This window comes from Bos javanicus, chromosome X, assembly GCF_032452875.1.
Source record: "Bos javanicus breed banteng chromosome X, ARS-OSU_banteng_1.0, whole genome shotgun sequence".
NCBI lineage: Eukaryota > Metazoa > Chordata > Mammalia > Artiodactyla > Bovidae > Bos > Bos javanicus.
The window spans coordinates 6,824,856-6,896,944 of NC_083897.1; positions in this window are offsets into that span (position 1 = coordinate 6,824,856).

The window sequence follows — 72,089 nt, forward strand, 5'->3', positions numbered from 1 at the left end:
CCCACAAAGGCCAATACAAAGCCAGTCACTGAACAGGTGCTCCGAGATAGTTGACTTCATTTAATTTGCATACATCCTACCTCAGGCCACCCGCAATGGCCACCTGGGCAAGGAGAATGTGGAGGAAGAGGGTGTTTATCTAGCCTGACAGCGCAGGGCTGTAGTTTGAAAATTATTCCCACTGTCAGCTAAGTTCCTTGAGCTGCTAAGCAGATGCCTGGAGAGAAGGTGGGCCTAAACCATTTGCAGAGGCGGCTTGGTTGTCATGACTGCGAATGCTGCAGCAACGCTGCCTTTCCTAAACTCCCTCACTTATTTCCTTCTCTGGAACTGTGCTATGGCCAAGACACATCTGTGGTCCTGAAAGAAAAATGAGTCGAGTAGAGATGAAGGAACTAGCTATTTCTTCACTGGAAATTTAAATAATAGGCAAAGCAGCTCTTCAATGCTGTAGCCAATTACAGCGCAGCCCAATCAGCTGCCATTTGTTGGAGTAAATGGACTATTTAGGGTGTATTTTAAAATAGGGCTTGCATCTCCTAAGATGATTTTTACCGTACAATAGTGCCATATTGTTGCTGTATTTAAAGCACTCATTTTGAGTGTGCAGGGCCTGTAACAGCAACTTGGGAAAAACTTTTCCACTTACCACTTTATCCTACATCCTCCATATGGAAGAATGCCCATTTTGCTATCTAAACAGGCAAATGGATTCATCCACAAGCCGTTAACCTGGTTTTTCCACTTTACGCTCGATTAGAAATATGTTGTCTAGGTCAGCATCATCCCCACAGCCATTCCAGTGTTCTTGACACTGAACAGGGTCTGTCTACAAAAAAACAGATGTACATTAATGGTTTGGCCTTTGAGACCCAAGAGATGGCTTTGGTGACTCAATGCAAAACTGCAAAGAATGTGAACCATAGCAGAAGACAAACAATGTCTATTTTGGACTTGTTGGACATTTTCCTTTACCTAGGCAGGATTGAGTCCTATTTATAGAATCCTAAAGGCTACAACATTCAGAAAATGAAGATCATGGCATCTGGTCCCATTACTTCATGGGAAATAAATGGGGAAACAGTGTAAACAGTGTCAGACTTTATTTTTGGGGGCTCCAAAGTCACTGCAGATGGTGACTGCAGCCATGAAATTAAAAGATGCTTACTCCTTGGAAGAAAAGTTATGACCAACCTAGATAGCATATTGAAAAGCAGAGACATTACTTTGCCAACAAAGGTCCGTCTAGTCAAGGCTATGGTTTTTCCAGTAGTCATGTATGGATGTGAGAGTTGGACTGTGAAGAAAGCTGAGCACCAAAGAATTGATACTTTTGAACTGTGGTGTTGGAGAAGACTCTTGAGAGTCCCTTGGACTGCAAGGAGATCCAACCAGTCCATCCTAAAGGGCACCAGTCCTAGGTGTTCATTGGAAGGACTGATGCTGAGGCTGAACCTCCAATACTTTGGCCACCTCATGCGAAGAGTTGACTCACTGGAAAATACCCTGATGCTGGGAGGGATTGAGGGCAGGAGGAAAAGGGAACGACAGAGGATGAGATGGCTGCATGGCATCATCGACTCGATAGATGTGAGTCTGTGTGATCTCCGGGAGTTGGTGATGGACAAGGAGGCCTGGCGTGCTGCAATTCATGGGGTTGCAAAGAGTCAGACACAACTGTGCGACAGAACTGAACTGAACTGAAAGACTATAGATCAGGTTGTGAGCCTTGAGGGGGGATGTGCAGAGACTTAAATCCTAGCCCTGTTTCTGATGATAAATTGGGAAACCTTGGACAAGTCCCTTTATCTCTCTAAATCTCAGTTTTCCCACCTGGAAAATTATGAGGCTAGAAATGATGGTCCCCATGTTTCTCCTGGAAGGATCATAGATTCTGTCCAAATCCTATGCTAAGGCAGATGCCTACATCTATTGACTTAGCGTTTTATTTTCTGTAAGGAGAATGGGAGGTGGAAAGAAAAAACCTACCCCTTACTTCTGCCCCACCATATCCCTAACCCTATAAGGTTGTCAGTCTGTTTAATTGCCAGACCTCTTACTTCTGTCTCATTAAGCCTATGTCCCTAGTATGTATTCCTATTAGGGAGAATGGTGCATGGGGCCACACATATACTATTTTCTATTGCACTCTTTCTAAAAGGAGACAAAATCAGAGGCTATCTATAAATGAAAATGGGAGTTCTGGGGGCCAGACTTCCTTAAAAGCTAAAAAGAATCAGCTGGTTTGAAGTGCCTTACTCTTCAGTGCCTTCCTGCACTCCAAATGAGAAAGTCACTCAATATAGAGGTTCGAGGGTTTGCCTTGAATTTAAATAACAGCATTCAGGTTCATACTAACACTCTAAAACATCAATATTTTTGATGCATGCTTTAAAAAATTCATATACAGCTTTTAAACATATTTTGAAGGAATAGCTCTAGTAGTGACAATATGCATTCAATTATTTGCTTGTAGAATACCTAAATATTAAGTCTTGACAAGTTTTTATTAAGTCAATAATCTTTTGACATTTAGGGAATCAGACGTTTAAGCCGTTTTAAAAGATAACGTTACATTGCTTTCTCCTCTATTTTAGTTATCCAGACCCAAGAACATTAGCCCAGAGTGTTCTAATTGCTTAGCTTCCAGAGCTGCTATGGCAGCCAATCAGTGTTATGGTTCAGAAAATAAAATGCTCTTATGTCTTTGGAAAGGCAATTTCAAATGTTTTCATGGTATAATTTTTTTGCATTATATTTTCTTCATGTTATTTTAGATAACAATTTGATTTAAATAATACTGCCTGCTGTAGAGTACAACACGGATTTTGAATGCCAGAGTGCTCAACTCTCTGGATTAATTCCCTTATTCCAGGGTAATCCACTCCCTGCCTCTTTAGAGAGCACTTTGAAATATCTTCATTTAGCTTTCTATTGAAGAAGGAGGAGGGAAATGGGGTGAAGGGAGAATTCAGAGAAAGAGAGCTCCTTTACAAAAAAAGGTTGTCGGAGGGGGAGAAAAGAAACAAAAGATTTAAACTGTAATATGAAATGGAAGTGCTCTGAAAATAAGAGGCAAAGCATTTCAATTTTCTTCTGGTCTATAGAAAATTGACCAAAATATAAAATGCTGTTATTTGAGTCTAGGCAGGAAGGAAGATTATCAAAAGTACTGCTTGTATGTATACATTTATTAGTAAGAAATTGACCTGCTATATTCAGATGAAAACTTGTAGCTCCACTGGAGAAGGGACTTCATATACATGCTAATCATTTGCCTGAGCCCTTGAAAGAATTCCCAAGGCACCTCTTTTCCCAAGAGTTTGAAACAGACATCAAATTCTCTCTAGCTCATAATTACAGGAGCCAGCCAACTGCTTAACTTCAGTGCCCTGGCCACACATTAATGACTATTTAACAGATATATCTTTTAAAGAACATAAAATATCCAGGAGACCATAGACACGACACAAGTCTCATCTACAAAAATCTTAGTTTGGGGCCCTTGAGATTAGGACAGTGGTGAAGGGGTTCATGGGTGCTAATGGCTCTAACCAAGAGAGCAATCTGATTGGAAAAAGCATCCAGCTAAAAAAAGGAGAGGACTCCTCTTTCTTCCTTCCCAGGTTATTTTGGATTCAGATTCCATTGGAACCCCTATTGATGAGAGCTCTGATATTAATTAACTTGAGATGCTGGGTACACAATTAACTTGAGATGCTGGGTACTCCTTTCATCTTATTCTAAAATTTGTATCATAATTTCTGAATGCTCACTATGCTGTTCTGTGCCACGACTTCAAGCAGTTAATGTTTTGTAAACTTAAATGCAGCAAAGGAGTTGCTAATAGAAGAAATCTGAGGTTTCAGATTCAAGCATTATATAAAAATAAATCTGTGTCCTTAAATTCTTTCTTTGGCGAGCTTGAATGTTGGTATTTGGAATTTCCTAAAAATGAGACCCATCAGTTCTAGCTGCAAGGAAATATCTGAACCTGGTATCTCTCACTAATATGAAATAACTCTATCATGCCTGAATTTGTGTCATAAATTGTGCATTTATAAATCTCTAAAGATGGTATTTCATATATTGATGTGTGGACTGGGGGACTTGGGAGGGTTACTAGAAAGATTTCCTGCCACCCTTCATATTCAGTTCTTATTCTGCCTATATGTGATAGCAGCTTTGTTGCAGGCCAAGTAGTTTCTGAAAATGACAAGTCCATGATAAATTCTATTTGCCAAGCTGAATTATAGAGTGTGGACTGGGGTATATGATGGGACTAAGCCCTTGATTGATTTTCCACTACATACACTATTTCTCCCTGATTTCTTCTCCATGGAATTTATTAAATGGAGGAATCCCAGATGCTTTTGCTTTTTCTCCTATTTAATTTTCTGTTTTTATTCCTAGAAGCCAACAAATGGCTCTAGGATATAGGTTCTAGAAGTTTTTAACTTCATCCCCTTTCCAGGAAAATAAGAAGGAAAACAAGAAGAGAAATAATAAGAAAAAGAAAGAACATAGCTGTATTTTCTAAGAAAACAAATCCATTCATATTTGTATTATGTGTATAATTCTGAATCCTTCTCTGATCTAAGACACAAGCACATAAATTTTATTGTGGGTACTAAGGATATTTCATCTTTTCAGTTGTTTGAACTGAGCATAGTTAATGATTTCCATGTATTTATTTTGAAGTTCTTCCACTCAAAAAGCATATGACAATATGGAATGAAATATTAATACAAGAAAAGAAAATTCATAGATGTGAACCTGCTCTTATATCATCATTTATTCCCCAGGTTTCCCTAATCTACCAGCCATCATTTTCTTTCCCACTGTATTCTTTACCCTTCCTCCTTCCTCATATGTACCTTACTACTTCTTCCAATCTTGACCCGTGTCTTGCAAGCAGTTCATATATCTTGAATATTTTTGTCTAAATATTACAGATAATCTGGATATGGTATACATTTTGGGAATTATTTCTCTACAGGGAAATCTGATGAACCTCCATCTGGAAGGGGAATTTTCACATAGGCTTTTATATGTCATAAGACAGTTAATGGTCTTACATATGCCTAAAGTCTCTAAAGTAAATGAATCTATTTCCAATCAGAAATACAGAATAATAACCTGTCAGTTCTCATTTTTTTAAGGTATGACCTCCAAATTATGTATCATCCAGTTGAGAGAAGTAATTTTCAGGAAAGTTATAGAGAGGTACTATTTAGTCCTTCCTTTCCTCTACAGACTTGTACTGGTCATTTGCTATTTGCTCCATTGCTTTCATTCTCCCATCCTAACAGGGATTTTGCAGTCATAAGATTTGAGTTGGGCTGACTGTACTTCTAGATACATCTTTAAGAGGACCTGAATTGACTTAAGCCAATTAGTGTATCCTCTCCCTCTAGAGATATTATTTTTGGCCCAGTGATGAACATATGAAAACACTGAACTATTTATATTTCAAGAAACACTTGCTGAGGGTTTCTGAAAAAGAAAATTTCCTCGTACTTCAATGGGAGATACATATAAAAAAGTTCTCTCTCACACCCTAAATATGAACTAAGAAGCTTATAAACCAAGGAGCTATAGGCAATAATCTTTAGATACAGAACAAGTTAGTTTTAGAATGAAGGTGACATCATGGAATGAAAAGTAAAAAGTCAGAAATAAAAGGGATAGCCCCTGCTGTTGACCTGCAAGATCAATCCTTGCTTGAAGCATAACCTATCTCAAGAATTTAAGATATGTATAGATAATACATCTTTATTTTTAAATCAGTGAGACCTATGCTATTCTTATGGTTGTTTGTACTTCTAACTGAAAACAAAATAACTGAAACAGTACTCTAAGGTGAACTATGGGAAAAAACTTGAAACAGAAACATGGTAACTATACAAGCATTGGTCATACACAATCACCTTCACTGAGATTAATTTTAATTTTATGAACACAACCTTTATCAAGGATTTTTATTTTTAAAATATAATAATAGGAAGATCCTTCTACATTCTCTATATAATTGTCCCCCAAAACATAGCTTATTATATTATTCATTCATCTTTATATTGGGCCCCACATGCTCCTGCTGCTGCTGCTGCTGCTAAGTCGCTTCAGTCCAGTCCAACTCTGTGCGACCCCATAGACGGCAGCCCACCAGGCTCCCCGTCCCTGGGATTCTCCAGGCAAGAACACTGGAGTGGGTTGCCATTTCCTTCTCCAATGCATGAGAGTGAAAAGTGAAAGTGAAGTCTCTCAGTCGTGTCTGACTCTTAGTGACCCCATGGACTGCAGCCTACCAGGCTCCTCTGTCCTTGGGATTTTCCAGGCAAGAGTACTGGAGTGGGGTGCCACTGCCTTCTTTGGGCCCCACATGAGGGTTCTTTTAAAACTTAACAACATGATAATCCATATTTTTTGAAAGATTCTTATATAATCTCTTGTCTCATAATATGAACTATGTAATTCATCAGATTCTTCTTTGTATACTGACTAATAAGAAGATCTGAGACAAATAAGAGTAATGTTGTAGCATCTTAACAGTGTTCCCGGCTTCCAACTTTGATCTACTTTATCTTATACTCAGTGTAGCAGCCTGAGTTGTCTATTTAAAATATAATTCAAATCATGTCACCCCTCTGTTCAAAGCTCTCCAATGGGGGCTTCACTTGTGTTTAGTGTGCAAAAAATAAAACAACAAAAATCTCAAGAGAATAATGCTGAGGAAAGGCTAAATAATTACAACATAATAATGGTTTTTGAGCCTGTCAAAGAGCTGAAGTCTTAAGGCAGGAGACCTGAGAGAACATTTTCTCTGTGGTACAGGCATACAAGAGATAACTGAATTCCATTTGGGAACTACATGAAACAGCATCTCCTTCCTTGGACTTTTTCCCATAAAAACCAAAATCCCAAAGCCACTTGGGAGGGGCAGAGAAACACTCCTGTTTAAAGGGTTTAAGCAAAGACTAATTCCTTTGAGAGAAGCATAGCCACTAAACACTCTTTCTCTGAAGTAAGGGTAGGAAACATTTCACTTCAAGAACACAGGAAAGGATATGCTATTTCTGGGAAATGAAATGAACAAAAGCTTTATGCCCCTGAGGGTCCAGTATCCAGGATCTTATACCAAAACAAGACAGAGGGGAAGAAATTCTATCCTACTCAAAATCTTCCATAGATATAAAGCAGAGTTTAGCTGACACAAGCAGGTGGGGAAGCAGTGCTGAGGAACTTGGACTCCCAAAGTCCAGATGCTCAGGTCATGCTAAGGACGTGGGCCAGACCTGGAGAATTCAGAGAAACCCCTGTCCCATGACAGGACTAGAATTGACTAATGAGCAACAAAAGACTTCCAGCTTCCTTTTACAGGTGGAGGGAAAAGTGCTTGGAGAGAGTTCTTTTCTTTGGAACAGAGGGTAGAGCATGAACATTGAGGAAATCCTCCAGAAGTCCAGTCCTCACTCTTAACACAAGGTACAAGAAGTACACTGCTATTTGACGCCTGTGATTTGCTGAACGTAAAGACAGAAACAAGTAAGCCAAATGTAGCTCAATTGCTGACTATATTGACCCAACATCTTATCAAGAAAAGTTTATTTTTTCAATGAAGAGATATGACCCTTGTTAGATTCAGATAATTTATTACTTACATGCAGCAACTGAAGAGCAGTCAAAGCTGCCAGCTCCCTGTCTTCCTTGTTACAGTACAATCATAATACAAAAAGTTCAGATGACTGCAAAACAAATGATGAGATATAGTTTGTGCCATGGCAAACATAATTTGTTTTATATACTATATTTATATAGTAGCTCTTCCTGAAGAGGGCAAGACTGAAAGCTTAATACCTCATCACAATCTGGGAGTCGATGAAAAACAGTCTCATAACAACCTCCTAAAAAGATAGGGAGGCAAGTGGGAAATTGCCTGGTAGCAGCTATTCACAAGGGTTTTCTTGCTCTCATGTTTCAAAAGACTCACAGAGCATCTGGCAAAGAACTAGAGCAGTTCTGTAGTTAAATCCTGGCTATGAGGCTTCGGTAAATAAGTGCAAGATCATCAGTGCACTAGCACAGAGCTGTTCCCCTATAGGCATGCATGCATGACCCAGGGCTCAAAACATCTCATGTGTCTCCTGCATTGGCGGGTAAATTCTTTACCACTGAGCCACCTGGGACCCCATTCCCCTATCAGATCAGATCAGATCAGTCGCTCAGTCGTGTCCAACTCTTTGCGACCCCATGAATCGCAGCACGCCAGGCCTCCCTGTCCATCAACAACTCCCAGAGTTCACTGAGACCCACGTCCATCTAGTCAGTGATGCCATCCAGCCATCTCATCCTCTGTCGTCCCCTTCTCCTCCTGCCCCCAATCCCTCCAAGCATCAGAGACTTTTCCAATGAGTCAACTCTTTGCATGAGGTGGCAAAAGTATTGGAGTTTCAGCTTTAGCATCATTCCTTCCAAAGAAATCCCAGGGCTGATCTCCTTCAGAATGGACTGGTTGGATCTCCTTGCAGTACAAGGGACTCTCAAGAGTCTTCTCCAACACCACAGTTCAAAAGCATCAATTCTTCAGTGCTCAGCCTTCTTCACAGTCCAACTCTCACATCCATACATGACCACTGGAAAAAACCATAGCCTTGACTAGACGGACCTTTGTCAGCAAAGTAATGTCTCTGCTTTTGAATATGCTATCTAGGTTGGTCAAAAATTTCCTTCCAAGGAGTAAGTGTCTTTTAATTTCATGGCTGCAATCACCATCTGCAGTGACTTTAGAGCCCAAAAAAATAAAATCTGACACTGTCTTCCCTGTTTCCCCATCTATTTCCCATGAAGTGATGGGACCGGATGCCATGATCTTTGTTTTCTGAATGTTGAGCTTTAAGCCAACTTTTTCACTCTCCTCTTTTACTTTCATCAAGAGGCTTTTTAGTTCCTTTTCACTTTCTGCCATAAGGGTGGTGTCATCTGCATATCTGAGGTTATTGATATTTCTCCTGGCAATCTTGATTCCAGCTTGTGATTCTTCCAGTCCAGCATTTCTCATGATGTACTCTGCATATAAGTTAAATAAACAGGGTGACAATATACAGCCATGACAAACTCCTTTTCCTATTTGGAACCAGTCTGTTGTTCCATGTCCAGTTCTAACTGTTGCTTCCTGACCTGCAAACAAATTTCTCAAAAGGCAGATCAGGTGGTCTGGTATTCCCATCTCTTGAAGAATTTTCCACAGTTTATTGTGATCCACACAGTCAAAGGCTTTGGCATAGTCAATAAAGCAGAAATAGATGTTTTTCTCGAACTCTATTGCTTTTTCCATGATCCAGCAGATGTTGGCAATTTGATCTCTGGTTCCTCTGCCTTTTCTAAAACCAACTTAAACATCTGGAAGTTCAAGGTTCATGTATTGCTGAAGCCTGGCTTAGAGAATTTTGAACATTACTTTACTAGCGTGTGAGATGAGTGCAATTGTGCAGTAGTTTGAGCATTCTTTGGCATTGCCTTTCTTTGGGATTGAAATGAAAACTAACCTTTTCCAGTCCTGTGGCCACTGCTGAGTTTTCCAAATTTGCTGGCATATTGAGTGCAGCACTTTCACAGCATCATCTTTCAGGATTTGGAATAGCTCAACTGGAATTCTATCACCTCCACTAGCTTTGTTCATATGATTATACAGTGGAAGTGAGAAATAGATTTAAGGGCCTAGATCTGATAGATAGAGTGCCTGATGAATTATGGAATGAGGTTCGTGACATTGTACAGGAGATAAGGATGAAGACCATCCCCATGGAAAAGAAATGCAAAAAGAAAATGGCTGTCTGGGGAGGCCTTAGAAGTAGCTGTGAAAAGAAGAGAAGTGAAAAGCAAAGGAGAAAAATAAAGATATAAACATCTGAATGCAGAGTTCCAAAGAATAGCAAGAAGAGATAAGAAAGCCTTCTTCAGTGATCAATGCAAAGAAATAGAGGAAAACAACTGAATGGGAAAGACTAGAGATCTCTTCAAGAAAATCAGAGATACCACGGGAACATTTCATGCAAAGATGGGCTCGATAAAGGACAGAAATGGTATGGACCTAACAGAAGCAGAAGATATTAAGAAGAGATGGCAAGAATACACAGAAGAACTGTACAACAAAGATGTTCACGACCGAGATAAACACGATGGTGTGATCACTGACCTAGAGCCAGACATCCTGGAATGTGAAGTCTAGTGGGCCTTAGAAAGCATCACTACGAACAAAGCTAGTGGAGGTGATGGAATTCCGGTTGAGCTATTCCATTCCCCTATACATCCCACCAAAGAGCTTTAGATAAAAAATGAAATGTCCATTTCTGATAATAAAAGATATTTATATATTTGTTTACCATTTCTAAAAACAATGCCCATAAATAGAAAACATTCAACCTTCTGTCAAGAAATAATGCAAATGATAGAATGTGATTCAAAGATAACACCCAAGTTGGAACTATCAGACAGGTTATTTTTTTAAATTTATCATTCATAAATAAAATAGAAACTAAGACATTATCAGATAAACTTAAGTGAAGGAGTTTGTCACTAGTAGACCTGCTTTAAAAATGTCAAAGGCTTACACAAAAGGACATTAGACATAAACAAAAAGACATGAAAAAATATAATAGTATAATACTAAACATAGCTGCACAGTCAAACATAAAAGTAATATAGTATATTTGGTTGGTACTCTTTATATTTTCCTATATGATTTCAAAGTAAAATGTACCAAACTATAATTATAAAACTATGCTAAAAAACATGCAAGGGATAAAAATGTAATTTTTGATAACAACATAAAGGGAGGTAAGGAGGTGTAAAACAGTAGATGTATATTATTGAATCAAAGCTTGTATTAATTCAGATTTTATTGTTATAAAGCTAAGATGTTCCTTCCTCTTTTTATGATTGCTGGTTTTGATATCTTCTTTGTGTATAAATGATTTCTACCTTTACTGTATGTTTGCCTTACCTGTTAGCCTTACCATTTGTAATTGTCTTGTTTCTAGTTGTGGCCTTTCCTTTTCCATCTAGAGACATTTCTTTGGCATTTATTGTGAAGCTGCTTTGGTGGTACTGAATTCTCTTACTTTTGCTTGTGTGTAAAGCTTGTGATTTCTCCTTTGAATCTGAATGAGAGACTTGCTGGGTAGAGTATTCTTGGTTGTAGGTTTTTCCCTTTCATCACTTTAAATATATCATGCCACTCTCTTCTGGCCTATACAGTTTCTGCTAAAAAGAATCAGCTGATACTATATGGAGATTCCCTCATATGTTATTTGTTGCTCTTTCCTTGTTGCTTTTAATACTTTATCTTTGTCTTTTAATTTTGTTACTTTGATTAACATGTGTCTTGGCATGATCCTCCCTGGGTTTATCCTGTATAGGACTCTGCACTTCCTGGACCTGGGTGATTGTTTTCTTTCACATGTTATGGAAGTTCTCAGCTATTATCTCTTCAAAATTCTTCTCAGACCCTTTCTCTCTCCCTCTTCACCTTCTGGGACCCCCTAATGAAAACGTTCAGTTCAGTTCAGTTCAGTTCAGTTGCTCAGTCGTATTCAACTCTTTGCAAACCCATGAATCACAGCACGCCAGGCCTCCCTGTCCATCACCAACTCCCGGAATTCACTCATACTCATGTCTATCGAGTCAGTGATGCCATCCAGCCATCTCATCCTCTGTCATCCCCTTCTCCTCCTGCCCCCAGTCCCTCCCAGAACCATCCCAGAGGTCTGCTAGACTCTCCTCATTTCTTTTCATTCTTTTTTCTTTATTCTGTTCCATAGCAGTGATTTCCACCAAACTATCTTCCAGCTCACTTATTTGTTCTTCTTCTTTGTTTATTCTATTGATTTCTTCCAGTATATATTTCATTTCAGTTATCATATTGTTCATCTTTCTTTGTTCTGTAAATCTTCTTGCTCTTTGATATACATTTCTTGTACTTGCTCAATCTGCCTCCTGCATTCTCTCTGAGATCTTGGATCATCTATACTAACCATTTACCATCACATCCAAAGAATAAAATACTTAGGAATAAAAACTACCTAAGGATACAAAAGACCTGTACTCTCAAAGCTATGAGATGTTGATGAAAGAAACTGAAGATGACATAAACAGATAGAAATATATTCTGTGTTCTTGGATTGGAAGAATCAATATTGTCAAAATGACTATCTACAGATACAAGGCAATCTACAGATTCAATGGAATATATATAAAATCACCAGGAACATTTTTTCTCAAAACTATAACAAATAAAATTTAAACTTGTATAGAAACACAAAAGACCCAAAATAACCAAAGCAATCCTGAGAAATAAAAATGGAACTGGAGGAATTAGGCTCAATGACTTCAGACTATACTACAAAATTATAGCAGTCAAAACAGTATATCAGTGGCATAAAAACAGAAATATGGATCAATGGAACAGGATAGAAAGCCCAGAAATAAACCCATGCACCTTTGGCCAATTAACCTACAACAACGGAGGCAAGAATATACAATGGAGAAGACAGTTTCTTCAATAAGTGGTGTTTGGAAAACTGGACAGCTAGAAGAATGAAATTGGGACATTCTCTAACACCATATACAAAAATAAACTCAAAATGGATTAAAGATCTAAATGTAAGACGAGATATTATAAAACTCTTAGAAGATAACATCGGTAGAACAGTCTTTAACATAAATCACAGTGATATCTTTGTTGATCAACTCCTAGAATAATGAAAAATAAAATGTGGGGGACCTAATTAAGCTAAAAATTGTTTGCACAGCAAAGGAAATCATAAACAAAACAAAAAAACAACTTACATAATGGGAGAAAATACTTGTAAAGAAAGCAAACACCAAGGATTAATCTCCAAAGTATACAAACAGCTCATTCAGCTCAATATCAAAAGACAAACAAAACAATCCAAAAAATGGGCAGAAGACATAGATATTTCTCTGAAGAAAACATACAGATGAGCAGCAAACTCAAGAAAAGATGCTCAACATCGCTAATTATTAAAGAAATGCAAATCAAACTACAATGAGGTATCACCACACACCAGTCAGAATGGCCATCATAAAAATGTATAAAAATTAAATGCTAGAGAGGGTGTAGAGAAAAGGGACCTTTCATACACTGTTGGTGAAGATGTAAATTGGTATAACCACTAGGGAGAACATAGTGGAGCTTCCTTAAAAAACTAAAAATAAAGTGACCATTCAGTTCAGGTCAACTGTTCAGTCATGTTCAACTCTTTGCAACCCCATAAACTGTAGCACGCCAGGCCTCCCTGTCCATCACCAACTCCTGGAGTTCACCCAAACTCATTTCCATTGACTTGGAGATGCCATCCAACCATCTCATCCTCTGTTGTCCCTTTTTCCTCCTGCCATCAATCTTTTCCAGCATCAGGGTCTTTTCAAATGAGTCAGTTATTTGCATCAGGTGGCCAAAGTATTGGAGTTTCAGCTTCAACATAAGTCCTTCCAATGAACACTCAGGCCTGATCTCCTTTAGGATGGACAGGTAGGATCTCCTTGCAGTTCAAAGGACTCTCAAGAGTCTTCTCCAACACCACAGTTCAAAAGCATCAAATCTTCAGTGCTCAGGTTTCTTTACAGTCCAATTCTCGCATGCATACATGACCACTGGAAAAACCATAGCCTTGACTAGATAGACCTTTGTTGACAAGGTAATGTCTCTGCTTTTTAATATGCTGTCTAGGTTGGTCATAAATTTGCTTCCAAGGAGTAAGTGTCTTTTAAATTCATGGCTGTAATCACCATCTGCAGTGATTTTGGAGCCCAGAAAAATAAAGTCAGCCACTGTTTCCACTGTTTCCCCATCTATTTCCCATGAAGTGATGGGACCAGATGCCATGATCTTTGTTTTCTGAATGCTGATCTTTAAGCCAACTTTTTCACTCTCCTCTTTCACTTTCATCAAGAGGCTCTTTAGTTCTTCTTCACTTTCTGCCATAAGGGTGGTGTCATCTGCATATCTGAGGTTATTGATATTTCTCCTGGCAATCTTGATTCCAGCTTGTGTTTCTTCCAGCCCAGCATTTCTCATGATGTACTCTGCATATAAGTTAAATAAGCAGGGTGACAATATACAGCCTTGATGTACTCCTTTTCCTATTTGGAACCAGTCCGTTGTTCCATGTCCAGTTCTAACTGTTGCTTCCTGATCTGCATACAGGTTTCTCAAGAGGCAGGTCAGGTGGTCTGGTATTCCCATCTCTTTCAGAATTTTCCACAGTTTATTGTGATCCACACAGTCAAAGGCTTTGGCATAGTCAATAAAGCAGAAATAGATGTTTTTCTGGAACTCTCTTCGTTTTTTGATGATCCAGCATATGTTGGCAATTTGATCTCTGGTTCCTCTGCCTTTTCTAAAACCAGCTTAAGCATCTGGAAGTTCACGGTTCATATATTGCTGAAACCTGGCTTGGAGAATTTTGATCATTACTTTACTAGCCTGTGCTGCTGCTGCTGCTGCTAAGTCGCTTCAGTCATGTCTGACTCTGTGCGACCCCATAGAACGCATCCCACCAGGTTCCCCCTTCCCTGGGTTTCCCCAGGCAAGAACACTGGAGTGGTTTGCCATTTCCTTCTCCAATGCATGAACATGAAAAGTGAAAGTGAAGTCACTCAGTCATGCCCAACTCTTAGTGACCCCATGGACTGCAGCCCACCAGGCTCCTCCACCCATGGGGTATTCTAGGCAAGAGTACTGGAATAGGTTGCCATTGCCTTCTCCACTAGTGTGTGAGATGAGTGCAATTGTGTGGTAGTTTGAGCATTCTTTGGCATTGCCTTTCTTTGGGATTGGAACAAAAACTGCCCTTTTCCAGTCCTGTGGCCACTGCTGAGTTTTCCAAATTTGCTGGCATACTGAGTGCAGCACTTTCACAGCATCATCTTTTAGGATTTGAAATAGCTCAACTGGAACTCCATCATCTCCACTAGCTTTGTTCATAGCAATGCTTCCTAAGGCCCACTTGACTTCACATTCTAGGATGTCTGGCTCTAGGTCAGTGATCACACCATCGTGATTATCTGGGTCATGAGGATCATTTTTGTACAGTTCTTCTGTGTATTCTTGCCATCTCTTCTTAATATCTTCTGCTTCTGTTAGGTCCCTACCATTTCTGTCCTTTATTGAGCCCATCTTTACATAAAATGTTCCCCTTGTATCTCTAATTTTCTTGAAGAGATCTCCAGTCTTTCCCATTCAGTTGTTTTCCTCTATTTCTTTGCATTGATTGCTAAGGAAGGCTTTCTTATCCCTCCTTGTTGTTTTTTCGAACTCTACATTCAAATGGGTACATCTTTCCTTTTCTCCTTTGCTTTTTGCTTCCCTTTTCTCCTTTGCTTTTTGCTTATTTGTAAGGCCTCCTCAGACAGCCATTTTGCTTTTTTGCATTTCTTTTTCTTGGGGATGGTCTTGATTCCTGTCTCCTATACAATGTCACAAACTTCTGTCCATAGTTCATCTGGCACTCTGTCTATCAGATCTAGTACAGACTTCAAAAATATGTTTACCAAAGTAGAAATGTGGGGGGAGGGATAAATTAGGTTGGAATTAACACATACATGTCACTACATATAAAATACATAGTCAACAAGCACCTACTATATTGTACAAAGAATTCTGTTCAATATTCTATAAGAACCTTTATGGGAAATGAGTCTGGAAAAGAATTGATACATGTATATGTATAATTAAGTCAATCTGTTATACATCTGAAACTAACAAAACAGTGTAAATCAACTATATCCCAATACAAAATAAAAATTGAATTTAAAAAAATGCTAAAATGTTAAATGTAATACATAGGGTAACCACTAAGGGAAAAAAGAAAAAAAAAAACAATACAAAAAAAAGAAATTAGAAAAGATCAAAATAGTACACTAGGGGGAAAAAAATCACAAAATAAGTCAGTAATAGATGAATTGAACAAAATATGTAAATGTTTCATAGAAAAATAGCAAAATTATGGAAGCATGTCTTTTCTTGTTAATAATTATTTTAAATACAAAAAGATAAAACAATCCGTGTAAAAGGCAGAGATTGGCAGAATGGATGAGAAACATTATTAAACTATATCCTGTGTACAAGAAACTCACTTTAAACCCAAAGACACATGTGGACTGAAATGAAAGGAGGGGAAAAATAATTGCCATGCAAACAGTAATCAAAAGAAACCTAAAGAGGCTTTACTAATATTAGACAAAATTGATTTTAAGTAAAAACTATTATGAGAGATAAAAAAGTTTATTACATATTGATAAAAGATTTAATTCACCAAAAAAACATGGCAACTGTAAACAGATGCACCAAAGAACAAGTACTTAAATGTGATAAAACTAACATAATTATAGGGAGCTATATAGTTCTACAATGATAGTTGGGAATTCAGTACCACATTCTCAATAATGGACAGAACAACCACACAGAAGATCAATCAGAAAATAAAGAACTTCAACAATACTACAAACCAATTAGACCAAACATATATAGCACACTCTACCCAATATCAGTAGAATACACAATTTATCAAATGTGTATGGGACATTCTCCAGGAGACTGTTAGGTCACAAAACAAGTCATTAAATTTTGAAATATTGAAATCATATAAAGTATCTACCCTGACTACAATGAAATGAAATAAAAAATCAATAACAGAAGGAAAACTGGATATTCAAAATATATGGAAATTAAACACCACACTCTTAAACAAAAAATAGGTCAAGGAAAAATTACAAATAAAATAGAAATTATTTTGAGATGAATAAAAATAAAACATAGCATATAAGGATTTAGCAAAACCATCACCCAGAGGAAGTTTTAGAGCTCTAAATGCTTACATTAAAAAAGAAGAGTGATGCACCCAACACGGGAGCACCGCAGTATGTAAGACAAATGCTAACAAGTATGAACGGAGAAATTAACAATAACAAAATAATAGTGGGAGACTTTAATACCACTCACACCTATGGATAGATCAACTAAACAGAAAATTAACAAGGAAACACAAACTTTAAACGATACAATAGACCAGTTAGACCTAATTGATATCTATAGGATATTTCATCCCAAAACAATGAATTTCACCTTTTTCTCAAGAGCACATGGAACCTTCTCCAGGATAGATCACATCCTGGGCAATAAAGCTAGCCTTGGTAAATTCAAAAAAAAAAGAAATCATTCCAAGCATCTTTTCTGACCACAATGCAGTAAGATTACATCTCAATTACAGGAGAAAAACTATTAAAAATTCCAACATATGGAGGCGGAACAACACGCTGCTGAATAACCAACAAATCACAGAAGAAATCAAAATAGAAATCAAAATTTGCATAGAAATGAATGAAAATGAAAACACAACAGCCCAAAACCTGTGGGACATGGTAAAAGCAGTCCTAAGGGGAAAGTTCATAGCAATACAGGCACACCTCAAGAAACAAGAAAAAAGTCAAATAAATAACCTAACTCTACACCTAAAGCAACTAGAAAAGGAAGAAATGAAGAACCCCAGGGTTAGTAGAAGGAAAGAAATCTTAAAAATTAGAGCAGAAATAAATGCAAAAGAAACAAAAGAGACCATAACAAAAATCAACAAAACCAAAAGCTGGTTCTTTGAAAGGATAAATAAAATTGACAAACCATTAGCCAGACTCATCAAGAAACAAAGGGAGAAAAATCAAATCAATAAAATTAGAAATGAAAATGGAGAGATCACAACAGACAACACAGAAATACAAAGGATCATAAGAGACTACTATCAACAATTATATGCCAATAAAATGGACAACGTGGAAGAAATGGACAAATTCTTAGAAAAGTACAACTTACCAAAACTCGACCAGGAAGAAATAGAAAATCTTAACAGACCCATCACAAGCACGGAAATTGAAACTGTAATCAAAAATCTTCCAGCAAACAAAAGCCCAGGTCCAGACAGCTTCACAGCTGAATTCTACCAAAAATTTAGAGAAGAGCTAACACCTATCCTGCTCAAACTCTTACAGAAAATTGCAGAGGAAGGTAAACTTCCAAACTCATTCTATGAGGCCACCATCACCCTAATACCAAAACCTGACAAAGATGCCACAAAAAAAGAAAACTACAGGCCAATATCACTGATGAACATAGATGCAAAAATCCTTAACAAAATTCCAGCAATCAGAATCCAACAACACATTAAAAAGATCATACACCATGACCAAGTGGGCTTTATCCCAGGGATGCAAGGATTCTTCAATATCCGCAAATCAATCAATGTAATACACCACATTCACAAATTGAAAAATAAAAACCATATGATTATCTCAATAGATGCAGAGAAAGCCTTTGACAAAATTCAACATCCATTTATGATAAAAACTCTCCAGAAAGCAGGAATAGAAGGAACATACCTCAACATAATAAAAGCTGTATATGATAAACCCACAGCAAACATTATCCTCAATGGTGAAAAAATGAAAGCATTTCCTCTAAAGTCAGGAACAAGACAAGGGTGCCCACTTTCACCATTACTATTCAACATAGTTTTGGAAGTTTTGGCCACAGCAATCAGAGCAGAAAAAGAAATAAAAGGAATCCAAATTGGAAAAGAAGAAGTAAAACTCTCACTATTTGCAGATGACATGATCCTCTACATAGAAAACCCTAAAGACTCCACCAGAAAATTACTAGAGCTAATCAATGACTATAGTAAAGTTGCAGGATATAAAATCAACACACAGAAATCCCTTGCATTCCTATACACTAATAATGAGAAAACAGAAAGAGAAATTAAGGAAACAATTCCATTCACCATTGCAACGGAAAGAATAAAATACTTAGGAATATATCTACCTAAAGAAACTAAAGACCTATATATAGAAAACTATAAAACACTGGTGAAAGAAATCAAAGAGGACACTAATAGATGGAGAAATATACCATGTTCATGGATTGGAAGAATCAATATAGTGAAAATGAGTATACTACCCAAAGCAATTTATAGATTCAGTGCAATCCCTATCAAGCTACCAACGGTATTCTTCACAGAGCTAGAACAAATAATTTCACAATTTGTATGGAAATACAAAAAACCTTGAATAGCCAAAGCAATCTTGAGAAAGAAGAATGGAACTGGAGGAATCAACCTACCTGACTTCAGGCTCTACTACAAAGCCACAGTTATCAAGACAGTATGGTACTGGCACAAAGACAGAAATATAGATCAATGGAACAAAATAGAAAGCCCAGAGATAAATCCATGCACCTGTGGACACCTTATCTTTGACAAAGGAGGCAAGAATATACAATGGATTAAAGACAATCTCTTTAACAAGTGGTGCTGGGAAATCTGGTCAACCACTTGTAAAAGATGGAAACTAGAACACTTTCTAACACCATACACAAAAATAAACTCAAAATGGATTAAAGATCTAAACGTAAGACCAGAAACTATAAAACACCTAGAGGAGAACATAGGCAAAACACTCTCTGACATACATTACAGCAGGATCCTCTATGACCCACCTCCCAGAATATTGGAAATAAAAGCAAAATTAAACAAATGGGACCTAATTAACCTTAAAAGCTTCTGCACATCAAAGGAAACTATTAGCAAGGTGAAAAGACAGCCTTCAGAATGGGAGAAAATAATAGCAAATGAAGCAACTAATCTCAAAAATATACAAGCAACTCCTACAGCTCAACTCCAGAAAAATAAATGACCCAATCAAAAAATGGGCCAAAGAACTAAATAGACATTTCTCCAAAGAAGACATACAGATGGCTAACAAACACATGAAAAGATGCTCAACATCACTCATTATCAGAGAAATGCAAATCAAAACCACTATGAGGTACCATTTCACACCAGTCAGAATGGCTGCGATCCAAAACTCTACAAATAATAAATGCTGGAGAGGGTGTGGAGAAAAGGGAACCCTCTTACACTGTTGGTGGGAATGCAAACTAGTACAGCCACTATGGAGAACAGTGTGGAGATTCCTTAAAAAACTGGAAATAGAACTGCCTTATGATCCAGCAATCCCATTGCTGGGCATACACACTGAGGAAACCAGAAGGGAAAGAGACACGTGTACCCCAATGTTCATCGCAGCACTGTTTATAATAGCCAGGACATGGAAGCAACCTAGATGTCCATCAGCAGATGAATGGATAAGAAAGCTGTGGTACATATACACAATGGAGTATTACTCAGCCATTAAAAAGAATACATTTGAATCAGTTCTAATGAGGTGGATGAAACTGGAGCCTATTATACAGAGTGAAGTAAGCCAGAAAGAAAAACACCAATACAGTATACTAACGCATATATATGGAATTTAGAAAGATGATAACAATAACCCTGTGTACGAGACAGCAAAAGAGACACTTTGTATAGAACAGTCTTATGGACTCTGTGGGAGAGGGAGAGGGTGGGAAGATTTGGGAGAATGACATTGAAACATGTAAAGTATCATGTAAGAAACGAGTTGCCAGTCCATGTTCGATACACGATACTGGATGCTTGGGGCTAGTGCACTGGGACGACCCAGAGGGATGGTATGGGGAGGGAGGAGGGAGGAGGGTTCGGGATGAGGAACACATGTATACCTGTGGCGGATTCATTTTGATATTTGGCAAAACTAATACAATTATGTAAAGTTTAAAAATAAAATTTAAAAAAAAAAAAAAGAAGAGTGGCTTCCCTGGTGGCTCAGTGGTAAAGACTCCGCCTGCCAATGCAGGAGACAGGGGTTAGATCCCTGTTCTGGGAGGATCTCACATCCCACGGAGCAACTAAGCTTGTGCACCACAACTAGGTGAGCCTCTGGTCTAAAGCCCAGGAGCCACAACCATTGAGCCCATGTACCTCAACTATTGAAATCCACACACCCTACAGACTGTGTTCCACAACAAGAGAAACCACCGCAATGTAAAGCTGGCACACTGCAACTAAAGAGTAGCTTCCACTCACCACAACTAGAGAAAAGCTTGTGTAGCAACACAGACTCAGCACAGCCAAAAACAAACAAATATTTGTTTTAAAAGAAGAAAGACCCCAAATCAATATTCTAAATTTACACCTTAAGGATCTATAAAAATTAGAGCAAATGCAATTCAAAAGTAGAAGAGGTAGAAAATAATGAGGAATAGAGAAATGATATAGAGAACAGAAAAAAAAAAAAACAATAAAATCAACAAAACCAAAATTTAGTTCTTTGAAAAGGTCAATAGAGTTGATATGTACTTCAGTACACTAGCAAAGAAAAATAGAGAAAAGATAGGAATAAGCAAAATCAAAAATGAAAGAAGAAAATTATAAAAGAATACTAAGAACAAATGTATGTAGAGAAATTAGATAATTTAGATGAGATGGATGAATTTCTAGAAACACTCAAATTATCTAAATAACTCAAGAAAAAATATAAAATATGAATAGACCCATAATTAAAGAGAATGAATCTATAATAAAAAATATTTCCCAACAAAGAACAGACCTGAACCAAATGGTTTTACTGAAACATTCTACCAAATTTGTAAGGAAGAACTAAATTCTTTAAAACAACAGAAGAGGAGGAAAACTTCCTAATTCATTCTATGAAGTCATTATTAACATGTTATCAAAGTCAGACAAATATATCACAGGAGAGATAATTACAGACCAATATCCCTCATGAATACAGATGCAAAATCCTCAACAAAATACTAGCAAATCAAATTATTAAGAAGTGGAATTGATTCCAGGAAAGCAAGAGTGGTTCGACATAAGGAAATCAATTCATACACCAAATAACAGATTGAAGCAAAAAAAAAAAAAAAAGACATTGTATCATCAATTGATATATCAAAGGCATTTGACAAAATTCAACATTGTTCAGTAATAGGGTCTCTCAGAAAATCACTAATAGAAAGGTACTTCCTCAATATGATAAATAGCATTTATGGAAAAAACGCAAGAAATAACATACTCAGTGATAAAAGACTGAAAGCCTTCTCCCAAAGATCAGAAACAAGATATGGATGCCCACTTTTACCACTACAATTAGTCATTGTGCTGGAAGTTTTAGAGCAATTAGAGAGAAAGAAAAAAAAAAAAAAGGTAGAAAAGAAGTAAAACTATATGTCCAGGTAACACAGACTTTAATATAGAAAACCCCAGATAATTGACACTAGAGTTAATGAAATAAGTGCACAAATTTGCAAGTTCCAAAATCAACACCCCAAAATCAGGTTTGTCTCTATATACTATCAACAAATAATCTTAAGATGTAGTTTAGAAGGTAATTTCCTTCATTATCATCTAAAAGCATAAAATACCCAGGAACAAATTTAACAAAAGAAGTGAAAGACATATATGCTGAAACTACAAAACACAGCTAAAAGAAATTAAAGAAGACCTAATTCAGTGGAAGATATCCTGTGTTCGTGGATTGGAAATATTGTTAACATTCCAGTACTATCCCAAGTAATCTACAGGTTGAACACTAGCCCTCTCAAAATTCTAGCAGATTTTTTTTTTCTTTTCCAGAAAAGGTGATCCTAAAATTCATGCAGAATTACAAGGGGTCCTAATAACCGGAACAATTTGCAAAAAGAAAAATGGAGGACTCAAAGTTCCTGATTTTAAAATTTATTACAAAACTGTAGCAATCAAAATGGTTCTATGCTAGCATAAGAATACAAACCATTAGAACAGAATTGAGTCAATAAATAAACCTAATATGCCTGTAGCCACCTGATTTTTGATAAGGGTTCCAAGTCCATCCAGCAGAGAAAGAATAGTATTTTCAACACATAGTGCTAGGATAACTGGATTTCCACAAGCAAAAATTAAAGTTGGATCTCTAACTCACAAAATATATAAAATTAAATCAAGATGGGCCATATTCACAAATATAAGACCTAAACCATACAACTCTTGGAGAAAATTTTGGAGTAAATCTTCATGACCTTGGATTCTTAGCTCTGACACTAAAAGCATGAGTAATAAAATAGATAAAATAGACTTCACAAAAATTCTAAACTTTTGGACTTCCCCTGGTTATCCAGTGGTTAAGACTCCACTCTTCCAATGCAGAGGGCATGGGTTTAATCTCTTGCCAGGGAACTAGGGTCCCACATGTGTCACAGCCAACAAAAATTAAAACTGTTGTGCATCAAAGGACATTATCAAGAAAAGTGAAAATACAACCTATAAAATGGAAGAAATATTTGAAACTCCTACATTTGATATTGATACTATATAAAGAACTCTCACAACTCAACAAAATGACAAACAACCCAATTTTAAAAATGGTCAAAGGATTTGAATAGACATTTCTCTGAAGAAGATATCCAAATGTACTGAAAACACATGAAAAACGGCACAGCATCATTAGTCATTAGGTAAATGCAAAGAAAAAACCCAATGAGATACAACAACATACCTAATAGGATAGCTTTAGTACAAGGAAAACAGAAAATAATAAGTGCTGCTGAGGAAGTGAAGAAATTGGAACCCTTATATATTAGAAGAGTGAATGTTAAAAAACAACAAACAAAGAAAACTGTGAAGTGGTTTGGTGGTTCCTCAAAAACTTAAACAAAATCATCATATGAGTCAGCATTTCCATTCCTAAGTGAATACCCAAAATAATTCAAACAGGAACCAAAGTGATATTTGTATGCCAATGTATATTGCAGCATTATTCACAATAGCCAAAAGGTAGAAAGAATTCAACTGTGCAGATGAATGGATAACCAAAAATGTACTATTTACATACAATTGACTATTATTCAGCCATAAAAAGGATTGAAGCTCTGATACAAGCTATTAACTTGGTTGAATCATGAAAATATTATGATAAATGAAATTACTCAGACACAAAAGGAAAAATATCATATGATTCCAGTTTCATGATATGTCTAGGATCAGAAAATTCATAGGGACAAAAAGTAAATTTGAGCTTACCATGAGCTAAGAGGGAAGGGGGAAGGAAATGGACAGTTATGGCTTAACTGTGGGGAGTTTGTGGGGAGGATAGCAAGTAAATTGCCCAACACTTGGAAACTAAACGACACACTTATAAGTAACACAAGGGTCAAAAAGGAAGGCTCAAAAAAGGTAAAGAGAAACTACATTGAACCACATGAAAATAAATTTTGTGGGGAAGAGCTGAAGCCAGCCTGAGAGGAAAATTTATAGCACTAAATTCATATTTTGGAAAAAAAATAAAACATCTCAAATAAATAGTGTAGTAATATAATCCCACCCAAAGAATCTAGAAAAGCAAGAGCAATATAATATCAAAGCAATAAGAATGAAGGAAATAATAAAGATAAGAGTAGAATAAATGAAATTAAAAGGATGAAAGCAATAGAGAAAGTCAAAGAGAAAGAGCTGGTTCTTTGAAAAGATCAATAAAATTGACAAACCTCTAGCAAGAAAGACAAAAATAAAATAACTCATGGTCAAAGTGGAAACACAAGAAATGCTAGAATGTTTTTAGAATTAAATGGAAATAAATCACAACATATTAAAATTTGTGGGACACAGCTAAAGCATTACTGAAAATAAACTTATAGAATTAAATGCTGTATTAGTAAAGAAGGCTTAAAATGAATAAGCTAATATTCTCCCTTAAGAAATTATGAAAAGAAGAATAATTCAAAATCAGGCATGTTGAATGAAGAAAATAAGGAAGGTAAGGGCAGAAATAAATAAAATTTAAAATAGAGAAAATCAATGAAATTAAATGTTGATTATTTTAAAAGGTACAATTCTAACCAAAAGTGATGTAGGCAAAAGAAAGAACAAAGAGAAATTACCAATATCAGAAAACAAAAAGCAGACATCACTACACATGCTCCAGGAAGTAAAAGCATAATAAGTAAATATTAAGAAAAACTCTATGCCAGAGTTTTAATAATTTAATAATTTAAATAAGATGGAAATAATCCTGTTAAGTCACAAATTATCAAAAGTCACTGAAGCAGAAGTTGATTACCTGAACAAACATATTTAGTAAACAAATAAAATTTTTACTTAAAATCTTTTGCACAGAGAGAATTCCAGGCCTAAATGAGTTCACTGGCAAATTCTATTAGACAACATTTGAGGAAAAACCACCTCTGATATGAAAATAATTCTTACACAAAATTGAGATAGAGTAACATTTCCAAATCATTTTATGAAGCCCAAATTACTCTGATATCAAATGTGACAAAGATGTTTCAAGAAAAGGTAGCTAGATATCAACATCGCTTATGAACTGTGAAGGAAAAAATACTTAACAATATATTAACAAATCAAATTCAGCAGCATATAAGTGTGCGTGCTAAGTTACTTCAGCCACAACAACCAAAGTTCAATCCAGAGGAAGGCCCTAACTCTCTTCAACCCTGTGAAGGCTGAGAAAGATGAAGAAGCTGCAGAAGAAAGTTTGGAGCTAGCAGAGGTTGTTTCATGAGATTTAAGGAAAGAAGCTATCTCCATCACAGTGCAAGGTGAAGCAGCAAGTTATCTAGACCATCTAGCTAAAATAATGAAGGTGAGTACACTAAACAAAAGATTTCCATTGCAGATTAAGTGGTCTTGTATTAGAAGAAAACGCCAGCCAGGACTTCCATAGCCACATAACTACAGAGAAGAAGTCCATGCTGGCTTTAATGCTTCAAAGGGCAGGCTGACTCTCTGCTGCTGCTGCTGCTGCTCCTGCTGCTGCTGCTGCTCCTGCTGCTAAGTCGCTTCAGTCATGTTCGAGTCTGTGCTACCCCATAGACACCAGCCCACCAGGCTCCCCAGTCCCTGGGATTCTACAGGCAAGAACACTGGAGTGGGTTGCCATTTCCTTCTCCAATGCATGAAAGTGAAAAGTGAAAAGTGAAAGTGAAGTCGCTCAGTGGTGTCCGACTCCTAGCGACCCCATGGACTGCAGCCTACCAGGCTCCTCTGTCCATGGGATTTTCCAGGCAAGAGTACTGGAGTGGAGTGCCGTTGCCTTCTCCAGGCTGACTCTCTAGTAAGGTACTAATGCAGCTGATGGTTTGATGATGAAGTCAGTGGCTCATCTACAATTCTGAAAATCCCAGTGCCCTTCATAATTATTTTAAATTCACTTTGCCTGTGCTCTATAAACGGAATAACAAAGCCCAGATGATAGCACAATCTGTTTATAACATGGTTTACTGAATAGTTTAAGCCCATCATTGAGACTTGCTGCTCAGAGAAAAAGATTCCTTTCAAAATATTACTGCTCATTGACAATGCACATGTCACCCAAGTGCTCTGATGGAGATGTACAATAAAACTAATTCTGTGTTCACGCCTGCTAACATAACATCCATTCTGTAGCCCATGGATCAAGTCAACTTCCAACACATATTATTTAAGAAATATTTGTCATGAGGCTATAGCTGCCTTATAGATAGTGATTCCTCTGATAGAACTGGGAAAAGTAAATTGAATATCTTCTGGAAAGGTTCCATCATTCTAGATGTCATTAAGAACATTCATGATTTATGGGAAGAGTTCAAAATACCAACATTCACAGGAGTTTGAAAGAAATTGTTTCCAACCCTTATGGATGACATTGAGGGGTTCAAGACTTCCATGGAGTAAGTCATTTCAGATGTGACAGAAATAGCAAGAGAACTAGAATTAGAAGTGGAGACTGAAGATGTAACTGAAATTGCTGGAGTCTCACAACACAATTTGAATGGATAGGAAGTTGCTTATTATGAAAGCAAAGGAAGGGGTTTTTGAGATGGAATCTGCTCCTGGTGAAGACTGTGAGAATGAAAATAAAGGATTTAGAGCAGTAAGTAAACTTAGGTAATAAAGCAGCAACAATATCTGAGAGGACTGATTCTAATATTAAAAGAAGTAAAATTCTATCATGGTAAAATGCTATCAATCTACTATGTGTAAAATGCTAGCAAACAGTATTGCATGTGACAGATGAAACATTTGTGAAAGGAAGAGTCAGTTGATATGGAAAACTTCATTGTTGTCTTATTTTAAGAAATTGCCACAGCCACCCCAAACTTCAGCAGCCACCACCCTGACCAGTCATCAGCCATGTACACCAAGGCAAGATCCTCCATCAGCAAAAAGATTATGACATGCTGAAGGTTAGAATTTTTAGCAATAAAATATTTTAAATTAAGATTTGTACATAGTTTTTAAGACACAATGATATTGCACACTTAATAAGGTTTAGTACAGTAAAAACAGAACTTTTATATGCACTGGCAAACCAAAGTTGCTGTATTGTTATATTAGCTTTATTGCAGTTGTCTGGAATCAAGGTTGCAATATATCCAAGGTATATATGTATATAAAAATGACCAATTAGGATATAGTACATGAATACCAGGTTGCTTCAATACTGGAAAATCAACAAGTGAAATTACTTAGAAAACAGAAACAGACTCACAGGCTTAGAAAACAAACTTATGGCTACCAGCGGGGAAGGATGGGAGGAAGAGATAGTTAGGGAATTAAGGATGGATATGTACACACTGCTATATTTAAAATGGATAACCAACAAGGACCTACTGTACAGCACAGGGAACACTGCTCAATGTTGGGTGGCAGCCTGGATGGGAGGGGCGTTTGGGGGAGAATGGATACATGTATATGTATGGTTGAGTCCCTTCACTGTCCACCTGAAACTACCACTATATTAGTTGTTAATCGGCTATACCCTAATACAAAATAAGAAGTTGGACCAAAAAAAAAGAAAAGAAAAGAAAGAAAATCTTTCTACATGATTCAGACTATCAACAAGCAAAAATAAAAAGTATATATGAGAATTTCAGTAGATGTAGAAAAAAAAATGGACAAAACTGAACATCTATTCAAAAATTTTCAGAAAACTAGGAAGGTATAGAAATGTTCTCAGCCTTTAAAAAGGCATGTATGCTATGCTATGCTATGCTATGCTAAGTCACTTCAGTCGTGTCCGACTCTGTGCGACCCCATAGACAGCAGCCCACCAGGCTCCCCCGTCCCTGGGATTCTCCAGGCAAGAACACTGGAGTGGGTTGCCATTTCCTTCTCCAATGCATGAAAGTGAAAAGTGAAAGTGAAGTCGCTCAGTCGTGTCCGACTCTTAGTGACCCCATGGATTGCAGCCTACCAGGCTCCTCCATCCATGGGATTTTCCAAGCAAGATTGAACTTCATGCAAAAAGACTGAAAATTTTGTCCTTCAGATCAGAAACAAGACTCTCACCACTTGTTCCTGACATTATACTGTAGATCCTAACCCATGCAATCAGGTAGGAAAAAAGGGATATAAAAGACATCTATATTTGAAAATCAGAAATTAAACTGCCTTTAATCTCAGATGACATGATTATTTATTTAGAAAATGACAAAGTCTTCCAACAAAAGCTATCATATCTGAGAGGAAAGATTTTGAAACTGTAGGATGCAAGGTCAATGTACCAAAATCAATCTAAATTCTCTATACCAGCAATGAAAGCTGTAAATGAAAATGAAGAAAACAGTATACATTTATAATACTAGCAAACTATGAACTGTTTATAAATCAGTTCAGTTCAGTTGCTCAGTCATGTCCAACTCTTTGCAACCCCATGAATTGCAGCACGCCAGGCCTCCCTGTCCATCACCAACTCCCGGAGTTCACTCAAACTCACGTCCATCGAGTCGGTGATGCCATCCAGCCATCTCATCCTCTGTCATCCCCTTCTCCTCCTGCCCCCAATCCCTCCCAGCATCAGAGGCTTTTCCAATGAGTTAACTCTTCACATGAGGTGGCCAAAGTACTGGAGTTTCAGCTTTAGCATCAGTCCTTCCAAAGAACACCCAGGGCAGATCTCCTTTAGAATGGACTGGTTGGATCTCCTTGCAGTCCAAGGGACTCTCAAGAGTCTTCTCCAACACCACAGTTCAAAAGCATCAATTCTTCGGCATTCAGCTTTCTTCACATCAATTCTTCAGCATTCAGCTTTCTTCACAGTCCAACTCTCACATCCATACATGACCACTGGAAAAACCATAGCCTTGACTAGACGGACCTTTGTTGGCAAAGTAATGTCTCTGTTTTTCAATATGATATCTAGGTTGGTCATAACTTTCCTTCCAAGGAGTAAGCGTCTTTTAATTTCATGGCTGCATTCACCATCTGCAGTGATTTTGGAGCCTCGAAAAATAAAGTCTGACACTGTTTCCACTGTTTCCCCATCTATTTCCCATGAAGTGATGGGACCAGATGCCATGATCTTCGTTTTCTGAATGTTGAGCTTTAAGCCAACTTTTTCACTCTCCTCTTTCACTTTCATCAAGAGGCTTTTTAGTTCCTCTTCACTTTAGTCAATCTAATCACACTAGGACTACAACCTTGCCTATCTCAATGAAACTAACCCATGCCCTGTGGGGCCACCCAAGACAGGCGGGTCATGGTGGAGAGGTGTGACAGAATGTGGTCCACTGGAGAAGGGAATGGCAAACCACTTCAGTATTCTTGCCTTGAGAACCCCATGAACAGTATGAAAAGGCAAAATGATAGGATACTGAAAGAGGAACTCCCCAGGTCAGTAGGTGCCCAATATGCTACTGGAGATCAGTGGAGAGGTAACTCCAGAAAGAATGAAGGGTTGGAGCCAAAGCAAAAACAATACCCAGTTGTGGATGTGACTGGTGATAGAAGCAAGGTCCAATGCTGTAAAAAGCAATATTGCATACGAACCTGGAATGTTAGGTCCATGAATCAAGGCAAATTGGATGTGGTCAAACAGGAGATGGCAAGAGTGAATGTTGACATTCTAGGAATCAGTGAATTAAAATGGACTGGAATGGGTGAATTTAACTCAGATGACCATTTATAAATAAATAAATACTAATAAATACTCTAATAAGAGCAATGCTTAGATGTTAAAATATCCAAAACATTTCTGTGAGAAATATAAAGTCCTATATTAGTGGAGATAAACACTGAAGTCATAGATTAGAAAAAATATGTTAAGATGTCAATTCTTCTCAAATGGATCTCTAGAATGCAAGTATAACCAATCAGAATTCCAATACACTTTTTCCATTAAAAAATTATGACACTAATTACAAACTTTATACAGAAAATCAAAGAACCTGTTATAGCCCAAACAACTTTGAAAAAGAACTAATTCAAGAACTCTTACAACTTAGAGACTATCATTAGTAAGTCCATGTGACACTGAGAAAAGTAGAGATATATGGATCTATAGAACAGGATAGAAAATCTAGAAATAGACACACACACATATATATTCAATTGATTTTTTGACAAATGTACCAAGATAATTCAGTGGAGAAAGAATAGTCTGTTTAAAACATAGCATTGGGGGGAGGAGCCAAGATGGCGGAGGAGTAGGACGGGGAGAACACTTTCTCCCCCACAAATTCATCAAAAGAGCATTTAAACGTCGAGTAAATTCCACAAAACAACTTCTGAATGCCGGCAGAGGACATCAGGCACCCAGAAAAGCAACCCAACTCTTCGAAAGGAGGTAGGAAAAAATATTAAAAACAAAAAAAAGAGACAAAAGAGGGAGGGACGGAGTTCCGTCCCACGAAGGGAATCTTAAAAAGAGAGAAGTTTCCAAACATCAGGAAACCTTCTCACTGCCGAATCTGTGCCGAGCTTTGGAAGCACAGAGGGCAACATAACAGGGAGAAAAAATAAATAAACAATTTAAAACTCGCAGATTGCGAGCCCTACGATAACTCCCCCAGCAGAGAAGCAGCGCAGACGCCTGCATCTGCCATTAGCAAACCGGGGCTGGGCAGGGAGGCGCGGCGTGGGCTGCATCGCTGAGAGTAAGAATCTGGCCTGAATACCCTGAGCGCTATCTGAGCGAAATAATTTGGGCTAGCAAACCAGACTGTGGGATACCTACCACGCGAAAAGCCAGCCCTAACCTAAGACCGCCAGGCCCGCGCACGGAACAAAGGACTGAACAGAGATAGCCGGCTGCAGAGCAGACCTTCCCCCTCCGGTGACAGGCAGCCAGAGCCGGAAGGGGGCAATCGCAGCCCCAGAGAGACATTATCTATAAAATTGTAAGCAGGCTTCTTTGCTAACTAAAACTTCTTGGGGGTCTGGACGGTCAACATCTGCCTGAGAAGGTGCGCCGGTTTTACATCCAGATAACCGAGTGGCGGGGAGGCGATAAGTCGTAGCATTGGCGCTCGCCTGGGAAGAGCAAATTGGCGCTCGGACCTGGGAAGAGCACAAAACGCAGGCCCAACTGAGTCTGCGCCTCTGAGGACTACCCGAGTGCCTGAACCTGAGCGGCTTGGACCTGGGAGGTGCATGCAGCCCAGGGCCAGCCTCGGATTGTTCCCGGCGGAACAACCTAGAGTCCGAGCAGTGTGGACAGGGAGGCTACACGCGCCGTGAGCAGGGGCAGACCCAGGGTGGCTGAGGCACTGCGAGCCCACGCCAGTGTTATTTGTTTGCAGCATCCCTCCCTCCCTCCCCACAGCGCGACTGAACAAGTAAGCCTAAAAAAAAAAAAAAAAAGTGTCCTCCACCGTGCCCTTTGAGTCAGGGCGGAAACCAGATACTGAAGAGACGAGCAAACAGAAGAAGATATAACAGAGGGAAACGCCTTGGAAGCTACAGGCAATAGATCAAAACCCTGTGGTTACTACGGACTACATAGGAAGGGGCCTATAGATCTTGAGAAATATAAATCTGACCAAGGAACTAGCCAAAAATGAACTGAACCCGCAACACCCACAAAAAAAAAAAAAAAAACAAAAAAGTCCTAGATATATTTTTATTATTTTTACGATCATTCTTTCTTTTTTTTTTTTAATTAAAAAAAAATTTTAAGTCCTCTATTGTTCCTTTAATTTTCACTTTTATAACCTATTACTTTGCAAAAAAAAAAAAAAAAAGACCCTATTTTTTTCTTCTTCAGCAAACTTCATATATATATATTTTATAATTTTTTGACCTTGTTTTTTTTGTTTGTTTGTTTTTGTTTTTTTCTTCTTTTCTTTAACATTGTATTTTTGAAATTCCAAACTCTACTCTAGATTTTTAATTTTCGCTTTTTGGTATATGTTATCAATTTTGTACCTATAGTTTTTTTTTTATATAATTTCTGTGACTTTTTTTTTTCTTCTTCTCTGTTTCTTTCTCTTCTTCTTTTATATAACATTTTATATCTGAAATTCCAAACTTTACTCTAGATTTTTAATTTATGCTTTTTGGTATTTGATAACAATTTTGTACCTGTATTTTCTTTATAATTTTTGTGACATTGTTCGTATTTGTTTGTTTGTTTCTCTCTTTATTTTTCTTCTTCTTTTTTTTTTTTTTTAACATTGTATTTTTGAAATTCCAAACTCTACTCTAGATTTTTAATTTTTGCTTTCTGGTATTAGTTATCAATTTTGTACCTGTACTTTCTTTATAATTCTCGCGACCTTGTTTGTTTTTGTTTGTTCGTTTTTTCTCTCTTTCTTTTCCTTCTTCTTTTCTTTAACATCGTATTTTTGAAATTCCAAACTCTAGATTTTTAATTTTCACTTTCTGGTATTAGTTATCAATTTTGTACCTGTACTTTCTTTATAATTTTCGTGACCTTGTTTGTTTTTGTTTGTTCGTTCTTTCTCTCTTTCTTTTCCTTCTTCTTTTCTTTAACATCATGTTTTTGAAATTCCAAACTCTACTCTAGATTTTTAATTTTTGCTTTTATGTATTTGTTACCAATTTTGTACCTTTAAGGACCCAATCTTCAGGACCCATTTTTCACTAGGGAGTGAGATTACTGGCTTGACTACTCTCTCTCCCTTTGGACCCTCCTTTTTCTCCACCAGGTCGCCTGTGTCTCCTCCCTAACCCCTCTCTACTCTACCCAACTCTGTGAATTTCTGTGTGTTCCAGACGGTGGAGAACACTTAGGGAACTGATTACTGGCCGGATCTGTCTCCCTCCTTTTCATTCCCCCTTTTATCCTTCTGGCCACCTCTGTTACCTTCCTCCTTCTTCTCTTCTCTGTATAACCCCGTGAACATCTCTGAGTGGTCCAGTTGTGGAGTGCACATAAGGAAGTGACTACTGGCTAGCCCACTCTCTCCACTATTGATTCACCTCATCTCATTTGGGTCACCTCTAACTCCCTCCTCCCTCTTCTCTTCTCCATGTAACCCTGTGAACCTCTCTGAGTGACCCTCACTGTAGAGAAACTTATCATCTTTAATGTAGATGTTTTATCAATGGTGCTGTATAGAAGGAGAAGTTTTGAAACTACTGTAAAAATAAGACCGATAATCAGAAGCAGGAGACTTAAGTCCAAACCCTGACTCCAGGGAACTCCTGACTCCAAGGAACATTCATTCACAGGAGCTCATCAAATGCCTCCATACCGACACTGAAACCAAGCACCACACAAGGGCCAATAAGTTCCAGGGCAAGACATACCAAGCAAATTCTCCAGCAACAAAGGAACACAGCCCTGAGCTTCAAGATACAGGCTGCCCAAAGTCACCCCAAAACTATAGACATCTCATAACTCATTACTGGACATTTCATTGCACTCCAGAGAGAAGAAATACAGCTCCACCCACCAGAACACCGACACAAGCTTCCCTAACCAGGAAACCTTGACAAGCCACCTGTAAAAACCCACACACAGCGAGGAAACACCACAATAAAGAGAACTCCACAAACTGCCAGAATACAGAAAGGACACCCCAAACTCAGCAATTTAAACAAGATGAAGAGACAGAGGAATACTCAGCAGATAAAGGAACAGGATAAATGCCCACCAAACCAAACAAAAGAGGAAGAGATAGGGAATCTACCTGATAAAGAATTCCGAATAATGATAGTGAAATTGATCCAAAATCTTGAAACTAAAATGGAATCACAGATAAATAGCCTGGAGACAAGGATTGAGAAGATGCAAGAAAGGTTTAACAAGGACCTAGAAGAAATAAAAAAGAGTCAATATATAATGAATAATGCAATAAGTGAAATTAAAAACACTCTGGAGGCAACAAATAGTAGAATAACAGAGGCAGAAGACAGGATTAGTGAATTAGAAGATAGAATGGTAGAAATAAATGAATCAGAGAGGATAAAAGAAAAACGAATTAAAAGAAATGAGGACAATCTCAGAGACCTCCAGGACAATATTAAACGCTACAACATTCGAATCATAGGGGTTCCAGAAGAAGAAGACAAAAAGAAAGACCATGAGAAAATACTTGAGGAGATAATAGTGGAAAACTTCCCTAAAATGGGGAAGGAAATAATCACCCAAGTCCAAGAAACCCAGAGAGTACCAAACAGGATAAACCCAAGGAGAAACACCCCAAGACACATATTAATCAAATTAACAAAGATCAAACACAAAGAACAAATATTAAAAGCAGCAAGGGAAAAACAACAAATAACACACAAGGGAATTCCCATAAGGATAACAGCTGATCTTTCAATAGAAACTCTTCAAGCCAGGAGGGAATGGCAAGACATACTTAAAATCATGAAAGAAAATAACCTACAGCCCAGATTATTGTACCCAGCAAGGATCTCATTCAAGTATGAAGGAGAGATCAAAAGCTTTTCAGACAAGCAAAAGCTGAGAGAATTCTGCACCACCAAACCAGCTCTCCAACAAATACTAAAGGATATTCTCTAGACAGGAAACACAAAAACGGTGTATAAACTCGAACCCAAAACAATAAAGTAAATGGCAACGGGAACATACTTATCAGTAATTACCTTAAACGTAAACGGGTTGAATGCCCCAACCAAAAGACAAAGACTGGCTGAATGGATACAAAAACAAGACCCCTACATATGTTGTCTACAAGAGACCCACCTCAAAAGAGGGGACACATACAGACTGAAAGTGAAGGGCTGGAAAAAGATTTTCCATGCAAATAGGGACCAAAAGAAAGCAGGAGTAGCAATACTCATATCAGATAAAATAGACTTTAAAACAAAGGCGGTGAAAAGAGACAAAGAAGGTCACTACATAATGATCAAAGGATCAATCCAAGAAGAAGATATAACAATTATAAATATATATGCACCCAACACGGGAGCACCACAGTACGTAAGACAAATGCTAACAAGTATGAACGGAGAAATTAACAATAACACAATAATAGTGGGAGACTTTAATACCCCACTTACACCTATGGATAGATCAACTAAACAGAAAATTAACAAGGAAACACAAACTTTAAACGATACAATAGACCAGTTAGACCTAATTGATATCTATAGGTCATTTCATCCCAAAACAATGAATTTCACCTTTTTCTCAAGCGCACATGGAACCTTCTCCAGGACAGATCACATCCTGGGCAATAAAGCTAGCCTTGGTAAATTCAAAAAGACAGAAATCATTCCAAGCATTTTTTCTGACCACAATGCAGTAAGATTAGATCTCAATTACAGGAGAAAAACTATTAAAAATTCCAACATATGGAGGCTGAACAACACGCTGCTGAATAACCAACAAATCACAGAAGAAATCAAAAAAGAAATCAAAATTTGCATAGAAACGAATGAAAATGAAAACACAACAACCCAAAACCTGTGGGACACGGTAAAAGCAGTCCTAAGGGGAAAGTTCATAGCAATACAGGCACACCTCAAGAAACAAGAAAAAAGTCAAATAAATAACCTAACTCTACACCTAAAGCAACTAGAAAAGGAAGAAATGAAGAACCCCAGGGTTAATAGAAGGAAAGAAATCTTAAAAATTAGAGCAGAAATAAATGCAAAAGAAACAAAAGAGACCATAGCAAAAATCAACAAAACCAAAAGCTGGTTCTTTGAAAGGATAAATAAAATTGACAAACCATTAGCCAGACTCATCAAGAAACAAAGGGAGAAAAATCAAATCAACAAAATTAGAAACGAAAATGGAGAGATCACAACAGACAACACAGAAATACAAAGGATCATAAGAGATTACTATCAACAATTATATGCCAATAAAATGGACAACGTGGAAGAAATGGACAAATTCTTAGAAAAGTACAACTTTCCAAAACTCGACCAGGAAGAAATAGAAAATCTTAACAGACCCATCACAAGCATGGAAATTGAAACTGTAATCAAAAATCTTCCAGCAAACAAAAGCCCCGGTCCAGACGGCTTCACAGCTGAATTCTACCAAAAATTTAGAGAAGAGCTAACACCTATCCTGCTCAAACTCTTCCAGAAAATTTCAGAGGAAGGTAAACTTCCAAACTCATTCTATGAGGCCACCATCACCCTAATACCAAAACCTGACAAAGATGCCACAAAAAAAGAAAACTACAGGCCAATATCACTGATGAACATAGATGCAAAAATCCTTAACAAAATTCCAGCAATCAGAATCCAACAACACATTAAAAAGATCATACACCATGACCAAGTGGGCTTTATCCCAGGGATGCAAGGATTCTTCAATATCCGCAAATCAATCAATGTAATACACCACATTCACAAATTGAAAAATAAAAACCATATGATTATCTCAATAGATGCAGAGAAAGCCTTTGACAAAATTCAACATCCATTTATGATAAAAACTCTCCAGAAAGCAGGAATAGAAGGAACATACCTCAACATAATAAAAGCTACATATGACAAACCCACTGCAAACATTATCCTCAATGGTGAAAAATTGAAAGCATTTCCTCTAAAGTCAGGAACAAGACAAGGGTGCCCACTTTCACCATTACTATTCAACATAGTTTTGGAAGTTTTGGCCACAGCAATCAGAGCAGAAAAAGAAATAAAAGGAATCCAAATTGGAAAAGAAGAAGTAAAACTCTCACTATTTGCAGATGACATGATCCTCTACATAGAAAACCCTAAAGAGTCCACCAGAAAATTACTAGAAATAATCAATGACTACAGTAAAGTTGCAGGATATAAAATCAACACACAGAAATCCCTTGCATTCCTATACACTAATAATGAGAAAACAGAAAGAGAAATTAAGGAAACAATTCCATTCACCATTGCAACAGAAAAAAAAAATACTTAGGAATATATCTACCTAAAGAAACTAAAGACCTATATATAGAAAACTATAAAACACTGGTGAAAGAAATCAAAGAGGACACTAATAGATGGAGAAATATACCATGTTCATGGATTGGAAGAATCAATATAGTGAAAATGAGTATACTACCCAAAGCAATTTATAGATTCAACGCAATCCCTATGAAGCTACCAACAGTATTCTTCACAGAGCTAGAACAAATAATTTCACAATTTGTATGGAAATACAAAAAACCTCGAATAGCCAAAGCGATCTTGAGAAAGAAGAATGGAACTGGAGGAATCAACCTACCTGACTTTAGGCTCTACTACAAAGCCACAGTTATCAAGACAGTATGGTACTGGCACAAAGACAGAAATATTGATCAATGGAATAAAATAGAAAGCCCAGAGATAAATCCACGCACATATGGACACCTTATCTTCGACAAAGGAGGCAAGAATATACAATGGATTAAAGACAATCTCTTTAACAAGTGGTGCTGGGAAATCTGGTCAACTACTTGTAAAAGAATGAAACTGGACCACTTTCTAACACCGTACACAAAAATAAACTCAAAATGGATTAAAGATCTAAACGTAAGACCAGAAACTATAAAACTCCTAGAGGAGAACATAGGCAAAACACTCTCCGACAGACATTACAGCAGGATCCTCTATGACCCACCTCCCAGAATATTGGAAATAAAAGCAAAAATAAACAAATGGGACCTAATTAACCTTAAAAGCTTCTGCACATCAAAGGAAACTATTAGCAAGGTGAAAAGACAGCCTTCAGAATGGGAGAAAATAATAGCAAATGAAGCAACCGACAAACAACTAATCTCAAAAATATACAAGCAACTCATACAGCTCAACTCCAGAAAAATAAACGACCAAATCAAAAAATGGGCCAAAGAACTAAATAGACATTTCTCCAAAAAAGACATACAGATGGCTAACAAACACATGAAAAGATGCTCAACATCACTCATTATCAGAGAAATGCAAATCAAAACCACTATGAGGTACCATTTCACACCAGTCAGAATGGCTGCGATCCAAAACTCTACAAATAATAAATGCTGGAGAGGGTGTGGAGAAAAGGGAACCCTCTTACACTGTTGGTGGGAATGCAAACTAGTACAGCCACTATGGAGAACAGTGTGGAGATTCCTTAAAAAACTGGAAATAGAACTGCCTTATGATCCAGCAATCCCACTGCTGGGCATACACACTGAGGAAACCAGAAGAGAAAGAGACACGTGTACCCCAATGTTCATCGCAGCACTGTTTATAATAGCCAAGACATGGAAGCAACCTAGATGTCCATCAGCAGATGAATGGATAAGAAAGCTGTGGTACATATACACAATGGAGTATTACTCAGCCATTAAAAAGAATACATTTGAATCAGTTCTAATGAGGTGGATGAAACTGGAGCCTATTATACAGAGTGAAGTAAGCCAGAAGGAAAAACATAAATACAGTATTCTAACGCATATATATGGAATTTAGAAAGATGATAACAATAACCCTGTGTACGAGACAGCAAAAGAGACACTGATGTATAGAACAGTCTTATGGACTCTGTGGGAGAGGGAGAGGGTGGGAAGATTTGGGAGAATGACATAGTAACATGTAAAATATCATGTAAGAAACGAGTTGCCAGTCCAGGTCCGATGCACGATACTGGATGCTTGGGGCTAGTGCACTGGGACGACCCAGAGGGATGGTATGGGGAGGGAGGAGGGAGGAGGGCTCAGGATGGGGAACACATGTATACCTGTGGTGGATTCATTTTGATATTTGGCAAAACTAATACAATTATGTAAAGTTTAAAAATAAAATAAAATTTAAAAAAAAAAGCATAGCATTGGAAAATTTATGTATCAATAAATAAATAATAGAGCCTTGATCACAGCATATATAAAATTTAAATAAAAGTATATTATAAACTAAATATAAAACATAAAACTATAAATTTAAAAGAAAGCTTAGAAAAATATTTCTAATCTTGACTACGTTTCATAGATAATGCACGAGAAATCAAACTATAAAAAATTCTGTTAGCAATAATCAAAAGTTAAAAATGCTGCTCTTCAAAAGGCAATTTTGTTAAAATGAAAAGGCAAGCCTCAGACAAGGAGAAAATATTTTCAAATATCAGATTAAGGACTTATATCCAAAATATAAAAAGAACACCTACAACTCAACAATAATGAGGCAAATAACAATTTAAAATGAGCAAAATTTGAACAGATAATTCATGAAAGAAGAGATACAGATAGCATGTAAACATACGAAAAGATGGTGAATATCACAAACAATTAAAGAAAAGTAAGTTATAAGCATTACACACTTAACAGCTTATCTAATATTTAAAAACTGTAAACACCAAGAGCTGACAAGGATGAACAACAAATTGAGCTCTTATACATTACTAAGGATGGAAATTATACATGAATTTTAGATAGGATTTTGGCACTTTCTTCCAAAATTAAACATATCATATGACCTGCTGCTTCAATCCTAGCAATTTACCCAATAGAAATATAAACGCGTCCAACACAAAGACCTCTACACAAATGTTCATAGCAGCTTCATAATAACTAAAAACTGGAAACAATCCAAATCTTTGACAACTGGTAATCAGCTAAAGAAAAACTGTGAAAATTATTTAACAATAAAGAAGAATGAACTACTAAAACACACAGTAGCACAGAAGAATCTAAAACAGTATTTTACATCAATAATTATGAGAAATTAGACATAAAATTGTATATGTATATATATTTCTATACAACTATAAATATATATTCACATACATATTGTTTTGTATATACATACGCACATGCAGTTCTATCCTGGAAAAAGTGAAATTATTGAGTCAGAAATCAGATTAGTCTTTGCCATGGACTGGGAGCTGAGCTCCAGATTTCATTTAAAATAAAAGCCAGTGTCCTTACAGGACTTATGCAATCTGACATCTCCATTACCTCTCTGACCTCATCTTCTACTCTTCTGTCATCACTCACTTTATCTCATCCACACCGGCCTCTTCACTATATTCCTCAAACATACTAAGTACAATGCCACTTTAAGGCTTTTGTATTGGTTATATCCTCCTTCTAGAACATTTTCTCCCCAAGATATCTGTTGGTTAACTTCCTTAAATCGACACTCAAATTTCACCTTCAAAAGGAGGCCTCCTTAACCACCCTGTTTAATATTGACTCCTTTCCATACACTCCGGATACCTGTCATCTTCTAACATTAAGTGTGGGCTTCTCAGGTGGCTTAGTGTTAAAGAATCTGTCTTCAATGCAAGAGGCACGGGTTCAATCCCTGGGTTGGGAAGATCCCCCTGGAGAAGGAAATGGCAACCCATTCTAGTATTCTTGTCTGGGAAATCCCATGGACAGAGGAGCCAGGCAGGCTACAGTCCATGGGTGTCTCAAAAGAATTGGACATAACTTAGCCATTAAACATCAATGATATATGAATTAACTTACTGAAGTTGTTTATTTTTATCTCCTCCTCTAGAATGAACATCATGAGGGTGAAGATCTTTGCCTGATTTGTCTGCTGGTTTGGCCCAAGCACATAAAACAGTGGAGTTTGGGGTCTAGTAGGCTGAGATATTTCTTAAATAAATGAATAGTACAAAAAAAAAAAAAGAAAATCAATAGCAGTATTAGTTGTGAGATGGCCTTTTTATGGCCTGGAATTTTTATTGCAATTTGTTCATCTTAATTTAATGAACTATGTAACCTATGGAAGTTGCCTATATTTCTATGGACATTTGAATGCCTTTTGAAAAAGAGCCTAGGTCTAATACACAGGGAAAATGGTAAATAAACTACTTTTGTAAATTTGCTTCCTGATTCATTTCTTGCAATAAACTTTCCTTAACTATTTCCATCACACCCTGATTATGCTTTTGCTTGTATCTCTTCATCAGCCCATTATAAGCTTCAGTTAATTTCAGTCACTCAGTCGTGTCCTACTCTTTGCGAACCCATTGACTGCAGTACACCAAGCCTCCCTGTCCATCATCAACTCACAGAGTTTACTCAAGCTCATGTCCATTGAGTCAGTGATGCCAACCAACCATCTCATTTTTTTAAATTTATTTATTCTAATTGGAGGCTAATTGCTTTACAATATTGTAGTCATGTTTGGCATACGTCAGCATGAATCAGTCATGGGTATACATGTGTTCCCCATCCTGAACCCCCCTCCAACCTTCCTCCCCATCCCATCCCTCAGGGTCAGCCCATTGCACCAACCCTGAGCACCCTGTCTCATGCATAGAACGTTGACTGTTGATCTACTTCACATATGATAATATACATGTTTCCAAGCTATTCTCTCAAATAAAACCACCCTCACCAATGACAACAGAGTACAAAAGTCTGTTCTTTACATCTGTGTCACTTTTCCTGCCTTGCATATAGGGTCATCGTTACCATCTTTCTAAATTTCAAATATATGCATTAATATACTGTATTAGTGTTTTTCTTTCTGACTTACTTCGCTCTGTAAGAGGCTCCAGTATCATCCACCTCATTCAGTTCAGTTCAGTTCAGTTGCTCAGGCATGTCCGACTCTTTGTGACCCCATTAATTGCAGCATGCCTTGCCTCCCTGTCCATCACCAACTCCCGGAGTTCACCCAGACTCACGTCCATCGAGTCAGTGATACCATCCAGCCATCTCATCCTCTGTCGTCCCCTTCTCCTCCTGCCCCCAATCCCTCCCAGCATCAGAGTGTCTTTTCCAATGAGTCAACTCTTCGCATGAGGTGGCCAAAGTACTGGAGTTTCAGCTTTAGCATCATTCCTTCCAAAGAAATCCCAGGGCAGATCTCCTTCAGAATGGACTGGTTGGATCTCCTTGCAGTACAAGGGACTCTCAAGAGTCTTCTCCAACACCACAGTTCAAAAGAATCAATTCTTCGGCGCTAAGCCTTCTTCACAGTCCAACTCTCACATCCAAACATGACCACTGGAAAAACCATAGCCTTGACTAGATGGACCTTTGTTGGCAAAGTAATGTCTCTGCTTTTGAATATGCTATCTAGGTTGGTCATAACTTTCCTTCCAAGGAGTAAGCGTCTTTTAATTTCATGGCTGCAGTCACCATCTGCAGTGATTTTGGAGCCCAGAAAAATAAAGTCTGACACTGTTTCCACTGTTTCCCCATCTATTTCCCAGAAAGTGATGGGACCGGATGCCATGATCTTTGTTTTCTGAATGTTGAGCTTTAAGCCAATTTTTTCACTCTCCGCTTTCACTTTCATCAAGAGGCTTTTTAGTTCCTCTTCACTTTCTGCCGTAAGGGTGGTGTCATTTGCATATCTGAGGTTATTGATAAATTCTCCCAGCAATCTTGATTCCAGCTTGTGTTTCTTCCAGTCCAGCGTTTCTCATGATGTACTCTGCATATAAGTTAAATAAGCAGGGTGACAATATACGGCCTTGACGTACTCCTTTTCCTATTTGGAAACAGTCTGATGTTCCATGTCCAGTTCTAACTGTTGCTTCCTGACCTGCATACAAATTTCTCAAAAGGCAGATCAGGTGGTCTGGTATTCCCATCTCTTTCAGAATTTTCCACAGTTTATTGTGAGCCACACAGTCAAAGGCTTTGGCATAGTCAATAAAGCAGAAACAGATGTTTTTCTGGAACTCTCTTGCTTTTTCCATGATCCAGCAGATGTTGGCAATTTGATCTCTGGTTCCTCTGCCTTTTCTAAAACCAGCTTGAACATCAGGAAGTTCACGGTTCACATATTGCTGAAGCCTGGCTTGGAGAATTTTGAGCATTACTTTACTAGCGTGTGAGATGAGTGCAATTGTGCAGTAATTTGAGCATTCTTTGGTATTGCCTTTCTTTGGGATTGGAATGAAAACTGACCTTTTCCGGTTTTGTGGCCACTGCTGAGTTTTCCAAATTTGCTGGCATATTGAGTGCATCACTTTCACAGCATCATCTTTCAGGATTTGGAATAGCTCAACTGGAATTCCATCACCTCCACTACCTTTGTTCGTAGTGATGCTTTCTAAGGCCCACTTGACATCACATTCCTGTATGTGTGGCTCTAGGTCAGTGATCACACCATCGTGATTATGTGGGTTGTGAAGATGTTTGTTGTACAGTACTTCTGTGTATTCTTGCCATCTCTTCTTAATATCTTCTGCTTCTGTTAGGTCCATACCATTTCTGTACTTTATCGAGCCCAATTTTGCATGAAATGTTCCCTTGGTATCTCTAATTTTCTTGAAGAGATCTCTAGTTTTTCCCATTCTGTTGTTTTCCTCTATTTCTTTGCATTGATTGATGAGGAAGGCTTTCTTATCTCTTCTTGCTATTCTTTGGAACTCTGCATTCAGATGCTTATATCTTTCTTTTTCTCCTTTGCTTTTTGCTTCTCTTCTTTTCACAGCTATTTGTAAGGCCTCCATAGGCAGCCATTTTGCTTTTTTGTATTTCTTTTCCATGGGGATGGTCTTGATCCCTGTCTCCTGTACAATGTCACAAACCTCATTCCATAGTTCATCAAGCACTCTGTCTATCAGATCTAGGCCCTTAAATCTATTTCTCACTCCAGTGTATAATCATAAGGGATTTGATTTAGGTCATACCTGAATGGTCTAGTGGTTTTCCCTACTTTCTTCAATTTAAGTCTGAATTTGGCAATAAGGAGTTCATGATCTGAGCCACAGTCAGCTCCTGGTCTTATTTTTCCTGACTGTATAGAGCTTCTCCATCTTTGGCTGCAAAGAATATAATCAATCTGATTTTGGTGTTGACCATCTGGTGATGTCCATGTATAGAGTCTTCTCTTGTGTTGTTGGAAGAGGATGTTTGTTATTACCAGTGCATTTTCTTGGCAAAACTCTATTAGTCTGCCCTGCTTCATTCCGTATTCCAAGGCCAAATTTGCCTGTTACTCCAGGTGTTTCCTGACTTCCTACTTTTGCATTCCAGTCCCCTATACTGAAAAGGACATCTTTTTTGGGTGTTAGTTCTAAAAGGTCTTGTAGGTATTCATAGAACCATTCAACTTCAGCTTCTTCATCGTTATTGGTTGGGACATAGACTTGGATTACTGTGATATTGAAGGGTTGGCCTTGGAAATGAACAGAGATCATACTGTCATTTTTGACATTGCATCCAAGTACTGCATTTCAGACTCTTTTGTTGACCATGATGGCTACTCCATTTCTTCTGAGGGATTCCTGCCCGCAGTAGTAGATAGAATGGTCATCTGAGTTAAATTCACCCATTCCAGTCCATTTTAGTTCGCTGATTCCTAGAATGTCAACATTCACTCTTGCCATCTCTTGTTTGACCGCTTCCAATTTGTCTTGATTCATGGACCTAACATTCCAGGTTCCTATGCAATATTGCTCTTTACAGCATCGGACCAATTACCGAGGTGGGTAATTGCTTCTATCAACAGTCACATCCACAGCTGGGTATTCTTTTTGCTTTGGCTCCATCCCTTCATTCTTTCTGGAGTTATTTCTCCACTGGTCTCCAGTAGCATATTGGGCACCTACTGACCTGGGGAGTTCCTCTTTCAGTATCCTATCATTTTGCCTTTTCATACTGTTCATGGGGTTCTCAAGGCAAGAATACTGAAGTGGTTTGCCATTCCCTTCTCCAGTGGATCCACCTCATTAGAACTGATTCAAATGCATTCTTTTTAAAAGCTGAGTAATATTCCATAGTGTTTATGTACCAAAGCTTTCTTATCCATTCATTTTCCAGTGGACATCGTGGTTGCTTCTATGTCCTAGTTATTGCAAACAGTGCTGCGATGAACAGTGGAGTACACGTGTCTCTTTCAATTCTGATTTCCTTGGTGTATATGCCCAGCAGTGGGATTGCTGGGTCGTATGGCAGTTCTATTTCTGATTTTTTAAGGAATCTCCACACTGTTCTCCATAGTGGCTATACTAGTTTGCATTCCCACCAACAGTGTAAGAGGATTCCCTTTTCTCCACAGCCTCTCCAGCATTTATTGCTTGTAGACTTTTGGATAGCAGCCATTCTGACTGGCGTAAGATGGTACCACATTGTGCTTTTGATTTTCATTTCTCTGACAATGAGTGATGTTGAGCATCTTTTCATGTGTTTGTTAGCCATCTGTATGTCTTCTTAGGAGAAATATCTGTTTAGTTATTTGGCCCATTTTTTGACTGGGTTGTTTATTTTTCTGGAATTGAGCTGCATGAGCTGCTTGTATATTTTGGAGATTAATTCTTTGTCAGTTGCTTCAGTTGCTATTATATTCTCCCATTCTGAAGGTTGTCTTTTCACCTTACTTATAGTTTCCTTCATTGTGCAAAAGCTTTTAATTAGGTCCCATTTGTTTATTTTTGCTTTTATTTTCATTACCTGAGGTGGGTCATAGAGGAACCTGCTGTGGTTTTTGTCAGAGAGTGTTTTTCCTATGTTTTCCTCTAGGAGTTTTATAGTTTCTGGTCACACATTTAGATCTTTAATCCATTCTGAGTTTATTTTTGCAGAGTACATCATGAGAAACGCTGGGCTGGAAGAAGCACAAGCTGAAATCAAGATTGTCAGGAGAAATATCAATAACCTCAGATATGCAAATGACACCACCCTTATGGCAGAAAGTGAAGAGGAACTAAAAAGCCTCTTGATGAATGTGAAAGAGGAGAGTGAAAAAGTTGGCTTAAAGCTCAACATTCAGAAAACAAAGATCATGGCATCTGGTCCCATCACTTCATGGGAAATAGATGGGGAAACAGTGGAAACAGTATCAGACTTTATTTTTCTGGGCTCCAAAATGACTGCAGATGATGACTGCAGCCATGAAATTAAAAGACGCTTACTCCTTGGAAGGAAAGTTATGACCAACCTAGATAGCATATTCAAAAGCAGAGACGTTACTTTGCCAACAAAGGTCCGTCTAGTCAAGGCTATGGTTTTTCCAGTGGTCATGTATGGATGTGAGAGTTGGACTGTAAAGAAATCTGAGCACTGAAGAATTGTTGCTTTTGAACTGTGGTGTTGGAGAAGACTCCTGAGAGTCCCTTGGACTGCAAGGAGATCCAACCAGTCCATTCTAAAGGGGATCAGTCCTGGGTGATCTTTGGAAGGAAGGATGCTAAAGCTGAAACTCCAGTACTTTGGCCACCTCATGCAAAAAGTTGACTCATTGGAAATGATTCTGATGCTGGGAGAGATTGGGGGCAGAAGGAGACAGACAATGAGATGGCTGGATGGAATCACTGACTCGATGGACACTAGTTTGAGTGAACTCTGGGAGTTGGTGATGGACAGGGAGGCCTGGCGTGCGGCAATTCATGGGGTCGCAAAGAGTCGGACACAACTCAGGGGCTGAACTGAACTGACCTGATGGTGTTAGAAAGTGTTCTAGTTTCATTTTTTTACAAATGGTTGACCAGTTTTCCCAGCACCACTTGTTAAAGAGATTGTCTTTTCTCCATTGTATATTCTTGCCTCCTTTGTCAAAGATAAAGTGTCCATAGGTGCGTGGACCTATCTATCTCTGGGCTTTCTATTTTGTTCCATTGATCTATATTTCTGTCTTTGTGCAAGTACCATATTGTCTTGATGACTGTAGCTTTGTAATATAGTCTGAAGTCAGGCACGTTGATTCCCCCAGGTCCATTCTTCTTTCTCAAGATTGCTTTGGCTATTCGAGGTTTGTTTGTTTGTTTGTTTTTTCCCCCTTCATACAAACTGTGCAATGATTCGTTCTAGTTCTCTGAAAAATACTGCTGGTATCTTGATAGGGATTGTGCTGAATCTATAGATTGCTTTGGGTAGTATACTCATTTTCACTATATTGATTCTTCAGATCCATGAACATGGTATATTTCTCCATCTATTTGTGTTCTCTTTGATTTCTTTCATCAGTATTTTATAGTTTTCTATATATAGGTCTTTTGTTTCTTTAGGTAGATTTACTCCTAAGTAATTTATTCTTTTCGTTGCAATGGTGAATGGAATTGTTTCCTTAATGTCTCTTTCTGTTTTCTCATTGTTAGTATATAGGAATGCAAGGGATTTCTGTGTGTTAATTTTACATCCTGAAATTTACTATATTCGTTCATGAGCTCTACTAATTTTCTGGTGGAGTCTTTAGGGTTTTCTATGTAGAGGATCATGTCATCTGCAAACAGTGAGAGTTTTACTTTTTTTCCATCTGGATTCCTTTTATTTATTTTTCTTCTCTGATTGCTGTGGCTAAAACTTCCAAAACTATGTTGAATAGTAGTGGTGAGAGTGGGCACCCTTGTCTTGTTCCTGACTTTAGGGGAAATGATTTCTATTTTTCTCCATTGAGGATAATGTTTGCTGTGGGTTTATCATCTATGGCTTTTTTTATGTTGAGGTATGTTCCTTCTATTCCTGCTTTCTGGAGGGTTTTTATCATGAATGGATGTTGAATTTTGTCAAAGGCTTTCTCTGCATCTATTGAGATAATCATATGTGTTTATCTTTCAATTTGTTAATGTGGTGTATCACATTGATTAATTTGTGAATATTGAAGAACCTTTACATTCCTGGGACAAAGCCCACTTGATCATGATGTATGATCTTTTTAATATGTTGTTGGATTCTGTTTGCTAGAATTTTGTTAAGGATTTTTGCATCTATGTTCATCAATGATATTGGCCTGCAGTTTTCTTTTTTTGTGGCATCTTTGTCTGGTTTTGGTATTACAGTGATGGTGGCCTCATAGAATGAGTTTGGAAGTTTAACTTCTGCAACTTTTCAAGAATTTGAGTAGGATAGGTGTTAGCTCTTCTCTAAATTTTTGGTAGAATTCAGCTGTGAAGCCATCTGGTCCTGGGCTTTTGTTTGCTGGAAGATTTCTGATTACAGTTTCGATTTCCGTGCTTGTGAAGGGTCTGTTAAGGTCTTCTACTTTGTCCTGGTTTCATTTTTGAAGGTTATCTAAGAATTTGTCCATTTCTTCCTGTTGTCCATTTTATTGGCATATGGTTGATGATAGTAGTCTCTTATTATCCTTTGTATTTCAGTGGTGTTTCATTCAACCATCTCAAGCTTTATTGTCACCTTCTCCTCCCGCCTTCATTCTTTCTCAGCATAAGGGTCTGTTCAAATGAGTAAGTTCTTCGCATCAGGTGGCCAAAGTATTGGACTTTCAGCTTCAGCCTCAATCTGTCCAATGAATATTCAGGACTGATCTCCTTTAGGATGGACTGGTTGGATCTCCTTGCAGTCCAAGGGACTCTCAAGAGTCTTCTCCAACACCACAGTTCAAAAGCATCAATTCTTCGGAGTTCAGCCCTTTTTATAGTACAACTCTCACATCCATACATGACTATTGGAAAAACCATAGCTTTGACTAAATGGACCTTTGTTGGCAAAGTAATGTCTCTGCTTTTTAATAAGCTGTCTAGGTTGGTCATAACTTTTCTTCTAAGGAGCAAGTGTCTTTTAATTTCAAGGCTGCAGTCACCATCTGCAGTGATTTTGGAGCCCACTAAATAGTCTGTCACTGTTTCCAATGCTTCCCCATCTATTTGCCATGAAGTGATGGGGTCAGATGCCATGATCTTAGTTTTCTGAATGTTGAGCTTTAAGCCAACTTTTTCACTCTCCTCTTTCACTTTCATCAAGGGGTCTTTAGTTCTTCTTCACTTTCTGCCATAAGGGTGGTGTCATCTGTATATCTGAGGTTATTGATATTTCTCCTGACAATCTTGATTCCAGCTTGTGCTTCATCCAGTTCAGCATTTCTCATGATGTACTTTGCATAGAAGTTAAATAAGCTGGGTGATGATACACAGCCTTGACATACTCCTTTCCCAATTTGGAACCAGTCTGTTGTTCCATATCCAGTTCCAACTGTTGCTTCTTGACGTGCATTTAAATTTCTCAGGAGGTAGGTCAGGTGGTCCGGTATTCTGGTTTATTGAAGAATTTTCCACAGTTTGTTGTGATCCATACAGTCATGGCTTTGGCATAGTCAATAAAGCAGAAATCGATGTTTTTCTGGAACTCTTGCTTTTTTGATGATCCCACAGATGTTTTCTATTTGATCTTTGGTTCCTCTGCCTTTTCTAAATCCAGCTCACACATATGGAAGTTCACCATTCATGTACTGTTCAGACTGGCTTGGAGAATTTTGAGCATTACTTTTCTAGCACGTGGGATGAGTGCCATTGCGTGGTAGTTTGAGCATTTTTTTGGCATTGCCTTTCTTTGGGATTGGAATGAAAACTGACCTTTTCCAGTCCTGTGGCCACTGCTGAGTTTTCCAAATTTGCTGGCATGTTGAGTGCAGCACTTTCACAGCATCATCTTTTAGGATTTGAAATAGTTCAACTGGAATTCCATCACTTCTACTAGCTTTGTTCGTAGTGATGCTCCCTAAGGCCCACTTGACTTCACATTCCAGGATGTCTGGCTCTAGGTCAGTGATTACACCATCATGATTATCTGGGTCATGAAGATCTTTTTTGTACAGTTCTTCTGTGTATTCTTGACACCACTTCTTAATATCTTCTGCTTCTGTTAGGCCCATACCAATTCTGTCCTTTATTGTGCCCATCTTTGCATGAAATATTCCCTTTGTATCTCTAATTTTCTTGAAGATATCTCTAGTCTTTCCCATTCTGTTGTTTTCCTCTATTTCTTTGCATTGATCACTGAGGAAGGCTTTCTTATCTCTCCATGCTATTCTTTGGAACTCTGCATTCAGATGCTTATATCTTTCTTTTTCTCCTTTGAATTTCACTTCTCTTCTTTTCATAGCTGTTTGTAAGGATTCCTCAGACAACCATTTTGCCTTTTTGCATTTCTTTTTCTTGGAAATGATCTTGATCCCTGCCTCCTGTTCAGTGTTATGAACCTCTGTCCAGAGTTCCTCAGACACTCTGTCTATCAGATCTAATCCCTTAAATCTATTTGTCACTTCAACTGTATAGCCATAAGGGATTTGATTTAGGTCATACCTGAGTGGTCTAGTGGTTTTCCCTACTTTCTTCAATTTAAGTCTGAATTTGGCAATAAGGAGTTCATTATCTGTGCCACAGTCAGCTCTCAGTCTTGTTTTTGCTGACTGTATAGAACTTCTCTATCTTTGGCTGCAAAGAATATAATCAATCTGATTTCAGTACTGACCATCTAGTGATGTCCATTTGTAGAGTCTTCTCTTGTGTTGTTGAAAGAGGGTGTTTGCTATGACCAGTGTGCTCTCTTGGCAAAACTCTGTTAGCCTTTGCCCTGCTTCATTCTGTACTCCAAGGCCAAATTTTCCCATTATTCCAGGTATTTCTTGACTTCCTACTTTTGCATTCCAGTCCCTACAATGAAAAGGACATCTTTTTTAGCTATTAGCTCTAGAAGGTCTTGTAGGTCTTCAAAGAACTGATCAACTTCAGCTTCTTTAGTGTTACTGGTTGGGGCATAGGCTTGGATCACCATGATATTGAATGGTTTGCCTTGGAAACAAACAGAGATCATTCTGTCACTTTTGAAATGGTAACCAAGAACTGCATTTTAGACTCTTTTTTTGACTATGATGGCTACTCCATTTCTTCTAAGGGAGTCTTGCCCACAGTAGTAGATATAATGTTCATCTGAGTTAAATTCACCCATTCTAGTCCATTTTAGTTTGCTGATTCCTAAACTGTCGATATTCACTCTTCCCATCTCCTGTTTGACCACTTCCAATTTGCCTTGGTTCATGGACCTCATATTCCAGGTTCCTATGCAATATTGTTCTTTACAGCCTCAGACTTTACTTCCATTACCAGTCACATCCACAACTGGGTGTTGTTGTCGCTTTGTCTCCATCTCTTCATTCTTTCTGGAGTTAGTTCTCCACTAATCTCCAGTAGCATATCAGGCACCTACAGACCTGGGGAGTTCATCTTTCAGTGTCCTCTTTTTGCCTTCTCATACTGTTCATGGGGTTCTCAAGGCAAGAATACTGAAGTGGTTTGCCATTCTCTTCTCCAGTGGACCACGTTTTATCAGAACTCTCCATCATGACCTGTCTGTCTTGGATGGCCCTACATGGCATGGTTCATAGTTTCATTGAGTTAGACAAGGCTGTGCTCCATGTGATCAGATTGGTTAGTTTTCTGTGTTTGTGGTTTTCAGTCTGTCTTCCCTCTTATGGAAAAGGGTAAGAGGCTTATGGATGCTTCCTGATGGGAGAGACTGACTGAGGGGGAAAATGGGTCTTGTTCTGATGGGCTGGGCCATGCTCAGTAAGTCTTTAACCCAATTTTATGTTGAAAGGTAGAGCTGTGTTCCCTCCCTGTTGTTTGACGTGATGCTAAAGTATGGTGAAGGTTAACCTCCCTCAAAAGTTCCCATGCAGGCACTGCTACACTTAGTGCCCCTAGCCCTACAGCAGGTCACCGCTGACCCAAGCCTCTGCCAGAGGCTCCTGGACACTCACGGGTAAGTGTGTGTACTGCTGCCGCTACTGCTGCTGCTAAGTCGCTTCAGTCGTGTCCGACTCTGTGTGACCCCATAGATGGCAGCCCACAAGGCTCCCGTCCCTGGGATTCTCCAGGCAAGAACAATGGAGTGGGCTGCCATTTCCTTTTCCAATGCATGAAAGTGAAAAGTGAAAGTGAAGTCGCTCAGTCGTGCCTGACTCTTAACGACCCCATGGACTGCAGCCTACCAGGCTACTCCATCCATGGGATTTTCCAGGCAAGAGTACTGTAGTGGGTCACCAATGCCTTCTCTGAGTCTGTGTACTAGTTTACTCAATTGCTTAAGTTGTCTAGTTCACTAATTGCCAAGCATGACTGGTAATCATGGTCACAGAGCAAACTCTCAGGAAGTATAGATGTCTGTGTTCTACCTCAAGCACACTGACCAATGATCATTAGGCAGTGAAACCTGAAATCTGTATTTTTAAATATTTATCTATATGATTTGAATGATCATCCAGATTTAGGACAAAGTTCCATAAATGATTCCTGAAAATGAGTCATACTCTACAGCCAGATAAGTTTCTAAAATGCTATAATGAGGTCTTCTGTGTATACCACCAGAGGGATCATATAGTAGGATCTTTAATATGGGAGAGCTAGATGATCAAAACTAATTAACCTTATCCATGATGTTTTATCTCATGGCAAGAGTAAATCCTCCAATTCTTATTGACCGAAAAATGTCATAGTCCCTGATAGCCTGCCCACTGGGCTCAGAGCTTGAAACCCTAACCTCTAAACTGTCTTGATCAAACTTCTCCTTTTAAACAGTGATTAAATGAGGTTTTTGTTTATTATGCAGATCAAATTTGCAGATGATCCAAACATAGAATCTTATCATATACTGAATGACATATGAGATCCAAAAATCCCCAAACATTATAAAATATTCAGCCAGAACTCAAACAGTGCAGTTTGACAGGCACTACTTGTATTTATTACATCATACTCCAATCTACATTTAGGAGTCTCTTCTGAAAATAATAATAATTAGGAAAAATTGTATGTATAAAGATGTTTAATTACAGTGCTTTTAAAATATGCAAATAAATAATTGTTATTCTAATTTTTAAAGAATGTTCAAAGGTACAGAAGAACAATCAAATATCATGGACAAACATTCCATGTAGAAACAGCTAATATTAACATGCTGATGTACTGACTTTTAACTCATAGCTTTATATGTTTTTTTTTAACAAAACTATAATTATACATACATAAAATCTTATATTCTGTTTTTCTCACCTAGCATTGATTGTCTATTTAATGTGATGGAAGATGCTAACAATCATTAAAACTTGTTTTTTAAAAGTTTTTTCGGTGACTGTAACATATTGCTGCAAATAAAAGACATATGCTTACCACTTTTGAAATATTTTAAGGTCATGGAAACATTCTTGATATAATGCTAAGTAAAAAATCAGAACATAGAAATATTTATACATGTCTTAGTCCATTCAGGCTGCTATGACAAAATACACAGACTGAGTATCTTATACCCAATATACCTTTATTGCTTATGGTTCTAGAGGTTGGAAGTCCAAAATCAGGGTGCCAGCATGGTCAGAGAGCCTGTTTCCAGGATGCAGATTTCTTATTGAATCCTCACCAGAGGAAAAGAGTGAGGGGTCTCTCTGTAGTCTTTTACATAAGAATGTTAATCACATTCATGAAGTCTCTACTCTCATGACCCAAGGACCTCCCAAAGGCCCCATCCTCCTAATACCAACGCATTGAGCACCAGGATGTAGATGGGAGGGAGGCGATACATGTATACCTATGGCTGATTCATGTTCAGGTTTGATAGAAAACAACAAAATTCTGTAAAGCAATTATCCTTCAATAAAAAATAAATTAATTTAAAAAGAATTAAGAATTAAATATCAAAAGTAGAAGGAAATATACCAAAAATCAATAATTATAATGCATATAAAATAACATTATATACCCATGCACTGATGGTCACATTATCTTTGATAAAGATAAATAAAGGAGATAAAGATAAAGGAGGCAAGAATATACAATGGAGAAAAGACAGTCTCTTCAATAAGTGGTGCTGGGAAAACTGCACAGCTACGTGTAAAAGAATGAAATTAGAACACTACCTACTACCATACACAAAAATAAACTCTAATTGGAACAAGGAATTAAATGTAAGGCCACACACTGTATAACTCTTAGAGGAAAACATAGGAAAAACACTCTGACAAAAAGATCTTTTTTGACCCACCTTCAGAGTAATGAAAATAAAACAAAAATAAACAAATTGGGCCTAATTAAACTTGAAAGCTTTTGCATAGCAAAGGAAACTATAAACAAAAGGAAAAGACAACCAACAGAATGGGAGAAATTATCTACAAATGAAGTGACCCGCAAGAGATTAATCTCCAAAATACATTATACAAACAGCACATGTAGCTCAAAACAACAACAACAACGCCATCAGAAAATGGGGAGAAGATCTAAATAGCCGTTTCTCCAAAGAAGACATACAGATGGCCAAGAAGAACATGCGTAGATGTTCAACATCGTTAATAATTAGAGAAAAGCCAATCAAAACGACAGTGAGGTATCACCACACACCAATCAGAATGGCCATCATTAAAAAGTCTATAAACAATAAACGCTGGAGAGAATGTGGAGAAAAGCTAACTCTCCTACACAATTGGTGGGAATGTAAATTGGTACAACCACTATGGAAAATAGTATGGAGTTAAAAAACTGAAAATAAAACTACCATATGATCCAGCAACACTATTCCTGGCATATATCAGAAGAAAACCATAATTTGAAAAGATACATGCTCCCCAATGTTCACTGCAGCACTATCTACAATTTCCAGGATGTGGAAGCAAAGTAAACGTCCATCAACAGGGTAATGGATAAAGAAGATATAGTACATATATTCAGTGGAATGTTAATAATAAAAAAGAATGACATGATGCCATTTTCAGCAACACAGATGGACTTAGAAATTATCATAATAAGTGAAGTAAGTCAGAGAAAGACAAATAACCTATGATACCACTTACACGTGGAATCTAAAGCAATGTCACAAAATAACTTATCTATACAACATAAACAGACACACGGACTTAGAAAACAAACTGAGGTTACCAAAAGGGAGTGTGAGGGAGAGATAAACTGGGAGACAAGGACTGACATATACACAGTACTATATATAAAATATTTATTTCCTAAAGGAAATTAACCCTGAATACTCATTGGAAGGACTAATGCTGAAGCCGAAGCTCTATTACTTGGCCACCTGAAGCGAAGAGCAAACTCATTGGAAAAGATCCTGATGCTGGGAAAGCCTGAAGGCAAAAGAAGAAGATGGTGGCAGAGTATGAGATGGTTGGATGGCATCACCGATTCAATGCACATGAACCGGGGCAAACTCTGGAAGATAGTGAGAGACAGGGAGGCCTGCTGTGCTGCAGTCCATGGAGTCGCAAAGAATCGGACCTGACTTAGTGACTGAACCAAACAGCAACAATATATAAAATAGATAACCAACAATGATCTACTGCATAGCACAGGGAACTCTATTCATTCTGTAATAACCTACATGGGGAAAGAATTTGAAAAGGAATGGATATATGTATGTATAACTGAATCACTTTGCTATACACCTGAAACTAAGACAAAATTGTAAATCAACTATACTCCAATATAAAATAAACAAGTTAAATAAATATATTTAGATTACATGGTTTCCTTTGTATATGTTCTGCACTTACACGCTGCATTGAATAGCATCCATTGCTCACACTATTTTTAGGTATTCAGAAAAAGTAATTTTGTAATAGTCCAAAGCAAATCAAAGTGGATAGGGACTTATGTGAAAATGTGAACTAGCTATCCAGGCAACTACAGTAACAGAAACATAGGGTCTTATTCATGCTCACAATAGTCTGACACATTTCTGTAATGGCTGGTCAACAAGATTAAATTGCATTTGGTTCTGGATTCTGTATTTTAAAGAGTACTGACAAACTAGAAAGCACTCAGAAAATGTTTACCAGAGTAGCTAGGGGTAAATCTATTTTTTTTGGCGGGGGGGGAGTACCCAAAACAGTTAGAAGAGCCAATGATGCCAATCAGGACAAAATTAAGAGGGAAATTCATTTTCAAATAGTCAAAGACTGTCTTAGACAAGAGGCAATTTCTGTCACCCCAAAACAAAAATAAGATAGTACTGAAATTGAAGTTAGAGAAACAAATTTCACTACAAAGTTCCCTAAATTATGAGAAAAAAATTTCTGTCTCAACTTGAGACAGAAACTATATAGTCACCTGTCAGGATCACGTAGATTCTTGCTTTAAGTTGCAAGGTAGATTGGATAACCTAAATTTTTAATTTCAACCTTGAGATTCTCTAACTTTAAGATTATCTGATTACCTTCACTTAGGAAAACATACTTTTCTATACCATTTATTATCATGCAGAACATGACAAAGTCAAATTTGACTTATTTATATAGCATTTAAATCTGCTTTTTAGGCTAAGAAGTATAATGTTGTATGATAAAAAATGTGTATACTGATACTATGAAAGAGTTTCCAAAACAGAAAAAATTAAGTTAAAAATGTTTTTAAATTTTATAATGAAAAGCTCTGGAGAGTCATTCAGATAATGGTATTTCAATTAGTGTAAGAGATATTTATTATGATACTGATCACATGATATTAATAATGTTCTATACATGTCATAAAATATGAATTATAGACAAAATTCAAATTGCAATAACATGACCCTGGTATCAAAGGCCATCATAGCTCTCATAATTCATAGAGGGAGAATATAATTATGATTTAAGAATTAAATGTCATTCAAACCTTTTATTATGATAAAATATGTATAATTATACTTCATGAAAAGCATTCAATCTAATGAAACATTAGAGAATATAAAGCAAAACAAGGGTTCTAGCAATGAGAACTTGAGTTATTTATCAATTTGGCACAAAACTTCTGTGCCCAGATCAGAACTGTGTCTGTTTTGTCAATGTGTAGACCAGATGACAGGTTTGTTTTGAGTCATTTCACTTGAACTATCTAAGAACGTTAACGAATACCAACAGATACCTAGGCAATCATAAGATGGATGGACGTAGCCATGTTAGGCATTGGGAAAACAGCAGCCCTGATATCCTGACTATGCTGAGTTGGAGACAGTAAACCATTAACAATTAACTAAATTCCTAATATTTGCCATCTAGACCTTAAGGATGATACAAAGGTGTTATCCCTGCAATTAAGTACTTTACATGTTCATCAACACTGTAAGGATGTGGAGGAAAAGAAATGTTTGTGCACTGTTGCTGGGAATGCAACTTGGTAGAGCCACAATGAAAATGAGTATGGAGGGTCCTCAAGAAATTAAAAATTGAACTACCACACAATACAGCAATACCACTTCTGAGTATTTATGTGAATAAATTGAAAACACTAATCTGAAAAGATATACACACTCCAATGCTCATTGGAGCATTATTTACAACCAAGAAATGAAATCAACCTAAGTGTCCAGTGACAGATGAATATATAAAGACGTGGGAAAAAGACAATCTGATATGCATATATACATGTGTGTGTAGGCATATATGTATGTGTGTGTATACATATATATATAATGGAATATTATTTGAACATAAAAAAGAGTGAAATCTTGACATTTGCAGCAACATGAATGGACCTAGAAGGGGTTATCCTTCTAGAGAAAGACAAATACTTCATGATGTCACTTATATGTGGAATCTAAAAAATAATACCAATGAATGTATACAGCAAACAGATAGAGTCACATATATAAAAAACAAACTAGTGGTCATGAGAGGGTACAGGGAAGAGGGAAGGGACAAAATAGGGGTGGAGGACTAAGAGACACCAACTAATACACATAAAACAGATAAGCAACAAGGATGTATTATACAGCACAGGGGATTAGAGCCATTATTTTGTAATAGCTTTAAATGAAAATGACTAATGGAATCTAAAAGACAAAATAAATGATCACATAAGACAGAAAAGGACTCACAGATACAGTAAACAGACTAGTGGCTGCCACCCTGGGGGAGTGTGGGGGAATAGGCAAAATAAGTGAAGGAGATTAAGAGGCACGAACTACTAGTCATAAAATCACTAAGGCACAGAGATGTAGTGTACAACACAGGGAATAGTCAATAACAGTGTAATAGCTTTCTATTGCACATAATCTAAAATATCAAATCATTCTATATGTATCTGAAACTAAGATATTTTAAATCAACTATACTTCAATTTAAAAATGTATGTACAAATACATAACACAAGGTACAAGGTGATAAAAAACCATAAAAGAGGGGGATGTTAAAGTGTTTGGGGAGTTCAGAGGAATGAAATACTGCTTTTAGAAAGGAAGACTATGCAGGAAATAATATTTGAGTGAAATATAAAAAAAGTATTTAGAATTCAGATAAAGACTTTGGAGAACAAGAAAGGAAGATATTTTATTAACAGAAGAGGGAGAATAGCACACATATGTGTGTGTATGCACACACACATAACTGTTTAGGAGTTGAAAGCATATTTAGTGATCATGCTGCATGGCTGAAGTGAATGGCTAAAAGGAGTATATTGAAAGATAAGACTAGAAAGATTAATCGAGAGCTGACTCTGGGGGAGAAGAGTCCGAGAGTGCATCACTAAACAGACTGAAAACTGTTCAGGACCGAGGGGCTTCACAGGGATTGGACAAGTAGTGAAATAGGATGGCTCACCTCTCAGGAACAGCTTCACTATATGTCTAACAGGAGGGGCGGTTGGGCAAAAATTGTTTCATAGGCTTCCAAGTACTTCTGATTGGCTGCAGGTTCTATCTAAGTACAGCCTTACATTTCGAGGGAGCTCAGGAACTAATTAGAGTATACCTAAGCTCTGCATTGAGAAGAAATCTAGTTTGCTTCCTTCTCTCAAGACCCCACCACTTTTACTTGATATTGCCATGTACAATGATTATTGAGTGGAACAATATGTGTGAGCTCAGGGAAAGGAAAATAAGAGCATCAGATTAAATATGATGGCTATAAGGGAAAACTTCAGTCAAACACAATAACTTACTATATGGTTTTGAATAATGTACTTTGTCTTATCCATATTTGTTTCCTTTAATGAATATTAGTAGCTGACAACTGCCTATATTTCAATTCAGGACACAAAGGAAGGTTGAGATCTAACTTTACAAAACTCAGTTATCGAACATGTAGTCAGTTTCTGCTTGAACATTTGACATACGTTGATAATACCCCTCACCAGAGATGTTGGAACTGAAGTAGTAATATGTATAAAGGCAGCTTCAGAGATAACATCGGCAATAAATAATATTAATATAGTTACAAGGAAAGGAGGTTGATTACATTTAACAGATACTTATTAAGCACTTAGCTTCCTGCCTAGTATAGATTTTAAGGTATGGGAATCAATGGGATGTTTATAAAGTGACCATATAATTTATAGTTGAATACAGAATACTTTTGAGGGAAAAGAGGGTCTCAGTTAAATTATAATGAAATAGCAAGTGCTCCCTGGTGGATCAGACAGTAAAGAATCTGCCTCCAATGTGAGAGACCTGGGTTTGATCCCTGGGTCAGGAAGATACCCAGGAGAAAGGAATGGAAACCAATTCCAGTGTTCTTGCCTGGAGAATCCCATGGACAGAGGAGCCTTGAGGGCTACAGTTCACAGGGTTGCAAACAGTCAAACACGACTGAGTGACTAACACACGACACACAAACAAGAGCTATACTGAGAAAACTGAGACGTATGGTCATTCTTGATTTGTAGAATATGGCTTGTAGCTTGATGGAGTTGGCATGTCAAAAACTCTTAGTATAAAAAGGGGCATGAGACCAAACCCAAAACAATGGGAGTTGGAAAAAAAAAATGTTTTGAGAACTATAATCATTGAGAAAGTAAGATTTGAAGTTTGAGTAGATGATACATTTTTGAGTAGGCCTAGACATCAAGGTTGGAGAAGGCAATGGCACCCCATTCCAGTACTCTTGCCTGGAAAATCCCATGGACGGAGGAGCCTGGTGGGCTACAGTCCATGGGGTCACTAAGAGTTGGACACGACTGAGCGACTTCACTTTCACTTTTCACTTTCATGCATGGGAGAAGGAAATGGCAACCCACTCCAGTGTTTTTCCCTGGAGAATCCCAGGGACGGGGCGGGGGGGGCCTGGTGGGCTGCAGTCTATGGGGTCGCACAGACTCAGACACGACTGAAGAGACTTAGCAGCAGCAGCAGCAGCAGACATCAGGTAAAGGAGACATAGAAGCTTTAAGAAGTCTAATTAACAGTGGAAAGGTAGAAGTGAAGTGGGTGTGAGAGGGAGCTGGAGGAAGTACACCTGACCTGAGTCTATGCTTGTTTTAGTGGAATGGATATCTTAATAGAATTCTTTAAAGGATGACTCCATTGACTCCCCTTGAAAAGCAGTCTCAAAAGATAGTACTCCTTACCTCTCCTGTAAGAAGTGATTTCCCTCTTTAGAAAACCAACTCCAATTATGGATTTCATGCATGTCAGGCTCAACAGGCAGAGATGTGATTGCATCAGAAAGTGGTATGCAGCTATGCAGTCTGTGCACTTTAAAATTACTAGGAGAATAATAGTTTGCAATCTTTATGTAAATCAGTCAGCTTTTCTGCCTTTATCATTCCCTCCCAGCATGGCAGGAAAAGTGCAAACCTCATCCCTTCGGAAAGAAAATGACTGATGAAATATTAATAAAGATTACTAACAAAGTAAGCACTATGACTAAGGTTGTAGATAGCTGTGGGATCTAAATGGTGAACAAATTTATTCAGCAACAGGGCAAGTTATTCAGATGTTCTAAAGCAGATGACACCACCTCTATAAACTACAGGGGGCATTGGGGCTGAGGCAGCATGGGAGTGTAGGAGGAGGGGACATTTGAAAGAAGGGAGTTAGTTATTTGCATTAAATAGTAGGCAAAAAGGGGGATTTCAATGAAAAGCTCATAGCACATACATAGAGTAGCATGGAGGTTTTCACTTCCCCTCAAAATTGTTACATTTCCCTGGTCTTGCCATTTTGACCAAAGAGGTCATACATGTTCCTCAACACCAGGTTGCAGTGCTGAGGCTTTCAGATCATATGGACATGTGACTGGCTAAAGTGGATTTTTTTAATTAAAAAAATCAAATAGTGAGACTTGGACATTTTCAGTGACAGGTGAAACAATGCATTAATAAATCCGAGCCAATTTTACCCATTTTCATGGATTTTTGTTTTAGATTGTCTTATCTTGGTTTTCTATAACAAAATGCAGTTGTGTGTGTGTATGTGTGTGTGGTAGTAGCTCAGTTGTGTCCAACTCTTTGCGGCCTCACGTGCTGTAGCCCACCAGGCCCCTCTGCTCATGGGATTCTCCAGGCAAGAATACTGGAATGGGTTGCCATTCTCTTCCCCAGGGGATATTCCTGACCCAGGGACTGAACCAAGGTCTCCCACATTGCAGGCAGATTCTTTACCATCTGAGCCACCAGTTACTAGGTACCTTAAATGACAGGCATTTATTTTCTCACAGCTTGGGAGGCTGGAAGTCTGAGATCAGGGTAGCAGCACAGTCAGGCTCTGGTGAGAGCCCTCTTAATGACTTGCAGACAGCTACTTTCTCACTGTGTACTCACATAGTCTTTTCTCGGTGCATGTGTGTGGATAAAAGGAGCTCTGATATCTCTTCCCCTTCTTATAAGGACACTGGTTTCATTATGGGGTCCCAACTCTCAAGACCTCATTAAACCTAATCACCTCCCAAAAGTCCCATCCCTGATATCATCATATTGCTGGTTATGGCTTCAACATATAAATTGGGGCACACAAACACTCAGTCCATAACAGAGACTTAGCTGGTGACACTCTTGGTGAAATGCCAGAAGGGAACCATTGTCTCTTACATGTAGAATCCACACATGTCCCATCTTTCACAACCTTCTCTTAACTCAAGGGTAATTTATCCTGCCTAGGCAGAGAGAGACTGAGATTGAAAGAGAGAGAGAGAAAGGAAGGGAAGAGTGTGAGAGAGCAAACAAGTGAGCTAGCTCTAAGCAGGGTAGCAATCATGTTCAAAAAGCTGGGCACTTATATTTCATAAGTATACCCAGAGCAGCCACTGCATGTCCTGTCTGGTAACAAAGGCTTAGGGGTGAGGGAGGGCTACCTATGCATCCGTGGTATCTCAGTCCATTTGGGCTGCCATAACAAAATACCAGATTGGTGGCTTATAAACAACAGAAATTTATTTCTCACAACTCTGTAGTCTGGGAAGCCCAAGATCATGGCACTGGCAGATTTTCTGTGTGGTGAGAGCCCACTTCCTGCTTCAAACAGCATCTTATTGCTATGTTCTCATGTGGCAGGAGGTGTGAGGGAGGTCTCTGGGTCTCTTTTATAAGGTACTAATCCAATTCTTGTGGTTTAATAACCTCCAAAAAGTCCCATCGACTAATGTCATCACACTGGGTATTAGGTTTCAACATATGAATTTTGGTGGAGGATAAACATTCAGTCTATAGCACATAGTATTCAAGCTGTGCTTCCTTCCTTCTTTACTTCTAGGAAAGTTATCTCATTTTCATTATTCCAACTCCACTGTATAATAAATAGAACATGAACCAATGGAGAGATTCTTCCAATGAGTACATTTCAACATAATTAGGGAAATAAAATGGGAGAGTATACATTAATCAGGAGATATACCCCCTGAGGCCTTCAGTGCCTTAGTCAAGGTCAACGAATGAGCTGCCAAAAAATCTAAAGAATAATCCAGGTTGCCTGAGTCCTAGAAGAGTTCCTGTCTTCAAAAGCATACTGCTGAGATTCCTGCATGGTCCACTGGTTAGGACTCTGTGCTCCCAATTCAGGGGGCACAGGTTCGATCCCTGGTTGGGGAACTAGATCCCACATGCTGCAACTAAGATCCAGCACAGTCAAATAAAAATAAATAAATAAGTAAATAAATAAAGCATACTGCTGACCTGAAAACTTAAGAGACTCCTAAGACCTCCTTTGATAGGTATTCTCCTATAGGCTAGAAAGGTTACTAAGGTCATTTTTATAAAGGAAAGGGAATTAAAGAATGATATGACTGCTGCAATTTCCCAAAGATTTATAGTTCAGTAATATCTGTCACAGGGAAGAACTCATAGAACAAGGGACACAGGGGAGAATCCACTGGGTAGAGTGAGGCCATCCTGAATTCAAATTTTTCGAAGGAAAAAGAGAACTTCAATAATTACATAAAGGATGTTAGAGGATTGTTTGGGGTACTGTTATATAGTACCAGTAGATTAAGAAGGCCAAAATAATAGGCATTCTTCAAGACTCTGAGAGTTTAATAAGGAGGGAGACCCAAGGTATCAAGTACACATCCAAAAGACCAGCTGAGCTTCATTGTAAAATAATTAACTGCTATTAGTAAACACACTAAATAGATATGCTTAGAATTCTATTGCTTTTACATAAAACCACAAACCTTCCAGAGAACCTTTCATTCAATTAAACTATTGACTTGGGTTGGGACCCTGTTAGGCTATGCAGTTCATATACATTGGCAAAATTCAAGCACTGTTTTTCTTTTATCGACAAACACTAAAGACTAATGAATTAAGGGGCGCACCAGTTCAAACAAACAGGAAGAATGTCAACATCAGAGGTTTAAATATGATTCTAATTGATGAATTTAGTAATTATTTTCCTCAGTTAAAGATATTAAGTCAAGCCTGGCATTTATAAAATAATAAGATAGAGGTATACAAAATATAAAACTTATTCTCAACACACACAAGAACATTAGACTTCCAGCAACTTCAACCTGGAACCTAGAAATAGAGAAACAAACAAACCAAAAAAAAAAAAAAAAGAAAGAAACCTGAAGTAATTCACATGCTGCTGCTGCTGCTGCTAAGTCACTTCAGTCGTCTCCGACTCTGTGCGACCCCATAGACCGCAGCCCACCAGGCCCCCCCCGTCCCTGGGATTCTCCAGGCAAGAACACTAGAGTGGGTTGCCATTTCCTTCTCCAATGCATGAAAGTGCAAAGTCAAAGTCAAGTCACTCAGTCATGTCAAACTCTTTGAGACCCCATGGACTGCAGCCTACCAGGCTCCTCCGCCCATGGGATTTTCCAGGCAAGAGTACTGGAGTGGGGTGCCATTGCCTTCTCCGAAGTAGTTCACATAAATCCCATGAATTAAAATTAAGTAAAGCCCAAGTATTTTGGCCCATATAATAAGTATTTCGTCCTTTGCTCAGATTCATATATGAATACATCTAGATTGATATATAGATGTCAATGTATCTTTGTATAAAAAAAAATAAGCTCATCTCATTCACCAATCTATAGAAGATTAGAAGCAGCAAATCAGAAGCTACAAGCAAGCAAAGAAAGTTGTCATTTCAGGCTGACATATCACAATGAAAACTGACATACATTCTTGTAGCAAACAAGAGGATAAAACTTCTAAGACTATATCCAAGCAATTTAAAATACTGAAATGTGGAGCTCTTTGGAGTATGGATGACCTGTCTCAATAAATACCAAGGGCATGATGTGCATGTCCTGATATTTAATGGTTATATTGATCTGTTTCTTCAGTCATCAAGCAAATTTTTTATATCATGTTGATTTTATTACCTTGGATGTGAATTTACATAAAATATATTTCATTTCTTGCTGCCTTTCTAAACATTTCAGTTCTTAAAATACAAATCTAAGGTTTTTATTTTTTCTATTTTTTAACTTTACAATATTGTATTGGTTTTGCCATATATCACCATGAATCCGCCACAGGTATACATGTAAGGTTTTTAAAATTAACATGTTTAGAATACCTCTGTTGATGATGCTAGATTAAAAGAAAATTACCATGTGTATCTGTGTGTAAGAGAAGAAATATGGATTCTTAGTATGAGGAAAGAAACATTAATATAATTTGGGTACCTGGATAAACACAATCAGGGCAATTCCTAGGTTGTGAGGTAAGGGAGCCTGGGTAAATATTTTCTGTGAGGCCCCTGACTACATAATCAAGATAATTTTAAAACATATTATAAAATCAGTGGGCCCATAGAGGTTTATGAAGAAGATTTAGAATATTGGGTAAAAAATATTTAAAGTCATGGATAAAGAAGATATACTTTTGTATGTGTTTATTATACCAAAAAAAAAAAAAAATACAATGCAGATGAAGCATCTTAGTCATGCCCAGGAACTATTTCTCTCTGCTCAGGTCCCAAAACAATCTCTTTGCCTATTTTATTATTAAATGTGCCATTCCTGGATAACTTTATATTTCTCACCACACACACACAAAAAATACTGGTATTAGTCACAGTAACATGGCCCTTCACAACCAGTTTATTATAAAGTAATAAGGACCTCTTGCTTCTGCAGTTTCCTAATGCCATTTATTTAATGCTGGTTATACCATAACTCATGACACTACATCATCCACCCTGCCTCTTCTAAATACTGGTGTAAAGTGACTCTTTAAATTTGTTACTGTTCTCTATATATGATGACCACAAATACAAGTCTTCTCTGGGGTATGCAGAGAAATGTGAGCAAGAATTGCTTTGCTGGTCATATTAAATTCATCATTTAAATTGTTATAGTATAAATATAGAAATACATCTTTCAATCATGGATTCTTTTGAACTCTTCAGGCCATAATCACCACCAATAAAATCCATCAGAAAATCCTTAAAAGTCTCCCTCCAAAATATATCCAAAATCGAACCACTCTTCTCTATCTCAATTTCTACAATCCTAATCCAAGCCACCATCTCTTTTCACTTAGGATTCAGGCACTCAGTAACCCATAACAGATTTCCTCAATTCTCATTCATATTCTGTCTTATACAGCAGTCTGAGTTATGTTCTTGAAAGAGATCAGGCCACATCCTTGCTTAAAACAATGTAGTGGCTTCCCATCATAATCGGAATGAAATTCAGATTCTTAACACTGTACAAAAGAAAGGCGCTCATGATCTGCTCTTGCCTACTTCCCTAACTTAATTTCCCACCTACCCCTTGCACACTATGCTCCCTAAATATTTATTGTACAGACTACCATAGGGCCCTTGTACTCTCTACAAATCAATCTCTAACATAATCCCGTTTCTTTTCTTCATAGCACTCATAACTTACTGAAATTATCTTACTTATTAAGCTGTTTACTGTTTGTTTCCTTTCTTTTCCACTAGATGTAAGGCCCTTGAAAGCAGGAATGTTATCTGGCATGCCCACTGTGGTATTCACTTGAAATAGTGAATACCACTTTAATTAGATCCAAAGACTGAGGCCAGTTATTCCTCCTGAGGCTTAAAATCTACTTAGAGAAAGATGGAATACATTAAGGGTAAGGCAATAGAGTCCTCGTTTAGGAACTGATTATTTGAAATAGACTGAAAGTGATAAAAGATGTCAGAAAAGACTAAGATTAGTATAGCCAAGAGTCTTAAAGGTAGATATTACAGAGGAGCTAGATTAAGTGCCTTCATCTCAAAGATCCCAGACAAATCTACAAGTTAAAAGTAGTATATAAATGTGTGGAATCATTATTTTGTATCCGGACAAAATTTACTCTGTATCAATAACTCAAGCAAAAACCTCCCAGATTTTGATTCTTGCTATATAGCATTTCTAATCAGTGCCGATCAATGTTTCCTGGGCAGAGGTGGGGGGATCATAATTCAAGTACTTATATTCTAAACTTTATCAATTTGCAAAAAAAGACCACTTCAAAAATAGATTTTCATCTTCCCACCGGACTCTCAGAAGTGACTGTGAACTACGGAGTGACCCTCGATAACTTCAGTGTCCAATATGCTACAATTAAAATGTGCTCTTAATTATATTCAGATTTGTGAGAGAGGGCCATGAAATTTTAGAGAGAAAATGATGCTGTCATTAACATGCAAACCAGTCCTGTAGTTTGTACCAGTCTGTGCAAAAGACGTGTGCTGCAAATGCATAGAGAATGAGCCATCAGTTGGATTGTGTGGGCTGCTCACAACAGGAGACAGAGTTGTAAAGATCTAAGGGAACTTTTTATAAGTCTGATCAGGCAAGAAAGATCATAGAAGCAATAGAATAAATTGATCTGGTGTCCATGCTGCCAGAAACAAAGACCAAGGACAAGGTCAGAAAACATGAGAAAGAAGAGAGAGAGGGAAAAAAAAAAAAAGATTCCTGGGCTCAGATTCAAATTGACAGAAGCAATGACAATGGGAGAAGATGTATACTTGCACTAAGAAAGCTGAGAATTATTATTTTTCTTGTGATTTGGTTCAGAACATATCAATGTTTCTCATGAGGTATTTATGCTGGGTTGTACATTCATATGAATTATGTATGCTGAAAATTTCTAATCTTAGGTGGTGGGAACAATGATTAACTTATGGTCCTGAAACAAGAAACAGACCTATTCTTGAAGCCTTCAGGCTGTTTGGGGTGATGACTTTGGGATGAAGGGTGCCATCTCACCAGACCAAGACTTGTCTGACTTCCCAAACTAGGACAGCACATGTACTGAGGTATTTTTAAACAAATATATTGAAGTGTTTAATATGATTTCAAATAGTATAATAAGCACTCATCACTTTTATAAAGAAGAAAATACTAAATGTCACTAATCTCATCACCTGGAGATAAGCACTGACAATTGGTATATTTCCTTTCATTTTCTTTTTGTTCCTGGTTTCTTCTTGCTCCTGGTTGTTTTTTGTATGTGTGTGTGTGCCCTGTATCATCCAATCTGGAACACAAAATAAGGTTATATCTCTTCTGATATTTGAAGTAATATAAGTCTGAATCTCATCCCACAAATTTCAATCAGTCCTTTTGTTCTCTTAGACCGTTCTTTCCTCAATATTCCTCAGAATTCTTATTCTGAGGGCATAATACTTTCATTGACTACTTGATCCATACTGCATACAATGAAAGGCAGGTAATTTTCCAAATGGAAAACAAATTGCTATTAAAAAAAAAAATAGATGAATACTGAGTGGCCCGTGGGTGGTCAGAACAAATGTGTACTATATTTCCATGGGTTCTCAAGCATTGTATTTTGGGGGTATCACACAGCCTTCATCTGAAGAACTGAAGTGAATCATACAAATAAAACAAATCCTAAGCACATTTTAGCCTCTCCTTTTGCCTCTTTTGGGAATACATCTTTAAGCATATTTTTTTCCTCCTGATTTTAATTATTTTCTTAAACTACAATTTAAAAATAAACTAGGGCTTGAGCTAGTCTCACTTCAGATGCCTTTTTGAATCATTAACCACCTTATTTTGCATTTGTTTTTGACCATTCATTCATTTCCATGGTGATTTAGAATAGCAGCTGAAAGGAAGAAGAAAACAGATTAAAAAAAAAAAAAAAAAACTGTCCTCTTAAGCAAGAATAGGAGTGAGGACAGAAAGCAGGGAAGTAGACTTACATAAGTATCATTCAGGATATGTAATCCATTATGTTGATAACAATCAAGGCACTTTACTGGCTGCTGCTTCTACTTATGCTAATGATGCCAGTATTGAATTGCTATGTTTTGAGGGAAGTAAAATGGTGTATGTTGGACAAGTGCCAGATCTTCAGTGTGATGGATTGTGGATGCGTTATAGACTTCAGGCGGGATTTAGAGCATCTTCACATTTAGAGTATATACCCAGCTGGTGACCATCTCATGTTAATACTTTGGAGTTTGGGGTGTACCAAATCCAACCAGGCTAGAGCAAAATTGTGAAATCGGTAACATATCATTGCAGAGTCCCCTATCTTTGCTTCCATATAGCTACCCTACCTTGTGGTATGCCAAAGAACTTAATAATGTGCTCATAATTAGTGGGGTTCTTTAGTACAGTATTGGAACTAAATATGTCCCACACTCTTGAATTTTCATCATTTGTCCCCTTACAAACATTTCTATCCAGATTTCATTCTCTGTGATTCCCAAAGCAAATGGAGGATATTTCCATAAAAACAGAGAAATGCTACATGGCAACATTTTGATAGGGGTGTTTAATATCTAGCCCAATCATCTTCAACTATTTCTTAATCTCAAAATACTCAAAGAACATTTTATGGATTCGCTAGTACTATGAATGTGGACTGCCAGGTTTAATTGAAAAATTTGTAATAATTTTTATGGACTTGGAAATTTTTCTGATGGAAAAATAACACATGATCTTTGTAAAAGGAAAAGGGGGTGGAATGCATAAAGTATAAGGAAAAAGATTATTTATATCTCATCACCTGAAAGTAGCCAATGTTGGCATATATTCTTCAAAACTACATTGCTTGGATTAAGAAGCATCTGAAACTCACATGAATGCTGTAGAGAGTAAGTAACTGAATAATACAATTAAAGCATCTAGCATGATGCTTGTCACACAGAAGACTTTATATAAAAACAAACAATAATCTTTCAATTTCACATTTTATGTCTCATTTGATTCCCCATGCCATTGCCCTATTGTAAATGATATCCACAATGTCACAAACAATGTTTGTGTCATCACAAAATTCTTATCCCCACTGTGATGGCATTTTAGGAGGTGGGGTCTTTGAGAGGTGACTGGGTCATGAGAGCACAGCCCTCATGAATGGGATTAGTGCCCTTTTAAGAGAGACCCCGCAGAGCTCTGTGGTCCTTTCCTCCATCTGAGGACACAGTGAGAAAAGAGCATCTATAAACCAGTAAGCAGGCTCTCTCCAGACACTGAATCTGCCAGCCCCTTGATCTTGGACTTCCCAGCCTACAGAACTGAGAAATAAATGTTTTTGGTTCAAACTAGCCAGTCTATGGTGGTTTTGTTATAGCACTCCGAATGGGCTAAGACAAGCAGTATATTAGAATTATTTTTCTCAAGATAATTCTTACTAAGAATAGAGATTTCCAGGCCCTGAGTACCTGAAAATTTTCTAGTCAGTAGATCTGAATAGAAAACTGGCATATTATATTTGCCGATAGTTTGACACGTTAATCGGGTGCACGGATTTGAGAAGCTACGCTTTATGGATATCACTCAATGAGCATACAAAGGGCATGCCCCAAACCTTCTCCTGAGCATACTGATAAAAATTCAAAACATCTCACTGCAAGATAGGTGATTCTAGGCCATCTTGATGCACAGCCCTGAGAATCTTTGTCCTCCACCACTATGATGTCTTTCTGTTGTATGCTTATGCCCTAGTATGTGCTGTATTATCTTCCATCCACAAGTTTCAGTTCATGCTTTTCACTAGCAGCTTCAGGAGAGCACATTTACATTCTTGATATCTTTTGTGTCACCTCACATTACTTAGCATAATGTGTTGCACCCAGCCACAGATCAGTCAATATTATTGACTCACCAAATGATGAATTTGAAGCAACCAATCAATACTACATTAGTCCTAAGGGAAAAGAATATGGAATGCACTTGTTTTGAACAACCTCCATTTGCCCATTGTTGCTTGAACAACCATTTCCCTCTGGGCAGAGTGAGGAACAGCTCCCTCTACTATCCAATTCATCCTTCTCCAGCCCCTCCTGACTATAGTCCATAAGTCTCTGGCGTACATTTTTTAAAAAATGAATACAGCATGAGTTATTGCCAAAATTCACAGAAATGTGCCTAAAACCTAATCTGGCCTGTTCTTGGTGGCTCTGGTTAATTCACCACAATTCTTTTACTACTCTCTTCTAGAAGCTTGGAAATGACGAAATATCAGAACTTCCTTAAGCTGCCAATTCTTAGAGTTGTTATCAGTGTGATGGTCAAACTGCCTAGAGTAAAATGTTCACTCTTATCATTGTCGAACTTGGGGCAAGGTTCTTACCTTCTCTATGGGTTGGTTTTCTCATCTATTAAAAAAAATATGGGGGCACACTATCAGTATCCATCCCACAGTGTTTTGTAAGAATTATATTTTATAATGCTCATAAAGAAATTAGCACCATGACTGACACACGATAATCACTCTGCAAATGTTAAGAGAGGACAAAGTTATTAATAACAGTGTCAGAACTCTGAGAAGAAATAGGCCAGTGTCAGGACCATGGGAACCAAGAACTCATGCACGGCTGTTCTGACAACAGAGGTCAGGATGGGGAGCAGGTACTAAATCTGAGGCACTGAGCACTGAAAGGGGAACATGATAAAAAAGTGAGGGCCTGGATTTGCCATGAGTTTCTTACATACTTTCAGCATGGACCCACTGGTGCAAGCTGTAAGTGATTACTCCAGCTATGTGGAAGTGTTTCCTTCCCGGGATGTTTTGTAAGAAATTCTGGATTGCTGGTGTTTAACTGATTAAAAAACACTGACCTGATTTGATTTTTTTACTCCCAAAGTAGCAAACTGTACATTAAGTGGCTAATTAGCTTGCCCTGTGTGGATCTAAAAGGAGAGAAGGCAGCTACAATAAAACAATAGTGGCAGAACCACAGCTTGAATCTTCCCCACCACTGGGGTCAATGCCACTTTGTAGCATCTCTGTTGACAACAGCTCTGTTATAGTCTGAAATGTCAACCATGGATCCTCCAGGTTGTATCCCTACACTCTCGAGAGCACATAGATCCCCACTTCCATCTTTGAAAGCATTGTGAAGAAGGATGTGTTAAGTGACCTTATTGTGGTCATGATTTCACAAAATACACATGTATCAAATCATCACATTGTACACCTTACATTTATACAATGTTATATGTCAATTATACCTCAATAAATTTGGAAGTAAAGAACTGTATAGTAGGTAGTGCATGGGCCTCTCAGCCCCAAGGAGCACTTTTCCCCTCAGGCTGGAACAGAACCTACTTTTCTGTGGGAATTTGAGAACTTACATTTTCTCCCTTTTTTACTCAGGAAGCAAAAATATTGAAGAATACTGTAAATGTTGGAAACAACATTGCAGTGTGAATCTCTTGCCCTGTACAGCAGACTTTTGTGACCCTGATCACCCACTGTTGTCCATGCTATAGTTCCAAAATCACAGCCCAGGAAGCATTCTGGACAATTTTATTATCTTTCCACTAGGCAGAACATTTTCTCTGTGACTGTCTTGCTGCCCCAGTCATGTGGATTAGACTAGACTCTCTTCACCTCTCTGCAGGAACAGGCACTGGGAATCTTGTAGCTCCATTAATAATTTATCCTCATCCTATTTCTCTCCCACTCCTTTCCTCACTGCTGCCAACATACACTAAAAATTTTCTCCATGATGTTACTTATGCTATTTCCTCGCCCAGAGATGCACTCCCTCCTCCTCACTGCCTCTTCAAATTCTACTCATCTTTCAACACCCAGCTCAACTTCTACCTCACTAATTAAGCCTCTTCTGCAGTGCTAGCACACATTCGCACATTGCTCTTAATTTCTTCTGAGTTGACATGATAGTGTAAGTCAGTCATTAAGTCAAGTGTTCATTTTTTAAGAAAATGCCTATATGTTACTAGTGGTAACATTTTATATACAAACACAATTCTGGAGTTTGGGGCATG